This window comes from Apteryx rowi, unplaced genomic scaffold (genome assembly GCF_003343035.1).
Source record: "Apteryx rowi isolate R43461 unplaced genomic scaffold, aptRow1 scaffold_751, whole genome shotgun sequence".
Lineage (NCBI taxonomy): Eukaryota > Metazoa > Chordata > Aves > Apterygiformes > Apterygidae > Apteryx > Apteryx rowi.
This window is the reverse complement of record NW_020451040.1, coordinates 7,649-79,737: the sequence shown is the minus strand read 5'-3', so window position 1 is coordinate 79,737 and position 72,089 is coordinate 7,649. Positions and strand designations below refer to the sequence as shown.

Here is a 72,089-nt window from a genome sequence, read left to right as displayed (position 1 = left end):
TAAGTTTCAAACTTCACATTTTTCAGTCCAAATATCATCCCTTCCAAGCATTATATTCATTATAACTGCAATATGCAATGTTCACTTAACAGATATGGACTTAATACCATAACTCAGAAAGTGCTTTTGATTAAGATTTTTCTTCCCTTTTACGTGTAAGAAAAAATTGCTGAGAGTGACCATTGCTGCAGGGTAGCAGAGAGACTGCTGCACATACCTAATTATTGGATCAAAGTCTATTCTTTTAGAGTGCAGATATAACAGCTGAAACCTGTGTTCACATGAACTTAAAATAACACTGAAAGCCATCTACTTTACCYTTAAATGGCTATTTATTACCATTTACGAGCATTTATCTCAAATCGATACTATCCCTTTGAGGACTTGTAAACAAGTGATTTATGAGTTCCCTTTACAAGATGATCCCAGAAAGAGCATCTTGCATTGTTATTGCTGAGTTGCTTATGCTGCGCAGAAGCCTATTCGACAGAAATCTGCATAGCCCCAGGAGCACTGTAAAGTATCAGGACTAGATAAGGCCATCACCTTCAAGGAACTGCACAAACACAGATGAGAGCTTATAGTGCTTTCTGTAATCGCTAGACCTATCACTTAGAACCTTCTTTTATCATCAATAAAAAACAAGTTGGGACAAAGCCACCAACGCAAGTCATCTCTGGCCTGGAAAGCACAGTATCTTGCCAGCAAAATCCAAGTTTGTAACAGCACAAGAAATTCTGGTCCCCTCCTTGGTCAGTAGCTCTGGCAATGCCCTGGCACACCATGACTGTTACAGTAAGCTACTGTGCTTTGCCGTGGCAGAACCGCGTCCGACAGGGCACCTCCGCTGTCCTGCCAAGTCCTCTGATGCATATTACAGAATAGTCCCATGATTTAACGTGCAAGGGTTTCAAGCCCTAAGGGAATCTGCAAAATAATACTGAATGCATTTAGTAAGTGTGTTGCTTCCTACTGAAACACTCAAAGGACTGCAGAGATAAATGAGCTAAACAATTAAAACTGCATTAAACTAAATACTGAATTCTGTAAAGATCAAGGACAAGATTTTGGTCATAAAGGAAGACAACTCATAATTATGCCCCAGTCAGTGGGAAACACCCTAGATGAGAGGATTTTCAACAGCATTTTAAAGAGAGAGAGATGGACGGAGGGCAGCCTGCTGAGACCAGTTTCTCATAAGAGTAAATTTACTCTTCTGATCAAAGGCGCGCACCGTGGAAGCCTGCCTGCCAACATTTAATGAGCATGTGTGCTTTTCAGCAAGGGACACGTTTCTCTGTGCCTGGAAGTCTAATTCCAGCCAAATGAACAAGAAGTCACTCTGCAGAGCCCAGGCTGAGTAATCTCCCTGAATTCAGACCTGTGGTGAGAGCTGGGAGAAGAAATCCTATGAGCATTATGGATGTAATATGCCCTGTGTGATAATCCAGGTGGCAAGGAGAATTACCTGCCACTGTAGTCCTGCCATATAAGTGCCTGCAACGCTGTTGTCCCTACGAGAGGAGGATGACAACAGTCCTCATGAGATGGACCTGCTCTGCATTTGCCGAAGGGCCGATACTGCCCGTAAGAATGTTACTTTTAGTCAAAATGCAATGCTTTTGACTGTGTGACAGAGCTGATAGTGACTACTACATATGGGCTACCTAACATTCTCCATCACGGACTGCCAAAGGACATTTTTTTGAAGAAATGTTAATGCCTCTATTGTTTGCAGGCCTTTGATGTTTGGCCTGAAAAGTCGGTTAGGCTGTAGAAGTGTCTTTTCTTTGTCCTATGAAATTCCATTTAGATTTAGTCAACTTGAAGAAGTGCTAAAAATGCCGCTTCCTATGTCTTGGAAGTTTTGGCTTGCTGCCATAAGCGAGCCTTGAGGAGGCACCTGGCCCACACCTCAGTTCAGGAAACCAGGCCTGAATATTTACATGATGCATATAAACTTCCCTGTAGCATTTCCTGACTCCAATGTTTGGTCCTGCAGCTGTTGTAAACATTTCTGTATGTAACAGTATGCATTCATAAACCAGGCAGTATGAAATTATAGCACCGTTACAGAAGCAAATGAAACACAAGCTAGTACATCAATTCTGACTACTGAGCACTAATAAAACCTTCACAATGGTGTTTCAGACTCAGACACCAGTGTCTAACTTTAAGCACCTAAACAGCTTGCACAAAGTTCATGGGGCTAATTACATATGCAAATTGAGAATATGCACAAACCTGTAGATGATCAGGGCCTGCATTTGTAAACCTGTTGAGACAGAGGAGCAAATCTGAGCTCTTTAAAACCTATGGTACTGCATCATGCACAACCCTGCCAGCATCATCTGTTTCCAAATCATCAATCAAAATTAGCAACCAAACCTCCTCTTCCCTTCTGACAGCGCACAAACAGTATTAGAGATTTCATTAATTCATCAAGTCAACTAGATGCACACTCTCGCGCGCAGCCCTACCAGGCAGCGCAGTAGCGCAGACCTGGAGAAGGCTGTGCAGGCTGGCGGCAGCCAGCAGTTCAGGCCACCGCGGGAGCCTTGCGGGCTTGCTTCAGGCATTTCTAGGCTTTGGGGAAACTAAGCACACCTCCCCAGTCGCTTTTGGAGAAGAAGGATACAGCTTTGGGGATCCCAGTGTATATGCTTACAGCATTATCAATAACAAAATAAAACTTGGGAAAAGTTTTATATATCCATACACATGACCAGAAGGCAACACTTATTTCCCCAAAGCCTTCAATACCAAACAGGCCCCAAGACTTCTCTCCGAAACTGCTTTCACTTGGGATCCCTTCTGGGTCACTTCATCTGTAAAYCTTCATTTAATGCAGCTCACTTGAAGATGATTAACATTTAAGTGAGATTTATGTGCAGCTAGCTCCTTGGATAATGAAGAAGTGCAGAATAACATGTTTGCAAAAGAAATTTCTGGAAAAAGGCAAACGCCTTTTCTTACTATTCCTGTCTTTCCACCTTGCTGGGAAAACAAGGGAAAGCAGGAAATCAAAAGCCTTTACAAAACCTGTGGCCAGACACAGAGCTAGTACAGGTTTAATGGATCACACCTGGCTCACACTGGATCAGGCTGGGGTCTTGCTGCTCTCAAAAGGATGCATGTGCATGTGAAATTACATATTAGCAAAAGCACTGGTGGGGTTTGAACCACAGCTCCTGGTAAAATCCCCTTTGATGTCAGTGGGGAGAGCAGCAAGGTGTTTGGTGGGAGAATAATGTATTTCATTGCAGAAAAAAGCTGTATGCTCTTAAAGAATTTACAGTACAAGCCCACTACTTCTGTTGATACAGGACTATGAAGAAGTGCTACTGCAGAGTATATCATATATTTTTTAATCATTTTTGCATGTACTCCATCCACCTGTATCTTTCAGGATATAGGAACTGGATGTTAATTAGTATTCTGGAAAAAAAGCCAGAATACCAGAAAAATCAGTTAGAAATTAATTTTTCTGCACAAGAGGGTATGACTGGCTCTGCTGAACAGTTAGAAATACAGCAGAAACGTCTTAATTTTGATAGAAGACTACAGAGAGACAGTTTAAAAAATGATTTAAAGAAGTGCAAAGACAAAATAAGGTGCTAAGTAGAAAGGAATTTCATTTTTATTTGCTCTTTTACCCTCTTTTAATTGGCAAATGTCTATAATAATTGACTAAAACTTAGATAGACATACCTATTTAACACCTGGCTAAGCACCACTTAACTGCTCAGCCCTGGATGAATGTAATCATATTAAATGCAATTTATGCTAATGCTGTCCTGTTTGAGTAGCAGTCATGGCCATTTGCCACTATTAGGCAAAGTCCTAGGAGACATCCCAATTAAGTACAACCTAAAAAGCAGCACATCCGCCATTACCTTCTCACTATAAACTGTTACTCTTTTGAGTGTAAAACTGCATTAACCCATATTTTTTCTTGCTAAAAAAACACCCCAGTCTTGAAGCTTGAAATAAGGAAATTTTTACTCTTATCAATTAAAATTAAGTTGCATTGATATAAAACAACTGTATTAAAGTGAAACAGGCAGGAAAATGTAAATTGCTTTATAGATTTATGTATTACAAATTGCAACAAGAATCTTTGAAGCAGAAAATGATATCCTCTGGGCTTGGTTAAAAATTGATTCAAATTAATCCAGAATAATTTACAGAAAATGACTGTTGGTTTCTATGTATGCCGTGTGGGGCACACAGGCCTGGGACTGCTGGGTCCCGGAGCACGCRCTGGTGCACCCCAGACACAGTTTCCACAGTCTGCAACCTCCAGGCTTTACAGCAAAGACCTGACCAGCAATGTGTGAAAGTAGGAAGAAAAACAGGGAGAGGAGCCACCAGCGCAGCAGAGTGGGGTGGGAAGCCCTCTCCTGGAGCGAGGCCTCCAGCAGGCCAGAGCTACCGCTCACCAGAGACACCAACGTCCACTGGAGCAGACTAAATGAGCAGGAAAGGAGAAAGACAAGGAAGGGGAGAGGAGACACAGGAGAAGTGGATAAACAGAACACCAGGAAAACCACGCTCTGATCTGGCTTTTCCACAACACAAATATYCTAGGATCACAAACGACAGAGAAGGTAAGGTGCAGGAAAACCCGCAGTAGTATGCCTGACAAAAATTAGAGAGCTTCTGCATCAACACTTTAAACAATATTTTACTGAGACTGCTGTTTTACRCAGCAGAAAGGGGAATGATTTATTACTGAAATGAAGTATGGGACCCTGTTCAGTTCACTTGTCCTTTTATTTGGCCCATGTCAAGGAGTTTGCAAAGGTAGGGAGAAAACCCAGAAGCAAGCAACCAGATCTAGATGAAACAAACATCATTCACACAAGCTGCAAAATCTGTTTTTACACAATTTACTGAGGACCTTTCAACATCCCTTTCACCTACCAGATATAGAAAGACACTGAAGGAAACCATTGCTTCCCCTCCACTCCCTCCAAAGAAAATCCGCAACACCCTTCACCCGGATAACTACACCACCTTCTCTGGAATCCAGTCCCGGAGGAGGAGGAGGAGGAGGAGGAGGAAAAACAATCACTCACACAAGTGTTCTCCTTCCTGTTTCCTACAAATAGACATTATGCATTTAATCACATACATTCAATCACATCTATTCCATTGCCCTCAATTATTAGAGTTGGAGGAACTGGGGGAGAGGGAAGTTTCTGATAGTTGTGTTGATCCTGCTGGCAATCCTAAAAACGTATGACAACCTTGCAATTTTTCTTCACTCCAACAGCTCCATCCAGAGAGCTCCTGTACCTGTCCAGCACTCCCCAGCTACAACTCAGCATGGGAGACTGGTCCACCATTACGGTACCCTGGTCATTATTTTTCGACTCAAGTAATTAAGATGCCTTTCCCAAGTAGAGACTTTGGGAGAATTTTCTCATTTCAGTTCTCACACAATTTAAAAATGGGTTTGCTTGCAGCAAATCACCAGTTCTGCATTTATTAAATTCTCCTCCAATGGCCTGGCATTGGCCTGGTGTAGCTTGTTTTCCTAATTCAGGCATGAAGTTTGTAGTGCAAATTATCCCGTCCTGAATGGCTGAGTTTGCTTCATTTCTTGATAATGTCATTTGCTAACTCTCAAGGAGGAGCTCGGGCTACTCTGTGAGATACTCGGAGGCTTTAATCTGGCAGCCCTAAAACACACAGCCTGCCAGTTACGCTTTGATGTCTTATCGTTGCCGCAGTTCTGTGCGCTTCCAAATGTGTTTGTTAAAACCCTTGCAGTACCGATGTGCTGCTCAGCCCTGCACAGCCCAGCACTCCCCGCTCTGTAAGCATTTGCACAACTTTCATTCCAATTTCTTTCAGGCAGCCTGATCCTTGCAGGGCTGCAGAAGCCATTCCCACAGGCACATTTCCACCTCTCAACACTGGCCACCGTGTCCTTGTGCAGGAAGGGGACAGCACTCCCATCAGGCTTGCCACAACTGCCTCGCTAGTCAGAGAGATGGCTCTGAGCGTGTTGCAAATCATTTCTCTTTTTACTACCAAGGGCTACGTTCCACCCTTGCAAAGGACCACAAATATAGATATATGGAGTCGTGTCAAAGTGCAACTTCATATCTGAACTCTCCAGGTCCATTAGATGTGCTAGCATAGCGACAGCAACACATACTGTAAAGCTAAGATTTATGGTCCGGGCTGATCTTCCTTCCCAAACTCACCTCATGGTCATATTGCTGAAGGACTACTTGCACGGCTCAGGGAAAGCAGGGCAGTCTGTCATGTCTGCCAAGGTCACCCACAAGGCTGCCCTCAGGGCTATGCTCCCGTGTTGTGCTGCCAGGGCACCGGCAAGAGCAGCCCGGGGGCGCCCGGTGGCCCCGTCCCGGTGTGCCTGCCGGGGAGCCACGAGCACAGGGCGCCACGTCTGTGGCTACTGGCTGAGCAGAGGGGGCTTGCTGCCCGCTCCTCCGCTGCCACGCAGGCACAGYGCACAGAAAAGGGAAGAAAGCAGCTTAGACCTCAGCTTTTAAAAAAAATGAATTTAAGAGAGATCTTCAGGGATAAATCCCATGCAAATCAGCGGAGACACTCACCAGCAGAAACTCTGACCACCGACATTTTATTGCCACAGATTTTTCATGGCAAGTGGTTTTCTGTTTTTAGAGGAATGTTTGCTTACTTGCTTCACAATGTTTATGAATTGCTCATGGGGAGGGGGCTGCTTTCCTACCCCAAGCAGCGCCATGTTCAGGGACACAAAGGAGGTAGCTTGTCAAGCCCTTGACTGTTGCTACTTATCCTATGTAGCATCACAAAGTGGTGGTCTAACTCCTCAGGATTGCTAATCTAGCTTTTTTCACGAATGCTAAATTTCCTTAAAATAGGTGAAAGTGTTGTTATGCCTGTAAACCTCTGAACAGCCTCTGCAGTGCTTCCTGTAAATTTGATTTTGACAAATTAGTATTTAGATATTTTAACAACAATTCTATCTCCCACATCTGATTGAAAGATATAAGCCTTTGTTCATATGGAATATAATTTAAAGATTTGATAAAGAAATACATCAAATTGAGATGCTCAAAGCACTGCTACACATTTAAGTGAAGAAGACAGCAGAAAACACTAGAACAGTTAATATCTTCACTGAGATTTGTTTTACAAGCAATGCTTACTAGTTCTCCTTTGTTCTTTATTATTCAGACAGAGAACAAAGTAATCACGTACAGTCACAACTCGAGAATCTGCTTGCAGCACACTTTTGCCAGTGTTAGTCTGGGAGGATCATCACTTCTCACATGCACAATATCTACATTAGATTGCACAGCCATAATCACAAAAGTTTAAAATTTCCCTAGGCCAGTGCTGACTAAAGAATTGATTAAAAACCAGCGAGGCCTGTAAACTATTCTCATTATATTCCATGAGGAAAACCCAAGAAACTGCCCGCATCTCTAAACAATATTCCTCCCATCCAGTTCCAGTATCAAGTCCTTGCAATTTAGGAGAACAAACAAAACTTAAATCTCATCCGAGAAATACAATTCTATCAGTAAGAGGCTTTTGAGCGGTTGCAGCCCTTGCACTGCAGAGCACGTGACTACAATACATTACTGTGTGAGTTCCCATGAAATGGGAAGCATTGTAGAGAATCCCAAATGACCCCTTTGTCCATCAAAACAAATAAACCATACTGGTGACAACTTTTTTTCGAACTCTGAAGACAGTCACCAACCCAGCCAGATCCAAAGCAAATATCAAAAACAGCAAATAAATTTCAAAATTTCCAATTCTCGCTAAATTTAAGTTTTAAATCCCCTGCTTCTAGCACAAAATTATTCATTTTTAAAATAAAAGATGGCATTTTAATACAAGTTTCCTGCATTTAGGATTATAGAGAAGACCAACATCTAAATTTTAAACTCTCAACCACCAGAAGCAAATATAAAGAACCGCAGTATCACGTGACTTTAAACTGTTTTAGGGGATTTAGGACCTGGAAAAAAAACTCAATCCATTCAACTTGAGCACACTATTAATAGCAAGATGAAAACATGTCAGAGATATGAATTTACCCCACTGAAGTTTTGCTTTGGTACGACAACGCTCCCTGATACAAGCAAACTGATACGAGCATTGGTTGGTGCAAGCCAGAAAGATAAACACACAGAGAATAAGGGAAAAATGAAAATCATTTACCTCTCTCTGAATCCAGGAAAGCATGAAGAAACAGAAAGAGCAAGTTAGAGGGCATTCACACAGACAGAGCTCCAGCATATGATGAGGCAGCATAGCTGAAAGAAGTGCTCTACACTTAACATTCACTGGTTGGTTGTAGCGTAGCGTATCCAAGCATACTGCAACTATTTCCTTTCAACACTTGTTTTGGTTGAATCCTGTTGCTCTGAAGTTTGTATTTTTGGAAACATGCAATGAAGCCAACAGGCATCAGCTGAATTTAGAAAGACAGCACAGACATATCAACACTGGGAGGTAACAAAGCTTAAAATACCACACACAAATACGGGAAGTAGTACTCTGTAAGCATAAATGGACACACAAACTGCATGGACCTTTCTTCTTCCAAAAGAAAACTGTTTAAAGCAGACAATGACAAAACAAACAAAAATAATGCTTTAGGCTGTGAACACCTTCCAGAGTTTACACTGAAAGAGTTTAAAGATCAACATCAGTTTTTGAATGTCTTTTCCAAAAGCTCATGCTCCTTCCTAGAGCACTTGGACTCCTTTGCAAGTTGCTGAAGAAATCACAGACTCAGTAGCACCCGCATATTTTTTTTATACACACACACACACACACACACACAYATATATGAAATCACTGCGTACATTCACTTCAGAAGCATTTTAGCACACACTAACGATTCATGCGACAGAACCGATGTGCCTTTCTCGGCRCGCAGCGGAGGGATGCCCCGGTGAGAGGAGGACAGGGATGCCCCGGTGCAGGGGGACCCCACGTGCGTGGCTGCCCGGGGGTGTGAGCTGCCCAAGGCCCCGGCTCTCACCAGCCTGGCCGGCCGGCGTAGCCACTGGCTAGCTCTGCCGCTGCCAGGGCTCACTTCAGACTCGGCAGCCGGCTGCTCCCACCAGTTTTTAGCACTCCGAAGGGATCTAGAAACGCCAGGTGCATTTTCACTCGGGGGAAAGGAAGGAGTGCTCTTGCCACTGGCAGCTAACACGCAGGGCCAGATGTAAGCTGTAACTGCTGCCGACGAGGCAGTTTTTACTGGCACCTACGCCACTCAGTCAGGATAAAGCCCTCRGCTCTGCCCGACCCGCTGGCACGGGTGACAACGTGCACATCAGGCAGGCGCCTTCCGCGCAGCCCGCGCCCACGCGGCCCTTCCCGGCCCTGCTCCATGGCACAACGCAGCGCCCTTCCTGCAGGACTGCTCTGCCTGGACTGCTCTGCCCACCCCGCTCCCTGGTCCAAGCCCCCCGAGGCCTTGCCAGGGCTCCCCGTCACCATCAGCTGCTTTCTAGAGCATGTCAGCCACTGCAAAAGGAAGGATTCAGGGAWACACAGCGCATTTCTGGAGCTAACTGTGGTGGGAAGGAAGCACTAGAGCTTCCCATGACATTACTGCACATTCCCATGCAGTAACTGCACTTGGAAACCAGGTGGGCTGCTGCCCGTTTCTTCCCACCCCTCCTCAAAACCCGGAGGATGCTCTGTATGATGTATATTGCCTCTACAGGGATAACAGCCATTATTAAGATTAGAGTTGCTTTCTACGACTTCTTCTGCCAGTAAAACTCAGGCAGAAGAGCAATCAGCTGCTAAGTACATCTGCTTACCCAGTCACACAAGTCATTGCAAACAGGCTCCACGTGCTGCATGGTCCTGTTCTCCAACCCCTTCCTCCTCCCGTATGCCCCAGCTGCAGCTCTTTTCAGAAGTACTCCTCCCCAGTGATCACCCGAGCAAGAATCGTGCACTGCACACACAAACGTGGGACTCCACATCATCCTTGTTTGTAACTGACTTGGAGAAAAAAGGGATAGTGGAGTGGAAAAATAACCCCATTTCAAATAATAAGGGCAGGATTAAAGACAAAGCATGCTGAAGGGAAGGGATCCAATTCCCATTAGACATCTTGCTTCAGCAAGCTTGCAAAGCTTACAGGAATTGATCTGTTGCTTAGAAATGGCTTAGTGAGTAGATCTGGAATGAATGTAGGCTTTCTAAGCCAGGTTTTAACTAATCATACATATGGTTAGCTAATGCACCCGTCCAACACAGGAGTGCAAGTCACACATGGATGCATACGCACATAGCTAGAGGTTTAATTTCTGGATACCAACTTTGCCACTTGCTTCCCTAAATCCATGAGCCTTTTTCAAAATTAACTGTGGCATATATATAAAAGAACTGTTGGAACAAATTTTTAAACCACATTTTTAAGGCAAGAAACACCTTTTAAATGTCATAGCCTAGAATTTAAAACTTTAATCTTAACAAAAGCACACAAAAGTCTTCCAGCTTCTGCAATGACTCTTCCAGATAACCTAGAGACAATGTCTATGCAAAGAGGTCTTTCACACATCATATTTTTCCCACCTGAAAAATTTTAAACTATAAAGCATCAAGTTCCACTAAGATTTCATATTCATGACTTGGAAACATAGAACACACACATACACATAGAACATACATATACACAAAAGTAAAACATTTGGTACATATGAATGTTCAAGCTTAGTTCAGCCTCCTTCTTTTTTTTATTTGTCCAGAGAAACAAAATAATTTTAGTATGACATTTGCCCTTTCAGCACCTAGACTGTTTGGGAAAACAAAAAATATCTAACCTCCTTAATTACCTCCAAATTGAATTAATCAAAAAAAGCAAAGCTTGACTGATGCAGATCTTAATACATGACCTTAAGAACTGCTGAAACACTAGATGTTGCATCACTGCAGCTGCAAACACACAGAAAGAAAAAAACACAGAAGGAAATTCAGGAATGTGAGAAAAAAATAAGAGCATCCAGATTGCTGAACTTCCCCAGAGAGCAAGGAACGAGCTGGGCTCCAGCCATGTAACTCTGACCCTGTGGGGTACAGACAGATCAAGCGGGTCTGCATCCTGCTTCCAATCAGTTAACTACAGCTTCCAAATTAATACAGTATCTCCTCATAAAGTGTCTTGTAGTTTAGGAATTAATTTCACACAAGAGACTATTTGCCTGTATTCCCTTCACATTCTGATAGCTCAAATATGGTTGAATAGTTTACCTTTAAACAACATAAAAAAAATCACTTCAAGGTTAAATAGCTAACATGGAAAGTTTCAGTTCAAATGGCAGGTCTTACTGATGGCTCTAAGTGTGAGAAATGCCATAAGAGCAGCTGTGCAAGTTCTTCAGTGTGGTATGTTATGTACGCTTTTCCAACCTGATTGAGTTAAAAGGGGTCAAGCCAGAACCTGCCAGTAACGTGGGAAGAGGATACCTAGAAAATTGTGTCAGGGTTGTTATGCAGAATTTGAGATTCATTTCTGAGGGGAAAAAGCTAAGCCCTTGAAGGAAAAGCCTGCAACCTTCCAGCCTGCAGACATGCGAGAAAGGAGCACTCCTTCCAGAGACAGCCCTGAGGAGATGCTTCCTCCCTGTGAAGAAGGTGACAACCTCCTCCTCCCCAACACTCCTGCCAGGCCCATTCATTCCAGACTGTTTTCTGATTAGTATCTTCTAAGCTAGCACATTACACTACTGCTGAGGGTGCCTGCTTCTCTGATGAACCCCCTTTTACCATGCTTTCTCTCGCAGAGCCCCAAGCTTCGGGCTTGCAGAATACAACCCGTACCAGTCCCAGGGACTCAGTGAGGGCAAAACCATTGCAGAGAACGATACTACTGACAGGGCACCACCTTGCAGGAGAGATTGTTCACAAAACATGGAAATGACTAACTAGAAGACAATTTTCCCTCTCTTCCTACATCAAATCTGTCCTCCCACTCCTGGATTTTGCACATCAGAGATAGGTGCAAGTCACTTCCACCCACAGGGCTGATTATTGATATACAACATCCACTTTACAAGCCTAAAAGTTAGGCTGGTTTTATGGGGAGGTCAATAAACTGAGAGGTTCAGTGGCAACAGCCCCATCCCCCAAAAGGCACCTTCCACTTACCATTCATAAGGCCACATCTGGATTTCTGTTTTGGGCCCATGAGCACAAGAAAGATTGGCAAACCGGAGCGAGTCCAATGGAGGGCCACCAAAATGGGCAGGGGAACAACACACGCCACATGAGGGGAGGATCTAATTACTGTCTTCCATTACCTGGTGGGAAGGTTTTAAAAAAGAGCAAAACCAAATTTCTTAGCCATGAAAGTGGGTAAACCCTGAGACATGTACCCAAAGAGGCTGTGCAATCTCTGTCCTTGGAGATCTGAAGAAAAAAAAATTAACCAGGGATGGCCCTGATTTAATTTAGAACTGCATCATCTAAATTTGAACTCATGGGAGGGAGATGTGTTGTGAACAGATGAACATGGGAACTGTATGCTTACACACACAACTGAACGGCAAGCACAGGTGGGCAAAGGGAGGCCAGCCGAGGTGAAACGGCATGCCCACGCACCCCAGCAGCTCTGGTCCCTCACGGACCAGACCCTCCCAGTGCCCCAATGACAGAGGTCTTTGACTCTCAATATTCCACAACCGCCACTCTTGTGTCTTCTACTTCAGCAAAGCAGGGGCAATGCAAGACTATAACACTATAAAGAATAAACCACACTGAAAAACCTAACAGGTTTTGGTTTTGTTGGCACCTCTGACAAGGAGTGAAAAGAGTTTTCCCATGCTCTGCTAATGCTTTAGTGAGGCACCTCCCTGCACAGGAGCACGTGAGAACATCAGGAGTCTGCTTCCCTTCACCTTGCAGGGTGAACTTAAATCCAGAGTCTGGTCATTTTTGTGACTGACACATTCAGCCAAAAGGGCAAAGACGTTAACTTTACAACTCTTCATTTCTGTAGCTTCCCCTGGAGTTTGGCTGAATGGAACTTCCCCAAATTTCTTTTGGGGGCAGATCAAAACAATTAGCTTGACATCTGTCACCTAGCCCTAAGCAAGTACAGAGGGGTGCCGTCCAACCCCCACAGGCTTTAAATATTTCTATACAACATAGTCAGCTTTAGCCACCTCACTTTCTGAGAGATAACAACCAACTGAAATTTCTTTGTTTTCAATTACTGGAGATTTTATTTTCAAATGCATTTTACTTGATTAAAAATAATGATGCATGGCACAAGCCTTTTTATTACAGTTATAGGTACTTGTCCAAATCTAGCCTCTGAGGCACAGAAGAGGCCTTGCTCTGGTTTTCTAAGCTGCAATTACAAAGTGTAGCAGCACTTAATGCAGCAAAATGTTTATGTAAAATGCATTTACACCTTAACAACTTAACATGAACAAATAAAGGAAACAACCTTCATTTCTGGGCATTTGGAAGTCTCTCTGTTGGTTAGAGGATGATTAGGTCCTTCATTTATGTATGCCACTAGCAAAATACATTTGCTTTCACTGAAAAGAAAATGGCTGTGGTTTATAAGTTTTTTTTTTTTTTTTTAAGGTTTGGTAGCTTTTTAACCTTTTTTATAACTTTTAAACCTTTTCCTTCCAACTGGTACCAGACTATTCCAGTAGACTGTGGCCTTGGGTTTCTGGGCCCTCTCGCCACCAGTGCTGAGGCTGAGCAGAAGTACCACTAGCACTCTTACTCTGGAAATCTCTGTTCACGGTGGGCCAGATTGTGCCATCAATTTTTAAGCAATTCTCCATTGGTAGCAAAGAAGACTTCTGCTTAAAAATYGATGGCTTGATTGTGCCTTCTGTTGCTAATCATATATTACAAAGACTGTTATAACCTAGTTGGATTCTATTTTTAAAAGAAAGAAAATAGGCAGCCTGACACATTATATGAATCCACATTTTTTACAGACTGAATTCTATTCTTAAGACCAGAGGCTCCAAATCACTAAATTACACTGGTAATTTGGGTGCTAGACATCATATTGGTATGTGATAGACAAGCTGGTTCCTCTCCATCAGAACAGTGCAACAGGATAACGTTACTTTAAAATTTCTTTAGGGCTTCCCTCATCTGTAGTTACTGAATTACAGGGATTGAATGGAAGACCTCAGAGGAAAGAGGGAACACTTACAGCTCCCTGCAGCATGTGGCCACCCGAGGCACCTCCTCTCTGATGCAAGCTGGCACGGGGGGAGGTCTTTAATAACATGCATCTCTCGGCCTTCCCTCGCGTGAAGACCTGTTATGTTTGGCTTGGTAGGGGAAAATAAATAAGTCTCTGGCAGCATGAAAACAACTAAGAATGGCAGACCACCTTTTCCCCAAATCACTAGAGCACAGTTTTAGCGGGATCAGTTAGGTATGAGATCTTCTACTTTAATTTTTGAAGAATTAGTAATTCAGCCATAAAGATATTTTGACACATCAGTGTGGAAACCTCTTACAGCAAGTAGACATGACTTTTATATCACATCAAAACACACCAAAAAAATCAGTATGTTGTTTTCTTTGGCAGATACCAAACCAAATTCAGGGACATGCCAATTATTTTCTATGGAAATGAAACCGAACACTTCTTATTGAATTCATATTCCTTGATTTAGAATTGTTAAATTTAAGTTTTTGACCTGGATTAACTTCATCCAGAGAATAAGGATATCTCAACCTATCTTAAACTACAGTGGAGCAAACTCTGCACTCTAACACAAACTAACTCTATGAAGAGCAGTTGAATCAATACTAGCATCAATGAGATCAGAATTTTGTCCACATTAATATGGAGTTTCACCTCATATCATGAAACAGAGAAAACTCCATACAGTGAACCAAAAAGCCTTGCTAAACAGGACTGCCCAACAGACTGTAACAATCCAAGAAACACCATGGAAAACCATTCCACAAACGTACATCTTAATCATCTAAACACTATTCACAGTTTGTTTGATCCTTATCCATATTTCAACTGATCAGTGTTTAAAATATCTTCATGGGTAGGGTTATTTCATTTATATATATACATCCACTGCTGTAAAAGGGGAAACTAACCTGTACTCTTTTTTTTTTTTAATCCAATTGGTGTTACATAATAAAATCACACTATTTTTCTCTCTGCTAACTCCTTACCAAAACAAATAAACCATTTTTTCTGAGAAATGCTCCAGTGCTGAATAATATCCTTTTCCTCACCCACTAGTTGTTATAATTACATTAACTGTGAGGCAACAGCTACAAGAAATGTAATTAAAGCCATAGTTTTAAGACATGAATCACTTCATGCATTTTACTGATGCAGATCAAGTCTCACCAAGGTTTAGTATCCTTTTAGAAAGCAAAAATTACTGAATAGAATAGGGAGAGCAATGAGGTTCCATAACATGTGGGAAACCTAATTTAAGAGTGAAGCTGCTGAGTTTAAAGAAAAAGATTAATTGCTGGTCTCTCTTTCCTCCCCTCTGCACCTAACATAATGAGGATTCAAAGCTATATATCAATTAACAAATCAGTGAAATTTCTTCTGCTGCAAATTCTTTATGAATACAGATAGGATTAAGCGAGCACAGAGACCTCAAGGCAATATATTACATTTAAATCATGAAGTTTCCTCTTCTGTCAAAAGAGCCATTAACCATCTCACTTCATATATTTTTACATGCAGGTATCCCCCCACACAGTGTAACACTTCTTCTGTCTTTAATAAATATTTACTTCTTTTGGAGCTTTACAAAGATTTCAAATGAAAAATCTCCATTGTCAAGTATGTACTGAAAGAAGAAAGCCCAGACTAGCTAGCTAAAGGGCAGGTAGGAATTAGGCAGAAATAATTGTATAGGCACTATACATTTTGGGGAAAAAAGACAGAGGGGGTTCTTCTTTTCAGTAAACGAATTTTCTGCAATTCCTAATGATAGCATCCTTTTGCCCATTAACATAGCATTACCAGTAGAAACAAATTATGATCATGCTCTACAGAATCAGGCAAGTCAATATGCAGCCAGTAATTGCAGCTAGTTTAGGAACATGTAATTTTGAACTGAATACAGACAACCAAACCTATTAAATATCACGATCCATTAGTTAGTTTACTGCTCAAACGAGCAACATTTGAAGGGATAAAGGAGAGGGAGAAAAGCATCCAATACTTACCGCTTAGCACACAGTCCAACATTTCTGCTACAGTGCTCTCCCGAAGGTTGTTAAGTGTCAGCTCTTGGAGAAAAAAAATCTGACTTGCCTTTGTCACACTAGGAGCTGTAATTTGCCTTGCAGGCATCCACGCAGAAGCTTTAGACTAATGGACTATAGCTTTGAAAATACAGCTAGAGACAAAAGCTACTACCACTAGCATGAGAGTAATGCCTGTGAGGGGGGCTGAGGCTTTTGGCCGTCACTTTTTAAGTTTCTTACCTTTTTATTGCAGCAAACAGGAATTTAATGCCAAACACGTCAGATGCAAACACGCAACTCGACGCTCTGCCTGGTCCCGCTCTCCGCTAGCGTGTGTCTAGGCATCAGATGATGCAAAGCGCACTTGATCCAGCTGCGTACTTGCACTTCAGCGACGGGGGCTGAATACCCCCGAGAACAGCAGCTCATTTATTTTGCATCGCGTTGAAGCACATCATGTCAGCTCCCACTCTGCTCGCAGACTGTGCACGCCTGATCCAGCTGGGAGCCGCAGGAGCTTCTCCCTGAAAGGCACCGCTCTGTCGGGGGTGTGTCTTTCCCTCTGCTCCCACTGTTTTTACCATTTCTGTGCTCCCTGCACTCTGACCCACAAAAGAGGCCCTTCTCCTTCTCCTTCAACAGGTACGCATTAAACTTCTAGCCTGTAAACTTCCAAAACTAATCTGCTGTGACAGAAGGCATCGTTGGGGGAAAGCTGGAGTGTGCAGGGACTTTTCCCCTCCTTTTGTTGTGGGTAATTTTGCAAAGCCACTGCAATACTTTCACAACATGACTCTAAACTGAATGCAATAGAGAAAAAAAAAGTCTCTTTAAAAGGCAGCAAAGAATTACTGCCAAATCCAAGAATTCAGACAGAAGTACAACTGCATTTACTTCAACAAAATTACACCTGCTTATGCTAGCAGTGAGATTTACCCTTGAGCTGTAAAAACAAACACGCCAAATAATTTGATTTTCCAGAACTAACACACACAGTAACAATAAATCTAACTTAGAGGGGTTGCTTGGCTCTAAAGGTGACAGGAAAAACAATGTCCTGGAGCTCCAGTTTTTATTCTCTTTCTGCAGAGCCCCATCAGATGTGCTCAGCCAGCAATAAGGGGACGCTCCACCAGACAGCCAGGCGCGCACTCGTGCTAGCCGTCAGGTGGAGAAGGGGGTGCCAACCTCCACAGCAGGTGCTCCCAGAGCTACAGGCACATGTCCATGGGAGGGAAGAGCTCTCCGGTGCTGGACGGCAGCTTGCTGCATTACACATCACACCTCCAGGCACCGGAGGAGGACTGGAGAGATGCTGGTTCCTAGGCACCACGGCAATGGCGCGAGGACACGAGTCACCTCCCTGCACGTCGCTCTTCCCATCCAAAGGACTCACTCCTTTGAATGTGCCAGTGGAGCTGCTTGGGGGATCATACCCTTCCCTCTCCAAGGAAAATGAGCCGAGATGTCAAACACCCACCAGCCATCTTTAAACTACCTGATCACAATTTAAGTGAAAGCAGGGCGGGGAACGCTCCCCAGAGTATTTCCACTGGCAGATTTGAGCGGGCGGAAAGCAGTTAAGGATGGTTTGCTGGTAGCTGCTTCCTCCAGCAGTGCAGTTGCATTCAGAGCAGGATGTTTGTTCACAGCCCAAATATACCACAAGAGCCTAGTGAGGTTCTTCCCTTCCTGCGTATCATCAAGAAGGTTTGGCAGGACAAGTTAAGCTTGAGTGACAACCTGTGCAATCCTGAAAGCCTTCCACTGATTTCCACAGGAGTAACAGGTTGGAATTTAATAAACAAATCTGTTGATGCTGCCTAAGAAGAAACAGATCCAATTTCCTCTTTCTTGGGTGTGCTGGATACACAACGCTAACAAGAATTCAAGGCCATATAATAATTTTTGCACTGAAGTAAACAAATCARTTCTTGAAAGTCTTGACACAAGCATGGGACTCATTTGTGGGGAAAGAACATGGCATTTTTATGGACAAGCAAGACAGCATCTAGAACCGGTTAAATACTGTAAAATCACATACTGCACTTATAATCCAATATCCGATATGCATTTAACATAACTTGTTTAAACTTGCRAATGTAGACAAAATCAATGTGATAGCTATGACAACTACCCCCTCTATTGCTGTTCTCTTCTTTCATTCTCAACAACTAGGATACAACAGGATATGGTAGCTTTCCAGCTGGCCCAATGACAGCACTCATGAGAACAATGTTAGACACCAACTTCAATGGCTTCGAAGGAGAGAAGCCAAACTTGCTGTTTTAACATGCTGAAATAGTTTTTGTGAGAGAACCACTCTCCCCAAGCCTCTCTCCTATACAAGAACAGAAATTCAACAGACCTTTGAAAACCTGTAGCAATAAGCATAATTAAAACTACATTTCAAGCTTTGAGATCTTAAGCAGCGTTTCTTTTGACAACAGGGAATGAGAAAAAAAATAAAGCCCCCATTAGCAAAGCTAGTTTGTACACTAAACAACTTCTGACATAAGCAGCTAAAGACAGCACCATTGAAAAGAATTCTGTTTTGAGAGTAAACTTTAGGGAAAAAATTATCAGTTTTTTTTTTTAATGAAATATCTAGCATTTCAGCACCACCAGTGATCCTTGTTACTGAAAGAGAAAGGAAAACAAAGCGAAATGGCAGGCAACTTAATGTTAAAAAAGAAAAAACCCAGACCTAAGACTGAAAAGCTGGGTTATAGTAGTAGTAACAGTATAGTTCAGCGCAGCCGAAGGTTGCACAACCACTAGATGTGGCTCCAACATCTTATGCTGGCGCTGCCGTTCTCAGGGTTACACCATGAACCCTATCGGAAAACAGATCCAGCTCAAAACTCACTTTGGTGGTGGTGGGTGTTCATTCGTTGCTTTTTCAGGGTAGTGGCTGCAGAAACACGCATCCCAGCAGAGCAGACATGACTGGGGGAGAAAAGGAACATGGACGGGGCAGTAGTGTCTACTGATTCCAAATTAAACCCATCAYGGAAGTGTGGTGCACCCCTTCACACGACAGATAGCAGGTATGTCTACCTGTCTGCTGAACTTGCAGATGAAAAATGAAACTCATGCAAAACTCTTCTTTCATCAGCTGGGTTTTTAGGAAAAATCACCAATATCTCAAGTTTTGAAACAAGCCATGGAAGTCGCAACACTGAGCATCTGCGGCTGAGTTTTGCTCATAGGCTCTCTCAGGCAACAAGTGCTACCATAAACCACGTGAAAAAAACTCCAGCATAACCACTGCACCAAGTCCCATTTCCTGCTGCTGACCAGCAATATAACTTTGCAGTCAAACTACTAAGCAGGAAACCCGAGATATCTTTGTAGCATGCTCCATCCACAGGCCTCCTACGAAACCAGCTTACAGCAGGTAATGGGGCCAATTCTGTCCTGACAGCAAGATCAAAAGCAGCCAGATCTGGCAAGCTGAGATTTCCCCAAGAGAGCTCTCAGCTGATGAAGAGCCAACATATCAAACTTCTGCACTGCCAGACCTGCCTGGTCCAAGGAAGCAGGGGTGTTTTGGGGCATCTGATGTATACGCAAGACACAAGCTGTCCCAGCCTCTCCCAGCTCACACGCGCTCCCTCCTGGGTCCTCAGCGGGGTTATGTTTCCAAGTCGCTGTGTTCGTCACTGGAGATGGCTCAGCCATGCTAATCATCAGGGAATGGATACTTAACACTGCAAAGAATGTGGGCAGATCTCCACACACTTGGATGTGCCCAAGTGTCATATTAAATGGCCAGTGAACAACAGGGCAACCAAGTAAAAGAAATTAGCTTATATTCTTGACACAGGAGTGGGACCACATTCTCCCCAAACTGATCAAATATTCCTGCTCTATGGCTGGAAGTTGATTTACCTCAGAGCAAAATACCAACTCCCCCATCACACGCGGCTTTGGTAACGCCAGCACAGCTGCGGATGGACTGATGAAAGGTAAATACACAGACTCACAATGTGGCTGCCCCGGGCATGTGCCACAAGTGCATTTGTGCAGGTGGACGTGAAGTTAGCCTCAGCAACTTACTCCATCAGGACACCCTGGCACAGCTGAGCTGCTGGCCCACACTTGTAGATCTGTCCTACATTTAAGACAGAAGCAGAAGCAAGATTTGTATCCCAACTACTGCTGCTGCAGCATTCAAAGTTCCTTTCTGCTGTACAGGAAGGGAAACAAGCAATTCCTAAGTTTGCTCTGCTTTTTACTATTCTGAGGCATCCATCCTTTTTTGAACCAGAACATTTTAAGACTCCCATGAGACAAAAAGGTAGTCTGTGGAGCACAACAACAGTTTTGTTTAGTCTTTAACAACCTAGAAGTTTACCCCCCACTCCTCCAATCTGAATATTCTCTCAGATTATTCATTCTAACATTTTGCTGGAGGTTTTGGCAGATCTTCAGAAGATACAGATTTGCAAGAACATTGTTATATTACAAGGCTGAACACCTAAACTGCAAATAAGGGAGAGCTAGCATCTTATTTTTGCACATTCTTTCTATTCACTTCCATCACAAGTCATCCAGCAGCAACAGCACTGCCAAATCTTCTCATTTATCTGAATTTTCTCATTATTTTCAAAAAGAGGGGAGAGAAGAGTGAGGGAATGTTTCATAAAGTTCAAATCCTGGATTCAGACAGGTATCTGTGACTCTCCATACCCATTACAAAATGAGCTTCCAGCATCCACAGATGATGAGCAAAGTTTGGAATACTACCTCAAATCCCAAAGGCTCAGAAGTGACGAAATCAATACCATTTATGAATGCTTGGGTTGGCAATATCCCAGAAGAGCATTGTCCATTTGTTAAACCAAGACCCTGGAAGCCATGTACGCACTTCATAGATGAATAGAGGGCATGAGCAATTGCTCAGTTTGCTTTGTTTAATTCATCTCATTATGCTTCTGCTGGTAGTTGAGCAAAAGCAGAGATGAGATGCAATTTTCCTAATAAAATACCCACAGCACAAAAAAAAAAAATTCTCTTAGTGCATTTGTTTTTTAGTAGGTTTGGGTACTTTCTAGGATACTCCTACAGACATTTTTTTGGAGATATACATGTAGAGTTTATTTAGATTCTTCAGACAATATCAAAAGGAACAGTCAGAAATTAAACTTCTTAATCAAAGAAGAAAGACTGACAATACAAGCAATGCAATACATCCTTAGCAAACTGAACAAGACCTGTTACCTTCTTGACAAATACAGCATCCTCCCAAACACTGCCATGAGTCAATAACAGACATCCCAAAACAAACGCAAGCTCGATTTCACAGGTGCTTGGCTGAAGTGGAAAAATTCACTTATTTCATCTATGTTAAATGTAATAAGAACAGCAGTATGGCCAGACTTGGTAGCATGTGAGTGTATGTCCAGCTAGCTTTGAAACTAAGCAAGGTGGTGAGAGGGGAACTTCAAGCAATAAAATACTGAAATATTTTACAGAGATGATTGAGTTCTATGTTTAATGCATCATTTAGATTATAAATTGAACTTATGTTTATGGTATTAAGATGAACAGCATTTATGTGAAACAGACCAATATCATGAGAGATATAATGCACACAGATTTTTCAATGTCATTAAACGCAATGTTCTTCCAAAAATACTGATGTTCACGTGACGCAGTAACTAAGTACAAAAACAAGTCGGTCAGTAAAAAAAACCTGAACGTTTAAGACATTTGAATTCTCTGTTGAAAAAAAATCATTTTAGTTTACTCAAATTAGTGTTTAAGTTTTTGCTAATCAATCTGCTAGCATCAAAGAGACTTTAGTAGGGAATCAACCTCTATCGCCAGAGGGCAAATTGTGCTGAATAACACTGACAAACAAAGGCCTTTTTCCCTGGTGGAGACAATATTAGGAAACACGCCAACATATTATCCTCAGAATTATATGCCTGAAGTGTAAATGTTTTTTAAATACATGCAGTGGATAAGACAGTATATGCTATGATTTACATAAAGATGTACTGCATATAAATATTTGAATTGCAGTCAGCTAGTAGCAAACACGGAAAGGAATCCTGAGGCAGAGATGACATTTAAATAATTGTGGTAAGTGGTAAGTTGATACCAAGAGCATCCTCTTATATTTAGAGGCACATTCCACTTATTATAGCAGAGCAGTTCAGTCAAGTTTGTGACAATGCTCAGAGAGAAACAGTACAAAATTCGGAGATTATTTTATTGCAGCGTATGCCAAATTCCAAAAGACCTATGGTAGTCTACAAATACTTAGGCATTTCACAGGTTCCCTTGATATCAGGAGTATAACACTCATGTGCAAACTTAAAACATGTTTATGTAAGTGGATATAAATATTTACATAGTGAAGGCATATAGAGAAACACCCATCTACGTCTAATACACCAGTATAGCACCAGCATGAACTGTCTGGATAGGAAGTGAAACTGGAGACAGACCATTTTCAGGCTGCCTTTTTGCTTTTTCACTTGCTGTATTAACAAGCCGTGAATGTCCCACATTTCATTAAGCAGTGTAACACAGAGATAATTGAGTTAAACCCTTTCCACTGCACAGAGAATTTTCTCCTCTGAATTGCTTTTTCAGAAATGACTTGACCAGTATAGTGATCATTTTTTAGGAAGTCAAATTTTTGACTGCAAGAGGAAACAACAAGCATAGTAAATATACCTCTTACAAAAGGCTGACCTTTCAAGTATGCCATCCTATGGCAGCAAATTCTGTTACCGCTCACACAAACATACTATAATCAAGGTAACATAGAGCTGTATTGAACATTTCAGCCAGCATGATTCTTATAAGTATTCTTAGCATGATGGTTCTTAAAACACTGCTCTTTGCTTCAGTGGCCTACGCTCTCTACAGCCTCTTTTCTCCTCAGAAGGTTCTCATGTGCCCACCTTATTAATAACTGAACAGCTTCTGTATAAAATTGACTAGCCATGTGAAAGTCATTAGTGGACTAATTTGGTTTTTCTTATGTTCTACAGAGACCTCAGACTATACTAAGCTTTGAGATGAGAAAGGAAAAATGCTGTAAGGTTGGGTTTTCTTTTGGAAGAAAATTGTTATTGAATCGGAAGGTTTTGCAGCACTTCATAAGGCTGCCGAGACCTCATTCATTCCATAGGTGGCTCCCCCTATACTTAGCTGCCCCCATTCACCTCTCATGTCAGAGATGCGTAACTCACTCTCTAAACACAGTGCTTCTGAAGAGCAAAGGCGTGAAAGCAACTCGGTTGGGTTTTGGAAGGAGGATGCTGGGTTTTGTTAGTATACTCTCTGCTGAGAGGAAGGAGCTGGCTGTGTATGCAACCAACCCATGACAAGGCAAAGTAAATAAGGCAATTTTAAACCACCTTTAATCATTACTTAAAACCAAAGCCTCTAACTGGGTCTTGAAAACACGCAGGAAGCCTGCGGGGAGACTGGGAGCTGGGGTGTTTTCTGTTCACAGCTGTGGAGCAGGAGAGCAGCTGCCTTTTGCATCGCTTGCATCACCGTTTTGTCACCGAGTTAAGGAAGCAGTTAAATATAGGAATATAATCTGGATGTAGCATCTGCCTGATTAGCATACAGTGAAAAGAATAATAGAAGTAAGCGTCAGATTTGCACCCCAAACTGGCAGACACCAGCTCTCCCGAGCAGCAGATGCTTTTCCAAGCAGTTCAAGCTATTATCGACAAACCTGTATCATAGCCATTTAAGTTCACAGATTAGTTCTATCCTAAAGTATTCAAAAAGTTTAACAGCTGGAGTCATAGGGAATGTGCACAGATAGCACATTTCTAGCACAAGTTTGTAGAAACATACTAAGTCAGGGACTAAAGTCAGCATGCTTTTTTTTTTTTTTTTTTTTTAACTACTCAGATAACCTTGCTACATCAGTTATTTGTAGTCCAGGCTTAGATGTATTATTTGTCTTAAGAGAGGAAGATTAGAGAGAAGTAGAACAATTCCAAGTGCAATTTAAAAAGTCTATCTCCCAAAAGAAATGCTAGATATAATTCCCAAATTATATGCAATATTTTCCTTTATTTGTAGAAAACAAGTATAGAATACTAAAAATATTCTATAATAAAATCCTTAAATGGGGTTCTGTTAAGGTGATTCGTGGCCACACTCGGCCACTAGTACATCAAGTGACACTTTTCTAATGGTTGGCTGGTGGGTTTTCTAATAAGGGCAGCCCTCTGCCATCCCTCTCATTTATTCACAAGCAAATGCCACATCACTTTCCTGAGTTCTCCACTCTCTCCTTTATGGACTTCTCTGTTCCTTTCCCCTCTCCCACACAAATCTTCTTAATTTTCCTGTTCCAGATTTGACCCAACTCCCTTGCTCCATGAGACTTGTCCATATTTTTCCTATGCTACTAGCCTATTCTACTTCTACTATGCTTCTAAGCTGCTGTTTCTGCATTTACACCTTTTAAAGGTTACCAAATATCTATAGCTCCAAGGCCAAGATTCTCCCTAGGCATGTCCTTCGCAGGCACTTGAGCTACTCACCAGCCTCATCCGTAAAATATAAGAATCCCTTACTGTTACACATAATAATTCTTAATCTTGTTGGTGGAATTAAGCAGAAAGGATATAGGGATGCTGCACTGACACAATTTAGGCAACTACTGATACAAAAACATGCACTGGTGCAAAACTATGGATTCAGTCTACCATGTCTTTCGGGTCAAATCCTGAAATTAAAACAAACCAGTTTCATTAATCAAAGTAAGAACACACACATGTAGTTTTTCTTACCCACTTAACTGCATTTGTTTGAAAGTACATTCCTTTTGTAATCTTCATTGGCTCTCCCCCTTCACTACTGCATTGTTTTATTACCCCTTCCAAGAATATGCTGTATTTGCAAACAGTAATGTCAGGCCTCACAGACATAAGTTGGAAGTTTCACATAGATAGCCACCTAAACTATTTATTAGTGAGAGAGGAAAATGCTATTAAAATACATGAAAAGGGATATTCAGATGTAGTTGGGTTAGGGAAAAGGAAAAAGGAAAAGATTACTCTAAAAAAACAAGGTAGCTAAGAATATGGGTCAGAAAAGCCAGTAAAATCCTTTTCCTCCAGTATAATCCCTCACCTATGCCCTATTTACATGACTCCTCACAGTGTGTTTTGTCCTTACTCCAAGGTTATGAGGACTCAGGGGAATAGGTAATATTGATTAATGGTGTCTCAGGGTTTGAAGACTTCAGCTGTAATTACACATTCTTTGAAGGGTGTTATCTTTTCAGAAGAGCAGGTGCACAAAGCCACTCAGTTTTAATTTATTTTATTTTCAGCTCTTCTTGACCATGCCAACTTAATGCAGAAGAGTACATTTATTTTTCATTATCTCRCACAGCTTCATAAGCTTCTCGTAGACTCAGAGAAAGCCTCAGCCTCGGAGCACAGCCCGGGTCTCAGCCATCGCCTCAAAGGGCAGGCCAAGCTGAAAGCCCGCGAACACCACACTGAGTGGGGCAGCGCTACGGCCACCCCACACCATGGAAGGCTGATGGTGTCCGGCTTGTAACCAGAATATTTTCCAAAAAGGGGAACGATAAATTAAAGTTACAACAGGATACCTGCACTAAACAGATACAACCACACTCAACTATTTATTGTTTGCCCTTGCCTTAGCGTTAAATTGTCTAATTAAGGCCAAGTATCCCACCTAAATCTCACGTCCAAATGGGAGACCTGCACTGGAGCTCAGAGCAGGTAATACCTGTGAATATGCAGTCTCAGTTAAGAGACACAGAGCACAACCCCAACCAGACAGCCGCTCCACAGCACTGCTCCCAGACTCCCTGCTCTCTCCCTCTCCGCCCTCTAACTAACCAGCCCTCATGCAAACACATCTTTATCCCTCTTTAGCTTGACACACACTCAAAACTTAAACATCTAACAAGCTATATCATAGTCATTCAAGCCCTAGCTTTCAAATCTGAATGTCTAGGGAAAGGTTTCCAAATCTATATTTAGACATTTGATTTTCAAAGACACTGAACATACACAGATCCCACTGAAGTTAATGGACAGTGTAGATGTCAGACACCTCTGAAATAAGGCCATTTTTATTTAGCTGCCTAAACAGCAAGACAGGATACTATTTGCAATCCCCCATGTTGTGAAAATCTGAGCCACCATTTCACCCCATTTCCTCCTCATCTTTCCACACACTTGTCTTCTCACTCTCACCACCCCAATAGTTTTCTCAGTTCTTGTCTCAACAGCTCCTGAGCTCTATTTTGGCAGTTTCTGTTTTGTTGTTTCTGTTTTCTGCTCTTCCAGCCTTACAGGATTATTTCCATTTGACTGGAGGTATCTATGCATTTTGCTGTCTACCTTGCTCTTTTTCTGGCAGATTCAGTCTCCTCTTTGGTGCTGTGTGTTGTTCTACTCTACTTAATCCAGTCCCTCTCTCCTTCTTTGACAGCTTGTTTCTGGTTCCTGGCCTCATTTCATTCCTAAATATCTAGGAGCAGAAAACCAGCAGCAGTTTAGACGAAGAACAGGGCGGTGGACATGAACACAGATGAAGAGCAGAAACTCCCAACCTGCCAAAAGGGGTATTATCAGGGCACAGAAGGGAGCATAATGCTATCACACTCAGTCTATTCATAGATGCTAATATCAAGGAATTCTAATTTCAAAGAATCTGCCTCTCCACCACTTAAAAACTAAGAGCAACTGCACTCAGTTCTCAGCCTGTCTAAAAAATACACAAACCATACAGAAAAAAACACACAAATTTGAGTTATGTGAGTGACAAAGCTAGTGGATGAACAAGGACGCATGTTACACATGTTATTCACAGTGCCAGATGCCTACGTCTTTTAGCAATCCCTGCTKTATTCAGTCCTGGGAAAGCAGGAGTCCTGTGTCTCCTGAACACTCTCGCGGCTCTCCTAAGCAGCGAATCGTTGAATTTTTCAGCTGGAATACAGTGCTGCTGTATGAAGACACCACGTTAGAGGGGACCAATAGAGGGCACTGTGAGCTTTCAGGCAGTTAAGGTCCCACAGAGCTTTTAGAGGTTGAACTGGGCTTTGGATTCATGGAAGAACAGTGAAGATAAAGGAGGATCCAGGGAAATGGGCTACTGGAAACTCTTCTACAAAATTGATGGGCCATTACCTTTCCTCTCCTTATTAGCAAGCTGCTCAGAAAGCAAAGGGCATGATGCACCAGCAGTTGAGAAGGGAAGAAAAAAGCTGACCCTGACTAAGGAATGATTAATGTATAGTAATGCAGCTCACAAGTGAAAAGAACAACCCTTTTATAGCTCTAATAGGCTAATATTTTCCAAGATGCTTTTAAAATCCAGAGAAAATGTGTCATGGGCTGCTTTTTAAGAATCAAGTGCAGCACTGACCATTATTCACCCATATGCCTGTGATTCCACAAATCCTGCATGCAACAATGACCTCACTTGTATTGAAATCAAACTATTTAAGCAATTATTAGGAATTTTCTTATTTGAAAACAGTATTAAACAAATTGTCATGGCTCTGTTTTCAGTACAGCAGCAGAGGAAGACTGTACCAACAACAGAGGATAATGGCTTTTACTCTTAAAAATCATGAGATCATACTTAAGATACAGAAAGTCTGTCAAAAGGATGGATATATACAATATGTTTATTTTCCCTTTATGTGCATATATACTTATTAAACATGGTAGCTCAGAGTCTCAGTAAAGTGATTTTGTACACATATATACATGCCTATCCACCAACTTCCCGTGTGGGAACCTGTTTCTGTTCACTATTTTACAAAGGCACACTATTTTTTCTTAAGGTTAAACATACTTTACCGAATGATTAATTGAAAGCAAGGGAAACTACCTTTCAAAACACAAAATCACCACACAGCTTAAGTCAACAAAATGACCAAGTCTTTGCTTATCACAGAACTGTATTTAAAAAAAATAACTCTAGAGGTCAAGATAATAGTGTAACGTAGGGAGAGAATTATTACAGTCTCCCGGAAGACATTTCTGCCTGAGGTGAGGTAGCAGACGTATCCTCAGATTAAACTTTCATCAGCAGATCTCTGTATTTCATCAATCTTTCATTACTGCATAGCTTAGAAAATCATCTGGTCAGATGTCATTAGAAAACGTTTTTATCTTCCAAAGCAAAATCTACCCAAATAAACTACTACAAGCAAAATGCAGTTAAAAAAGAGGGGTTGGAAGATCATTATGGAGAAATATAAAGACAATATAGCGAAAATATAAATTTTCTAAATATAGAGAAAATATAATAGCTCAAAATAGAGAAAATATAAATTTCTACAATATTTTAGAATTTAACCACTTCTTTTCAGAACAACTAGAACACGTTTTACTACACAGATTCTTGGAACAAAAGATGTAGCATATTGACCATATTCACACGCAACAACTTCTAGAAGAGTTTCACGCTAAAAGCTGGGATTTTGTAGACTTCCTGGAAAATTAATCCACAAAAAAAACAGTGTATTCCACTCTCTTTTTTGACGGCAAAATCATAACCAGGGAAAGTTGCTATTGCAATCAGTCAGTGTGTCTAGTGTTTGCTACTTGATGACTAAAGAGCTAATTTACCCAAGCACTGCTTGTTAACATATATAACAAAAAACAGGTATGGTGCAATTGCCAGCTCAATCGCATGGTTTCTCACCCCAAATAACCAGACAAATACTCCAGTCCACTGAGCATTTGCTGAGATGATGAGCTGTGTTTTGGCCTCCCGTCACGGCTCAGGTTCTCTTGTCACCAAATGCTTTTTTGTTGTGTGTTGGCGCTTGTTCAGCAAATGTTCAGCTACCCTCCAATGCGTATTTCCTATACTTAACCTCCYCAAATTCATTGTAAATCTGACTACTCAGTCATAAGCTTATTCTTTCTGCTTAGCTTTTGGATTTTCTACCTGCTAGTCAACAGCGCACACAGTTTGAGTTTACTAACAAATAACGGCTACACGTTTTTTTCTGCAATCTTATTTGTTTAAATGGGTGGGTAAAATGTTAAACAAATTAAATTTCAAAAAGAGTAGGCACTCCAGTTCTGAAAGTCATATTGGATACAAAATTTCTGCAGAAGCACCTATTGGAATTCTTATGAAGGGCTAGGAACAGGAAGGCTCTGAAATCAAACTACTTGGGGGGGGAAAAACTAGATTCCATTAAATGCAGCAAAAACATTACTGTGTCAGCAAGTGAGATATTATGACTGTTTTTTATTGAGTGTTTATATATTAAAGCTTCAGTAAACTATTTCTTACTGTTATCTACATCAACCAATCAAGAACAGTAATTTCCTCTGGAAACAAGAAATGTTCTACTTTAACACAGAAGGGCCAAATTCCTCTTCTGATGTTAGAAACACAAGAGAAGACTAGTTTATCTGCTCTAACACTGGTTCTTTGTATTGCTGATGTCACAAATAAAATCACTGTTCAGGAAAACAGTAAAGGAAACTTCTACCTCTTACCACCAAGACAGAGAATGACTTGCCCCTTTTTTTTTTTTTTTTTAAACTTGGATGTGTACGTCACCCACATACTCCACAGATGAGAAATTTTCTTAATAGAGACATTAGTTTCTGCAGAAATCTCAAGAGAACTGGAATTTATCTTTGGTTCCCAAACAGAGCACAAAACTGTGCAGGACTGGGATCAGAGATGCTCTTTCTTGTTCCTTGTACATAGCTTTTTACATATCCTTGGCTATTGCCTAGCCATGGCTGGGTAACATCGCTGTTGTCTAGGTCAGCGCAGACAGAATGACCTCCACAAGCACAAGCTCTCCCACCGACTCCAGGCCTACTGATGGGCTTTATGTTCATCTACAAGAATTTGCTATTGCTTCCCACCCCTGGAGAAGTTTCTCCAAAAAGCTTACGACATTCTTGGTGCTGCATGACTGCAATAGGCACATTTCTCTTAAATGTTTTCAAATGTCTCATTTTCAACAGTGATGTTTCTAAGACCAGTTTTATCTTTAGGACAGCCTGGAGAAATGTGACTCGTGATCTTGTTTTACAAAAAACATAATGGAATGATTTTATTTTCCAAAGAAACACAAATACTTGAAAAAAAGAACTGTAAATGCTTCAAAAAAGTAATGAAAAAGCAAAGCTGCCTTCCTGAAGTGTGTAATTCCTAAATTCTGTTCAGCTGCATTACGTTGCGATGCCCTGAAAGATGCTCTATTTCCTGACCAAACAAAGCTATTACAAACCTGACTTGAAGGGAAATGTGCAATGCACTCATTTTCTCAAGCAAACAAAGCACTTCAATGTTTTATTCATAAGAAGCTAAAACCTCTTTGCCTCCCATCATTTCTAACTGGATTTGCCCTTTTAAATCTCTCAAAAATCTGAACCAATGAAAATAAAAAACACTAAAAGAAATACTAGCCATTCACAGAAGTGAAAAGTTTAGAAAGATGAAATTGGGTCACAGAAACACTTACCACTTTTCCTTTTGGAAATGTATCCAGAGATAACCAGAAACTTTTTGTGGGATTACAGAACTTTCACAAAATCTTTTACTGGAAAAGATTTTCCAGGCCCAAAATGAAACTTTTGATCAAAAGTCAGAGAAAAAAGAAAACTTTTATTACAGTGCGCCAGGACAGGCATTGCCCAAAGATCTTGGAATTGCTCAGTGCGAAAGGAAACAGTTTTGATATGTCAAAAAGTTTAATGGGGAAAAAAGCAGTTTGCTATCCAACTCTAAATAAAGCACTTTCTCAATCCTGTTCCCACAAGGTTACAAGAAAAAGCAGGATATTACCAGCAGAAGACCAGTTAGGAATGAAAGCTAATGAAAGACGGGTTCCAGTTCAGGAAAGCTTTTAAGCATATATTTGTGGTTTTACCCTAGGGCAAGAAAGAAATTCAGCTCCCTTTCAATCAGATTTCAGTGGGGATGTAGAAAAACCTTACTATTCTGAAACACTCTAGGGAGCTTTCTTTTGTCAAGATCTTTAAGAAATACTAAMGGGGGAAAAATTTAAGTTTTCTCTCAATCAAATCAAATATCTCAAGAATGTGAAAACAAATGCATACAGTCAGGGAAAAATAACTACCACATTTAACTTTGACCAGCAGAAAGACATGCCTTCACATAGCCAGGAGAAGAAATACACTATGGGTCATATTTGAAAACTTGGTTTTATATAAAATTTCTTTATATATTTGAAACAACATAGTGTTACATGTGCTGTTTTATGGACTTGGCTGAGTTCATCTGAAAAATCTGCTCTATGCAGATTTAGCAAAACAGGATGTAAGTGATATACTAAGAAAAGCAGAGATTAAAAAAAGGAAGAAGAAGAAGAAGAAGAAGAAGAAGAAGAAGAAGAAGAAGAAGAAGAAGAAGAAGAAGAAGAAGAAGAAGAAGAAGAAGAAGAAGAAGAAGAATTTACCCATCAGAAAGAACAAGCATAGCCAGCGGGACACAATTACTCAATCAAAAGAATAGCAGTGACACCTAACTTGCTCCAGGTATCTCTGTATTCTATATCAGCAGACATAAATAGCACCAGGTCAAAAGAAATAAGGAGGGTGCAGACTCACCGGCCGTTGTCACGACCCACTCCCCAGACTCTGATGCTCACGATGGGCTGCGAATGCAGAACGGTGCGATCCATGGGGTCGACCAGGTTCAGCATGTCATTTTCCAGGATAAGGTACATGTCTTTGCCCTGCAACTCCAGACAAAGTACAGTTACACACTGCGTCCGCCTCTCAAACTGACCAGGGTCAAGGTGTTACACCTACACTCTTAAGCCCTGCATCCTCTTTTAACGTACTCAGAGTCTCAGTTTGTTCCAAGAGCATTTGAAAACAAGTTCATTCACTTCTGTTGTGAAAAAGATTCAAGGTAATATTTTACTATACTTTTAAATGTTCCCAACCACAAAAGCCTTTAACATCTTTTAAATGCAATCCTTTGACTCATTTAAAAAAAGGAATCAGTTATTCAACAAATTATTTGCTTATCCATTCTCCAGTAAGTTCTTCCAAAGATAACAGAAGTCAAAAACTGTTTTCATAGTAAAGGTTTCTATCAAAACCAATACTCTTAAGGCAGACTTCTTTCCTTCGCACAATACGTGCTTTATTTCCACCAGCTTTAGCCAACGGGGCACAGGAACTGACAGAAATTCGTATGCGTCAAAGGATTTAGGGGGTACTCTTTGAAGAGAACTGCATTAAAGGGAAAAACCTAGCACTAAGACATCAATGTGAATTTTGCCAGTTATTGCAGCATCCTGGAGCCAGAATTTCTCCCTAATTCTTCTGGCATGAAAGAACTAGGAGAATTTTTTTTTCCCCTTAGAGGAAACAAATTTAGAGGCAATTTTTCTTTTGATGCTAATTCACAAATGCTAATCCTCCTGCTATTGCTAGCATTCACAAAAAGTCTGCTCCCTCTTCTATCGCACCCAATAGTTCCCTTCTTGGAGAGCGCGCACCTTCTCAGCAGACTGTGCGATCCCATGGAAATGATCCTCAACTTATTGCCAAGAGGTAAGACAAGCTACTGTTGATAAGAAGAATAATGTGGGAGGCTATCTGCTAAATATAGACTAATTTGTTTCCCCTGTATTGTGCCAGAATCTATAAGTGAACAGAAGGAGCGGAAAGGCTCTGCCTTCATACTGACAAATGTTTCAAAAATGACCTTTCTCTTCACCTGAACAGCACAGAAACCCTCTTCCTGCCTGATTAGAGTGGCTCAAGTTTTAATGATGTCTAATCTGCCCCGGGCACGTGGCAGGAGCACAGGCCTCGTGCAGGTGCTCACCACCTCTCCCACTCCCAAACCTCCTWGCAGGGGTGAGAAGAGGAGCTGCAGCACCGCGCTGGCCCCGCGAGCGCTGCGGGGGCGTGGGGGATGGAGGGATGTCTACACAAAAACATTTCGCCTGATGGAAAAAGTAGAGCTGAGGCAGAGATGCAAGGCTGGATATATAGACTGGTCCTAGAGAAGCAGTAACAGAAGTCGCTGCAATACCCATGTATGTAAATGGGGCAGACCAGCATTACTCATCTTCTTATGACATACAGAACATGAAAAATGGGAAATAAAACGCAGAAGCCAGGATAGTACCAGGCAGACCAGGACGATGACGGAGACCAAACAGAAAACAGAATCACGAAAAAGAAAGAGGGTGAGAAATCTGCTTGGAGGTCAGAAGCACTAAATAATTTGTGTAAGGAATGTCACCAAGTGTCACAGAGATTGCTTTTTGAATCCATTTTCTACTTATACATTTATTCCATAAGGAAATTATTACAAGAAGGTAAATTCCTGTTCATCACACAAAATACACTGGGATTAGGCTAATAAAAGTGAATGCAAATTAGCTGGAAAAGGTTGGGGAATGAGCAGATAAGGAACATAAGTCACAGGAAATTATCCTTGCAACACCCAAGGGATAGCTTGGCTGCAGGCAGAAGCAATATATTTTGCTAAGTTTTGTTGCCTTATTATACAAAAGCTATTTTAGAGATGAAAATACTGCATAGGGCAACCAGAAATGATTTAGACACAGCGGGAGCTCAAACATAGACCTCGCTGTCTCAGAGTGCTGAAAAGCAGCAAAGACCTGAGGCTGCAGGAGGAGCAGGGCTCTCACAGGAAGAACCACGCTGGGAAACTCAGGAAGGGAAAGGAAAAACTTGGTCCCAGTAGCCTTTCAGGGAAGCGTTATTTAGTGTGACAGGTCAATGGCAACACTATACCTCTTTCATATAAATGATTTTTTAAGGCGCAGGAATATAATGCATGGCAAAGTAGCAATACCAACAGACTAGTCACATTTTTCTTCTTAGATTTTACAGAGCTGTGGAAATAAGAAACAGGAATGACTCATTATATATTTTCATTTCTTTATGGGGGGGAGTGGCGGGCATGAAATCCCACATTAAAGCCAATGACAAAGTTTCAGTTGGGTCAGAATTTAACCCAAGTGTTTTTTTTTGTTTGTTTGTTTTTTAAGTCACAAATACTTGGGGATGGTCCTAGTCCCAATCTCACTTTCATTGCATTAGAGGTAAAATAAATCTTTAGGCAATCTTAAAACCCCGACCTGCAGTCATCAGTTCTGGTTCATGATAGATTTTTTGCTGTATGTGTTCCATCTGATATATCAGTGACTAGCACACTTTTTTCAGATTCCTCTTTAAAATGTGCTCCTTCCAATCACTCTTGAAACATTACTGTGCCAACAGTAAAAAAGGGTTCTAATGATTTCTTTTAAAATCAAGAAGACTATTTATTTTAGGAGGCATCTATTCAAGCACAGTGTCTCCGTACTGCTTTGTTGTGCTGAACAAAATTTAAGAAGAGTATTTTTAATTAATTAATATATTTTCAAAGGGACTGAAACTTTTCACCAGTTTGGCTTGAAATACAGTAAGGGTTTCAAACAAAGCACAACGGCATTGACAGAGGGGAATATGAAAAGAAGTGTACATTAACTCTTAAAGCAAAATAAAACTCTATTTCAAAGCAAATGATACATTTCAAGTTAACCAAAATTCTGCGATCTGAAAAATGGATGAAATTACACACATGTAAATAGAGTATTATTTTCTTCCTCTCAATTTTAGCAGTGAGTCCTAAAAATCACAACCAATACAGCTGTAATTGTTTGTCTAGCTACATTAACTAAGTAAAACTCTTCCTGGAAACAAGGAGAAGGAAGTCTAGTGTTATCTTGCTCATTTATATCTACAATACACATTTCTTAAATAAAAAAAAAGAGTTCCTTTAAATAGAAAAATGCCTTACATTCAAACTGAAATGCAAATGAATGGTATTATCCTTCCAAAATAAGGGATGGTGCCCATTGAAACTTTCTTTTCACTTTTAAACACATCCTTTCTCCCAACTGCTTCTCTGAAGTGTCTCTGCATCGTTGCGGTCACAGCCAGGAGAGTGAACACAAGCCTTAGACCGCAGCAGTAAATTTTCACTGAGACAGACATTTCTTTCTGTTTGGCAGCATTGCTTCTCTTAGATCACACACAAATATCAGCGAAGGTAACAACACTCATTCTTACGTCACTTTTGCATTCAGATCACTGCACAGTAAATCCACATCAGTGCAACTCTCCTGGCAATAGGTCAGGAGAGACGAACAGAGTAAGATTTGGCTAAAGCCTAAGTAAGTTGTTCCAAGAGCAAATAAATAACGAAGCCTGCTTTCCTATGCATTTGTTTCTTATGTCTTCTGTGCCTCTCACCGTTATAAACCCCGCTGTTCCTTCCTTCCTATTTCATTTACTAACCCCTCCATACCATTCATCCTTTCTTCTGTCCCACACGTGCCTCTTTTCCACACCTCGAGCTTCCTGCATGTTTGCGCAGGAGCCCCCTCAGTGTTACCCTCTCCTGCAGCCAAGCCAGAGAAAGCAAGCTCAGCCCGCGGCTAGTTCGGCTGACAAAGGTGCACTCACTGGTCAGCAAACTAAAAAAGAGAAGAGCTGCGCTCTCTCTTTTCCCCTCATTTTGTAGGAATTTGGCATCCTTCAAATGTGGACGACATTGGTCAATAGATTCAAAAGTTATTGGAGACAAGCAAACAGACAGATGAGAAAATTCTTTTTCTTTTGAAACACGGTAAAAAAATCATCTTAAAATAAGCCATCTGACCATCAGTCTCAGTCTTCGCACACATTTTAGGAGCACAGGACATGCCAGTCTTGGTTTCCTTAAAGTCCTTTCCTCACTGGTAAACATGTGTGAAAATGGTATTCCAAAGCATTACTCTAAAACCTCTAGTCAGAAGAAAAATTGCCACTGATTTCAATGGTTTTGCTTGTGTGTGTCTAAACACTATTATTATACAGATGTGTGCTAGTCAGAATTGACTTTTTCCAGCTTACTCAGCATCCCTCCCTTTGATCTCTTGTCTATAATTCAGAAAATTATTTTTATTGTCAAATAGTATTCTATAGTATTCATTGGTAGTTTTGTTACTATACTGTTAGATTTTACTGTGCATTACAAAATACACAGAGCAAAGACGCAAACATTAAATTGAGGTCGTTGTGGCACTTGCTGTCCTGAGCCATTTGGAACAAAAATGTCAAATCTGTCCTTGAACTCTTTTGTATTTTCTAGAGCGCCAGCTGAGAAAGGGAAGTCCCAACATGGGACTTGAAAACATTTTTTTTTCTGTTAAAGACTGCACAGAAAACCTGGGTACTCTAATGTCTAACCTCTGACTAATACAATTTTAACCTGGCATTTCAGACGGATAAAGAACAAGTATGGATGCATTTGCCTATATAGTTTTTTTTTCAAGATATTTTATGACACAAGAGGAATGTCCCAAGAAGAACAGGAGGGTCATTGTGTTCTTACCTCTCCCCAAATGCCAACCGTGTCTCTGATGTCGTTCTTACAATATGAGAGTTGTCTGATGCAATTGTTCACAGCAACACTGCTTTTTCCAGGAGCGAGATCTTCTTCTGCCATTTCCACCCAGCCCAGAGAGCGCACAGCAAAGCACTAAAAAGAAACCAGAAAACATTTGAACATGTATCACAGCACTACGCATTGACACAGCTGCATCCAACTATGGAAATCTTTGCATTGAACAGAAACTAAACAGTAGTCACTTAAGCTTAAAGATCCCAGGCCACGAGGGAACAGAGTCAAGGCTTTGCAGATGAGCTTATGCTCACAGGTCAATAAATTAAAACATAATTTGAGAATGGTAAAGTGAAAACATTGGAAATAACAAAGACAAATAAATGATTTGCTAGGAAAGGTGTCTGTGGAGGTAAATAGTACAGTAATGGAACATGCTAAAATACTTTTGTTAATATAAAAGAGGAAATAAGGGAGCACTAAATCTTGCTGGTAGATCTCTCTCACACACACACGCGCGCACACACACGCGCGCACACACACGCGCGCACACACACGCGCACACACACACGCGCACACACACACACACACACAAAGGAATAGTGGAAAAAGCACAACTAAGATATAGTAGAATGGAAATTTTGGCCAGTGTCTTGGGATCTAAATGATAAGAAAGAGAATATTGTTGGATTAGGTCTATTGTTACTGTGAAATTCAAACTTACAGTATATCTCACTGCCTGGCTTTTAACCAGAAAATTGAATTCATTGTGGATTACAGAACTCAGTTTTACAGTAAGTTTAACTAAGGTAGCCAACAACGACAAATTCAAAGCACTAACAAAGAGAAAAGCTGTCCTAAGAGGAGAGCAAGCTTTTTCTAGAAAAAATTAAAAGTGACCTTTAAAATAAAACAAACTAATTATACAATTTTTTAGCAGAAGATGTTTAGCCAACCAGAGCACTAAGTTGGCAGAACAATCCAAGGCGACATTACTTTGCGCATATGGTGCTTTTTGCAAACAAAACAAAATGGGAGGAATTGACTGGAAATAACTACGCTATGTTTACTGGGGTAGATAATAAAAAACTTTAAGTCTGGGGGGGAAAAAAAATTTTACTCTCAGGCTTTTTTGTGGATAAAATACAGACCTCAAATGAAGTCAGTGAAGTTTGTCTATGAGATTAAGGTTTCATCCAGAGAACACTGTGAGTATCTTGTTCTTAAATTGTTAATGCACTGTGAGCAAGCATGCACAACAGACTTCATGTTGTACCTTCCTCACAGACACACTGAACTTCTGCGACGGTCCCTAAAATTTCACCAGTAATAGCTCCTGATACCCCCCCCCCCAACACACAATTCCTGCTGTCTTCTAGGCGTTTAATGATGGCAACAGACACCGCCACCAAACACTGCCAAACCAAACGCCATCCCTTTACTGAACTTCAGTTTCCCTGGCTAATAYGAAGAAATTCTTCATTTGAGTCAGCAATTAGACGGTGCGCCAGTGCCGACTTGAAGTCGCATCCACTTCTCAGGTTCAAATCCGCTTTGCTAACCATGACGCTGGGTGCAGAGGTGCAGGACCCAGCAGGCACAAGTCCCAAAGCAGGAGTGAGAAGATTTACAATTAATAACGGAAAATCTGCTATCGTGTAACATCTCTGTTCTTTCAGCCCGAACCTCCCCTTCCCAAAATGGATCAAGGACTGACACGAAGGAGCGCTGTGCCCTCAGCATTTTACTTTCTTTAGTATTATTCATATTTTTGTTCTGAAACGTTAAGCTGTTCTGACAAACTGACTTTCGATTGCTTCAGTAAATCCAATGATCTGTCACTCATTTGGAGCAATTTTGGTGCCGTAAGGGCAGAGACCAGYGCTCCCGGCCCAGGCTGCCGCCTGGTGCCACACAGCTTGCCTTGCTGCCACTGGCGTCCCTGCCACGGCCACGGCCACCACTCCGCTCTCGTGTAACAAACCCGTCTGAGGGGGCTAAAGCGGACCGTGAATATTCATTTGCCATCTTCCAAAAACCGCGGTGAAGCGAATGAGCAGATCGAGCTGATGCGTCATCACTCGTGTGCCATTTGGGAACCCTGTCCTCAAAAACAGACCCCAAAACACCCAGGCATTTTAAATATGTGTAATATGTCGACTTTGGAAAACTAGGGGAGGAATAAAATCCACTGGTGGGTAGAAAGACTAATGAGTTCTGCCCTTCTTCCCTTGAAAGCTCCTTTCCTCCTTCAGTCTTCCGGCTCGCATGCAGCACTCACGCGGCATCCCTTGCGCGCGGACACCCAACGCGGCATGCCAGCTCGGCTGCGCGGGAGCGCAGGGCTGGCCCCGTGCCCCTGCTAGCTGCCCCAGCCAGGCGCTGGTGGCGCATCTCGTGCCAGGCAAGGAGCAGCAAATACACCGTGCAAATTGTGTGGAACTCCTCTGCGAGTGCGGGTACGTTCAAAGCCCCCCGCGCCCCAGGATTTTTCTTGGACTTTTTTGCCTCTCAGACAAAGGCACCAATACGCAAATGCTCCCGTGCAACCTGCTTCCTGACCGGCAGTGCCAGCAACCAAGGCGCGCGGCCTTGCAAATTTTAAAAAGAGGCAGTGGAGGAAGAGAAAGAGGAAACAATGGCGGAGTCACCATTTACAGCATTTGCCACTCCAAGGCTGTACCTGAAGATACTAAAATACCCAGTTTTTAACATCTATTAAGGTCATGTAATCCCACATTGCAAAATTGTTTTTGGCACATCTGATGCTCATGAATCTTGTTGAAAGCACTGGGATGCCTACTGGGGTATTAAATCTTTGCAAGCTCTTTAAATATAGATTTTATTGTGTCAGAAGAAAGATTTTTTTATGAGTATTTCCATATTAAAGCAAATAACAGAGCACTAGCAAAGTAAAGGCTAAATGTGTTTAATAAGCACATTGCTTCCTCGTTATTCTTCATATCACAACATCATCTGCAATTTATTAGCTGCTTTCCAAACACAGAGGTAAATCAAAGTCCTTGCGCTGAATAGAGCACACATTAAGGCGGCAAAAACCTGGTGAAAGATAACCAGTTCAGGTTGACAGCAGGCACATCTCTTGTTAATAAAGATGCTGAACTGTTTTCTTTTTCCTGGCTTTTTTTATTCTATGCTTTAAATTCTCCATTGGCTGCACTGCTCCATTTCTTTCCGTTTTTAGCCCACTGCAGTGATTGCAGAGGGAGCCGAAGAGGATGCTCTGTTGTCCACCCCATGTATGCGCCCTCATGGGGAGGGTCTGGCCTCCTTCCCCATTTCCAGTCCCTCTCAGTGCTTCCCAGTCCGGCAGACATGAGAAACCCAGTTGGCTTCCAGCACACAGCAGGACAGTCTTTGCTTGTTTATTGAACAAGCCATTACCATAATCTAAAGTGATTCAGAACAGCTTTATCAAAACAAACTATTTTCCCAAAGACTCACCACAAACAAAAAAAATCCACAATAAAACTCAAAAAACCTTAACAACCGCCTTCAAAAACAACTCTTTGCTGGCATACCTGAGCATACACATACAGGAAACATTCTTTTGTTCTAAATGCACCAGATAACCCAAAATCATGTATTTGAATTGCAAGTCAACCTCTCTGTAAACAGAGTATCCGTTCTTTGCTGTTCTTTGGCCTTTCTTGGCCCAAAATCTTCCCTTCAACAGGCTTTTGCTCTCTCCCCCCCACTTAGGGAATGCCACCTTTACTTCTTGGGTGGATCTCACTGAATATGYGTGCCGGTATCACTCAGAAGTAACTACAGACCATCATGCAGCTTAAAGCACTAGATAATATGGTGACTCAAAGAAACATGTGATACATACCATAGTTCATTTATCATCACTATAACAGATAATTATATATACACATATCTATACTGGGGGACAGCTGGGGGGAAGCATGTGCATGCACGCCTGCCTCCCTCTCTGTGTATTGCTAGCAATTCCAGAACTCGCTGGTGAAAGACCTATGTCAGGTTTTATTGTTGTTTTTTTTTAAATTATTCAACAGAGATGCTCTTTAAAACAAAAGGAAACAAAAACCAGCAGAAGCAAGCAGCAGCCTAGTCAGGTATGATCCAATTCTTAAATCAGGGTTAACTGAGTTAGCAGCTAAAGCAGAACTGCTTAGTTATTTAGTACACTGATACCACATCATGCTTCCCCAGGTCCCATCAACAGTACTTACTAGCCAAGAGAGAAAGTGCTCCTTTTGACCTGAACGAGCTTTGCTAATGCACCTTCTCTTCCCTGGAACTAATACATAAAGCCAAGGCAGGCCAAGCTGAACACCACCAAGTGCAGCTTTCCTTGACTCAGGGTCCATGATCTCATTAAAACATGCCATTTAGTTAAGAACCTATACATGAGGCTCGTAGCTAATTATTATGTCAGAATTTCAAGATAATCCGGCTAGCCACTTTTGGCTTACAGTAGACTACCTCATTTCTTCTCTCTCTTAGAAAGTAAACAAATGCCCCTGGTATCATGCTATGCATTTTTAGCATTAACTTACAAAATAAACGTTACTGATTTCTCTGCCTTGTCAGGACCCTCTGCTTTATCTGAAAATCAAAACTCTAAAAAGGCTGATTTAGAAAAACATCTGAATGTAGATGAGTTGGCAARGAAAATTATGTCTGAAGCAAACCAAAGGAAGTTCATAATACAGCAGGATGAAAAGCAAATGTAAGAACTATACACTGTGTTTGGATCACATTGCTGTTTAGGATGGGAAAGGATCAAAGATACTATCATGAACACTGTGCGTCAGAGACAGCTGAACAAAACAATGTCCTTCAAGTTGCAACAGTCTTGTATCTTCCTCTCCACTGGAGGCCTCACTTTTCCTTATCCTGTTAGGTTACACAGGACATTGCGCAAAGAAAATACCCAATAAATTCCAAGACCAGAGAGAAAAGAGCACCTCATCATACTCTGCATCATGAAAAGATATGCAAACAGAAATGAAAGCACAGGTACGACTGTTCGGTTTTACAGTTCCAGGGAACCTATGTTTGCGCAGCTGCAAATCCAATTAATTATAAAGAGTTAATGATCTGTAGTCAAAAGAACCAAACTCATAAATGCTGTAATCCAAACTCTGTAATATGCTCTCTCACAGTGCAGTTCAGATCTAAAAGACCACCTAAGGCTCTGCAACTGCGGTTCACAATTTTGCTCTTTGGCACCACAAAACCTTTCACCGCAAGGTGCAGCTCTGCTCGGCAAGCGCTTTTGCGGGAGGATCTCCGGAAGGAACTTGTGTCGGACACTGAGCTTCGCTTCAGCAAACGCCACATTTGAGCCTTTGCTAAACATATACCTTAAAGAAAAAAAAAACCCTCAAGCAAACCAAAGCATATACAAGTTCCTACTGGACAGAGGACAAGAGAATCAGTTATACAAGAATGATGTTAGAGTCGTACTGGAAAATAGATCATAAGGGCACAGGTAGAAAAGATCCCATTACAAGCAAAAATTGGATTAGGACATCAGCTTGAGAACAACAAACTAATGAACTTTTAAAAAATACAGATTGATTGTTTCTTAGATCACACAGCTGTTGCGTATCAACTATGAATATTTACATTACTACAGAATGTTTTCTTTACTTAATCTATGCTACTAATAGCTTCTCTACTTCTGAGCCTACAGAACTTGGATTTGAGCAGTTTCCCTTTGTTTCCCTTTATCTTTTTCCTTTTAAAGGTTATATCTCTCTGCAGATCGACGTAAATCATTACGGTATTTAATAAGGCATTTTATCACAGAACACTGAGCAGACTCGTGCCTGAGACAAAGCATGTAGGTCACATAATTAACCGTTTCTTATGCAGCCAACACAACCCTGAAAATTCTGCCTACTTTATCTTTAGGAGATTAAAAATAAAACAAACTATCATGTTGTTTTAAGCTTCGGAAGATCTAATATCCTAAGATATAGACACCATGTTAGAAGAAAGAAATACGTTCCAACATATCAGCCTGCTACGTGAAGAAAACTTGCATTGATTTCAGATGAAAATATTGGAGATGATGAAAGTTAAACTGAGTAACGAAAGAATAAAGAGACTCTATACAATTAACGAAGTAAACACTTTAATTTACATTAGTGGACTGCAGTGTACCCATTTGCTCAGAGAAATACTCTGACAGTCATCACATTAAAATTCTTCACCACCAAAAATCCAAAATGCATAATTAAAAAACATACTAATAAAATTTTTATACATTTCCAGCTTTCTGCTCCAGTTGATGTTGTATTATGTGAATTACTGAAAATGTCACACAAAAATAGGCACATCGATGTTCAGCTCACAACAGAGTTCAGAAATCGACTAATAAACATTTTTTGAAGCAGATGATTATAAATTAAACCTTTGTGGTATAGAATATGAGGGCTTTACAAGTACTATAAAAATAGCCTTTGTAATAAATTACATCTCTACAGCAGTCCAATATTGACCTTTCTGCTTTGACAAATCCTTGCTCCTTCTCCAAGGCACTGGAGTCTCATTTTTCCAGACTTGCAGACTCCACCATGCAGGATGACAAAAGCGGCTCTCTTGTTTTGAGTTAATACTTCTCTGTCTCAGTGGTACCTCCTTGCTCTCAGCTGGAGAGGCCAAATCAGCTCTACCAAGGCAAGAAAATGTTGCAGGACCATTGTGCTGGCTCAAAATTTTTTGATCCCCAATTTCTTATTCATTACTCTATTTGTGAAACAAGTGAAAAAAACACGTCAGCTGAGCAAAATGGAGTAGTTACTATTACTCTATTAAGAGCCTTTCCCTAAAAAGAGTTCTGAAGAAGAAATTTAAAACACTTCATTCTTTTTTTCTGGTCTTCTCATTAAGAAATAGGCTTTGATTTCAGATGCCACCTTAACCTCACAACTTAAAGAGATGGTTTATGGACTTTGCTTTGGGATAATAATGCTGTCTTGGAGGTTTCATTTTAATGCAGTGAAATAAGAAAACATGCTTCCTTAGTGAAGAAAAGGCAGTCAAAGAGTTCACCAGAAACTAATGCAGGATGGTTGTTAGAATGATGCTCAAATTAGGGTTTATCTTGCAAAAAAAAAGGGGGGGGGGAACTGTTTTGTCTCTGCTATGCTTTTACGGTAGGATAACTCAAGGATGTTTTATTACTCTACAACACAAGAAAAGACCCCTGACACATATGCTTTGTCAGTAAATATAAGCCCTGCAGGAGTTTACAGGGCATGAAAGCATGTGTGCATTCATTTCTTAAAAATTAATGCTCTGCATTTGGTTATGTTTAACCTGAAATGTTTTATAGTTATTTTTCTGCTGAGGGCTGTTGTGCAGGCTGACAGATATAAGTAGTTCTAAAGCAGCCAGCAGCACTTTATTCAGCAGTGCTGTACAAAATTTCAAATGTAGTATGCATGACATTCAACTTCAAAATAATAACAAAAACCTTTAGGTGAACCCTTGACCTTACCGAACCAATGGAAAAAACTTATGTCTTTGGTACAGTCAGGAATTCATGTCTCTTTAGAAACAACATTGTCAAGAGTAATTTGTTTTCTGTAGAAATTATGTTTACAACAGGATGCAAAGTCAATGAAGTTAAATCACTTTTGATCGATTTCCGTTCTTTGAAAGAGACTGAAATGAATAGGGAACAAAAAGTACAGAACTCTTGAGCTGCAAGTGCTGGTGGGYCTCTCGTTTCTGAGGACCCAGGTACTGTCACACTGGCTTCCCACAGCACTGTGGAGCTACGGTCTTCAAGCATACAGAGTAATGCATATCCAGGTAGGGGTAACATGGTGCTGCTATCTCGTGCTTTTAAATCTCCTCAGAGCTAAATATTACCCCCCCCCATTCCCTTTGTCTTTGCTGAAATGCAGGAAATTTTGGTGAGGAAGACCTCTGTTCTTTTAAAATGAAATTTAGAGCGAGAACAAATACTAAAATAAATACAAATGATGGTTAGGGCCATCTAAATATTGCTGTCATTCAATACAATGTTCAGTTTTAATTGATTTTTAAATTAACTTCCTCCATAAACTGCACTGTTCAGCAAGTCTGAGATGTACAAATAGCTCATCAAGGATGTACGTTTTCAGAGTGTCTGCATATATATATAAAAGATGCATTCTCAATATTCTCATTATAATTCTATTAAAAAGAAGGGCAAGCTTTGTGACATTGCAAATGAGAACAGGCTGTTACCCTGAGCCACCCTAAAGTGGCAAGTGACTGTAAATAATTAGAGACATACACAAATACCATCTGATAGTTCATTTTGTAGCAGCAACATGATGAACAGATATGCAAGAGACAGTTCAGGACCAACAGCCTGTTCTAAAGCTGGGGCTGGCAAAGGCCGTCTGTTGCTTTGCAGGGAGAACGCTCGGCCTGCAGTCGGACACAGGAGCTGCGCTTCCTTCAGCAGCGCATTGACACGATGGGCAAGGTCTGCCAGCAACGCAAGCAGAGGCTCACGAGCAGAGGCTGAGCTACGCTGGGAGCTTTCAGAGCACCAGATCCACTCATCCGCTGAGCGGTGACAGGAGCGTTTTGCCTGGGGGACATGAATATGCCGAAAACGGCTTCCTCCYCCAGTTTCTGGCTGTTCCTGAGGACTGACTCCTTTATCAATCCAGTTCAGTGTTGTGGGCCCAGAAACAACTTACCATGCTGTACCACAGAGCAGTACATACATTGTGATTAATTTAAAATAAGGAAAGAAAAAAAGTAAAATATTATGAAGCACAGACTCCCCCAAGAAAAAAAAAGACTCTTCCAGCAACTGCTAGGTTTGGCTTGCATTCTGCGCAGCCGCCACGGGTTGTTAACTGGTGGTATACAGCACGACACACTTCAGCCAAGGAAAACTGCAACATGTATCTCAATGGAAATGGTACTAAAGATGATGCTGACACTTCGATTTGGTGAAGCAGATAGAAAACTCTTCCTAAATAGCCACTACGGCAAGAAACAACATCATGTTAAAAAAAAAAAAAAAAGTCAGGTACACTTATGTTTTTTCAAGAGCTACTCAAACATGGCTGGCATTTCCTGGTGCACTAGCTGCAAACTGTAAGAGCACAAGAGTTAGAGTTTGGAAGGGGTTTCGTGTTACTTGGTGGCCTCACGTGATGGGTAGGCGACAGCAGATACAAGCAGGCAGCAGAAGCCCCAGCACGCCCGCACTGCTGCACCCCGGGAGGGTGCAGAGGCACCTCCGTGCTCACGGTGGGCCACAGCCCTTGTGGGCACCGCAGTTTTAGAGGTCAGCTGGCCCCAGCTCCAGCACTAGCTGGCCCCAGCACGACCGCCAGCGAAGCCCTGCTGGCTCACGCTGGGCAACACAGCACGTGGCTCCAGCTGCATCTGCAACGCACAACCTTCCTGCAGGGTTGGCAGTCACTAACATGCACCTACCTACCAACAAAACTAGTATCGCCCGTGTGTCCATGGCATTCACAAGTCCATAACTGCTTCAAGGCAAAAGCGTGGCCCAAGCGATTTCTATTTGCATCACTTTTTCTGCTGTAATAATTGGTATTGATATTCTTCTTATCCCAGCAGCAATTCCTGGCCCAAAAGATCGGAGATTCTGCAGCAGACAAGCTCACTGTCAGTACTGGAACTTTAYGGGCCAAGAAGATATTTTGATTTGATCTGAGACAAAAGCATTCTTGTGTTTCTTCTTCTCTTTTCCAAATCCTGTAGAAGTCCAGCAGCCTGTTGCAAAGCATTGTACAGTGTATCTCAATGAATAAAACACTGATAACATGCAAAAATTCAAGATGTAATTATTTTACTACAGACCTGGAAACTTATGGGTAAGTTTTAAAGCTGTTTCCATTCTCTCGCAAAGGATGAAAAGCTTTGTGATACATTTTTCTAAGGCAAGCTACAAGGAAAATCTTTTCCTCTACATCTTTCCTACTGTTCAGTCACTCATGTCCTGACCCTGCATGGCAGGTTCACATCTAAGATCCCAGATATGTGGAATATCTAGGATTGAAAGACATATCTCAGGATATAATGATGAAACTCAGATAGCTTTGAAGGCCCCAAGAAATGTAATTATATTACCCCAGATATTTATATTATACATCCATTATAAACAAATAAAAAAATTATAACTTTGTATATCACTAAAAAGAGCCAGTCTCTTAGATTTATCTCCATACAGGGACAAAGTAGAAGCTGATTTCCTGTAGATGGAAATCCATACTATGATGTACATCACAAAATAGCATTATTACTTATAATGTCACTTAATGACACAATATATGTCAATAGTAAGCATCAATTATGGAGAGAGAATGAGTGAGCAAACATACTCCTCAAAAGATCCAATGCACAAAATGAAAAAGACACTTTTTAAATTTATTTGTTTATGTATTTTTACTATGTTAATTTGCTATTTCCAAAATGCCTTTTGAAGCAGAATGTTTTAGAGCACCTGCATTATTTACCTGCAGCTTCTTCATAGCTGGGAATACATTTTAATGCTGCTAATGGCAGACAGCCAGACTCAGAAACAACCAAACAATTTAGAAATTGCTGTCCCCATCACTCTCCATTGCTGCCCAGAAGCTGCAAAGACTGAAAGATGGATATACTTCTGCTATACTGCAATGATTGGCAAGACTGACTTCTTTTTCTCTTTCCCTACAAAAGAAACTTTTTTTTGATTATTCATTGGATGTTTCAAACAGAAGATCTGTTTCAATTCCTAGTTTTGAAAGCTACTGAAATGTTTACCAGGCTGGTGAGATGGCGAAGAAATTAAGGGCACCTTTGTGCTTAAAAGAAAAAAACAAAAAAACATAACCCCCAAACCTCTTCAAAGAACATTCTACTACAACTACATTAAACTATTTGTTTTGTTTTAGAGGGGAAGGGAGGAGGGTTAAAAAGATTTTATTCCTAGATTATAGTTTTCCCCTTTTTTGCATTTCCAATGATCTTCTGAAAGCCTAAAGTAAGCCAATACCTAAGGAAGCAAGATTCTTCTATTCTAGAAGTAAAGCCCTGCTGCCCAGGTCAATACGGACAAGGAATTTGAAAATACATGCTTAATACAGGAAGACAATATTAAGCCTAAACAGAAAACCCCATTTAAAAAGAGAGAATAAAGGCAAGTGCAGATGTCAGGCCAAACATGAAGGCTAATGGACAGAGACAGGTTTCCCAGGAGGTACAGTTTCTTTGTGCCTCCACAAGGAAAAATTTAAGCACTTTTTCTACACTTTTACACATCCTTCGTATTTTACAACACTGTAAAAAGAGACAGCCCATAGGCATTTACAGTCCAGGACTGATAAAAGTATCTTTTTACCTCCCTTGAAACTAAGACCACCATTTGTAGCATTTTCTAGCTATCAATTAGGAAGGTGCAGGTTGCTCTATAAATTAACCAGGAAGGCTATGAACTGCCCTCTGGGAAGTACTAATTCAAAACTCATTTTCAGCTGTGCATGTTTCACATGCACAATTAGTGTCTCTGTCAAGTGCAATGAGTCATCTCTTCAAGATATTCCTACCAAAATAAGTTACTGAAATCAAGAAACTGTACGCAACCATCCCCCACCCTTAAATGCAAGCTCCTGCCCTTCTTTCATATGGTCTTGGGCAGGCAAACAAGAAGCCAAGGATCTGAAACTCAAAATTATATCTTGAGCTCATGATATATACAGAAACATTTGTCTTTTTTATTGATAATTTTGAATACCTAGTTGCTGTGCTGCATAAATCTCTTTTCTTATAAGAACCACCATGTGATTTCTATGCCAAACTTTTCCCAGCACTGACATTTTTTGCAGTGCTACAATCCTTACAGAAATAAAAAGCCTCTGGGAGAAGATCATTACTTTAGCTTTCCACAAGATGGCATAGTTTTCTTTTTGAAAGATATCACTACTCCGTGCCATTCAGGAAAACAAAATTCTTCTTTTTTTTTTTTTTTTATTTTAAAAGGTACTGGCCATTGTCATCAATAGGTTTAAAATCTGATATCTCTAGCAAGGTTCCTTTTAACAAATTTTTCCAATAGAGTYTAATGAGTTAAAAAAAGCTCCATTCTTCTAGGCTCAAATGAAAAAAAAATAAAAATCTGTGCTTGCTGCCACAGAAAAATCAAGCTTCAAACAAATAAAGTTAAGGTAAATCATGTGCTAGAGGAAAGGCTTAAGGGGCTAAAAACATCTGATTTGTGAAAGCCTCAGATCATCAATTTCAAACCCTATCAGAGTTCTTTCAGTCTCACAATATTCTGGGTAAATGGGCTACTGAGGAATTCGCCTACGCCAGGTTATGTGCGCACACATTTCCACCCCCTCCAACCTGTGCGTCTGTGGGCATTAAGGATCCCACAGTGTTTTCCACAGGTAAGGATTTGTCCTGGTGTCTCTGGACAAGTTTTCGGCACCGTAAGGGTCTGGTGGCGCGGCAGCGGCTCGTCCAATGGGTGCACGCAAGCAGGGGCAAAACCGCACCGGAGCGGCTGAGCATCCTGGGCAGGATACCCACAGGTCCGGCTGCCCCACAGCCCGGCTCAGCCGGGCAGTGACATGTGGCAGGTAACGTGCTTTGACTCAAGTGATTTTAAAAAATACATGTATAGTTTCTCTTCTATTTCTTGTCTTACTCCTCATAGTCACTTCTCCTGTGAATATTTCAGTACTCAGCTACGATGAATCATTTAAGCATAACCAACATAGCATAACATAACATAACATGGCTTTGCCTAAACATGAGAAACAAAACCTGCTGATACAGACAAAAGCAGACAAGCTCTTGGCCTGCATCCATTTCACTGATACAGGATGGGTATCAGTTCGCTGAATACCACAGTTTAAACAGCTAGATAAACAGGAAAGGGAGATGAAGACATGAGCGTTATTTGACTGTACACCACAGTCCTCCATGCAGAATGGGCTTCTAATTTGCACAGAGCAAATCGCCTGATAAAGAATCAGACATACCAAAATACTGCCTCCTTATAATGCCTTCCATGCAATAAGTCTTATCTTGAAAAGAACAGCTTTCTGGTTATGAGGACTGGTACCTAATGCTCAGTCATCCCTCCACTCCATTTACTATACTCAGAATTTACTGTTTGTCATGATAATGAGCACAGCAGAAACCGTTGCTTTCAGTTATTTACATCTGATTTAAACATCACAAGCCAAATAATCAAGTTGACATAGAAGTTTAAGATCAGTCTGTTTTTCCTCCTAAAATATATCGGGAATGCTATTATAACCATTAAACCTGTTATATACTGTCTTTCTGCACATAAATAGCTTATGCTCCGTCAATCATTGCAGGCATATGGCAGAGCCAAAACACTTATTTAAATTACTTGGGTTTCCAATTATAGAGATTCACAGACCACCTAAAAATGGATGTATGAACATGGCAAAACTATCAACAAGATAATTGAATGAGAGATCTGGAAATACATATACAAGCATTCGAAACCTTTTGATTCTCCTTTCTCTCAAAGGCCTTACATTACAAGAGCCAAGGTTCTGATTTAAATATGCTGTTTGTTCACATAATGGTCTCATTTTTCTTCATAAATGTTACCCTCAAACTACATTGTGTTCTCTGTTTTAAAACACAAAGTTTTGTGTTCTGAAAGCTAGCTCCTTGATACCAGCTGTGGATTCAAGCAGCCACATGAACAAGAAGAGGTATTTAAAAAAGGGAAGAGCCCCAGAATTAAAGAGCAAATTCTGTCACTGAATCTCCCTGGAAGCCATCCGGCCATGACAAATAACAAGACCCTCTCTATTCAGGATAGAAAACTTGCTTAGCTGTGCAAGGGGTCAGTTTTTACAGCCGGACAGTAGAATCTGTAACTGTAACATTCAATTTCTTGGCTTGTGCCATTTTAAAATAAGTCACACTTAACCCTGACCAAACTGAGTGAAGCTTTAAATCTGCAATTTCCTTTCATGGTATTAGTCTTGTACAGTTAAAGTCAACCTACATGGTGCCAAAATACTAACATCACCTTGAGGAGTAAATTTAATTTCAAAACCTAGGAGACATTCTGCACCTTGCAAGTTATATTTACAATTTCTGAATGTAATCGTTATCCCCCTGTAGATCTTCTTACAGACCTTGGCTTCTGGATCACTGTTGATGCTACAGGAATCATCATCATCAGACTGTGGAGCATTTCTGTTATGGAAAAAAAAAATCCATCTTAAAATCATATAAAAATTATGGCAAATTACAGCAAAGTACAACACAGAGCTGGTCAGGCCATGGGGACTTCTGTAGACATTGTACCTGAGCTTCAAAGAGGCATAGCGTAATGTTGCTCCTTCAAATTCTTTTAGACTTGGGTCTGGATTCACAGTGGCTGCATGCAGATCCTAGAGATAAAGGCAGCACTATTAATATAATATTAAATACACCACTATGTTACATCTTATTTCAAAGGGAAATAAAATCCTCCCTGCAAGAAGCGGATAGTATTTCTGGCTGAAGTTGAAAAGAGGCATGCATATATTCTCAAGCTGTATTTCATTCAGTGCAGGCATCTTATTTGTTACATCATGACAGTTGCCCTGCTAGTTTAGGCTGAATCCATTCCAAGTGGAAAGATAAAAGGCAGCATGTTTGTGAGCTAGACATCCCTAGCAATACCCCCATTTACTTTGGCCTATGTTATGAATGATGTTCATGGAAAAATAAAAAGGGAAAAAAAACAGCCACTGCCATGCAAAAAACGAGGGTAATAGTATTAAAGGGTCTAAAATCTGACAATATACTTGCCTTCCAAATGTCACTATTAATCTTTCCCCCATTCAGTACAGCAAAATCACTCCATGGCTGTTTCTAGACATATAATTATTCACACAGGAAGAAGCACATTGATAAAAAAAAAAAAAAGAAAAAGAAAAAAAACACAAGACACTGTTGTTAGCATTGATATTTACAGGATGGGTTAGGGAACAGATCACCTCAAACTTCAACTAATTACTCCACTGTACCATGGCATTCGGAGGAGAGGGGAGAGAGAGAAAAGACATGCCTCTACAGTTACTTACCAAAACAAATGATTGAAACAAGGAAAGTTAATATAAATTAGGAACAGACAATGAGATTACTCTTTAAYTATGATCTTAAAAGCAAGCAAAATGAATCTGAATATGAATGTTGGCCACAGCTGCTACAGCCTTCAATAAACAGCAATTAAGGGGAAAATGGGACTTCCATTTGATTGGCATTTTTGTTAAGAGAGACTAACACTACTGAAACTAGAAATACTGAAATACAGGGATACGTACAAGGATATATACAAGGTAAGGATAAATAACTTCTAGAGAAAAAGCACAAAAGAGGAGAGTGGACAGAAGGAGGATTAGGAAGGAGTGTAGAGAGACTTCTTGATGAAAAAGTAGTTTTGTAAAGCCTGACAGCCTTCTTAAGAACAAAACAAAGAAAAAAACAAACAAATACCCATCAAACAAAACACCCACCCTTTCCATCTCTCCCTTCAAAAGTTTCTGAGGTGGTCGCTAGCAGAAACAAGCAAGTGGGCACTTGGCACTACAGCAACCTGAGGTCCATCCGTTCTCTGTTAAAGCCYGGGGGGAGCAGCTAAGGTTGGAGTTCACCTCTCTCCTTCCCATGTGAGCACACAAATCCTGCAGCCCTGAACCAGAGCCAGGTGGGACAGATCTGCATGTTGAGAGACCCAGAGCCACTTCCTTCTAGGTCCACTAAGCTCTCAGGTGCTCCAGTAATCAATGGGCCCTTTCAAGCTGAGTTCCTCCAGGTAGCCCAGCTCAGCCCCGAGACAACAYGCTACCTAGCAATACGGCTTAATGCAATCATTTGCACAGTGGGTCCCCCACTTCCAAAGTGTTCTCAGGACACCCCCACTGGAGGATTTATTTGTGAAAACAACTCCTATGAGCAGCTCTTCCCACACATCTTTGAACTAATCAGTAGCTGTTAGTTTTTCTTACTAAGCCCCGCATTTTTAATTATAACTTCTAGTAGCTAGGTTACCCTATGGAAGAAATACTAGAGTTGATCCAGGCCTGCGATGAGTTAGATTTTAAAAAGAGATAACAACCATCCCTGCATTCTGCTGTAATCCCCCAAAAGCTCCTGCTGAAAATTAAACCTTACGGCTTTTTCTCTCCACATGAAATGGGAAAAAGGCAGCAAAATCTCCTCTAAAGGTTGGAAGAGAACTTTATAAAACACAAGGATTCACAAAGGAGGTCAATCAGCAACACATGGGAGGAAAGAGTCATTTAAAACTAAGTCAAATTTAATCAGCTGTACAAAACCAAACCAGATTTTCATGCTTTTGAGGGGGAGGAGGGGAAGGAATGCTCCAGGTTTCTCATGTTTAGCATCTATTAGCATTTTTGTTAAACTTGCAGAATTTTCACACAATGCTCGAGCCATAGTTGCTTTGGATTGAAATTTACTGATGAAAATGACAGATTATCTTATGAACAAAAAACTGCCTTATAGCATACACCAAAGACAAACATTTTTTCATTTTTCCTTTTTAATCCCTTTTTGCCACTAGTATGCAATAAAGTATCACTTCTCCTTACCCAGATTTTTTCTGATTCGCTGTTCAACAATCCTAACAGTTTTTTCTTTATACTAAATACTCATGGTATGTAACAAAATAAAAATGGCTGACTTTATCTGCTCTTTGTGGACTGCCCTCAGCTGTGAGCCACATTCTACCAAACGAAGCAAAGCTTCAGTACGTCACATCATTTAAGAGACAGGGACACAAAGAAAAAAATGAAGAAAACAAGACAGAAGGTAAAAAAGGCATTACTCGGGGGGGGGGGGCAGGGAAGTGTTTCTAAGTGTTTATTTGACAACCCCCAAAAGCTAACACAGCCCAGATAAACTTATCTCCAGAGCAGCACATAATGCTTCACAGACAAATGTGATAAAGATAAAAATCTTCTATGGACTCACAGAAGTGTTATTAGGACAGACATGAAATGCTGCCCATGCCAGGCTTCAATCCTAGATTATATTTTGTCATCCATCTGAAACTTATGCATCCTCTAATCTTTAGAGGAAAAAAGTAATACATATTCTGACACACGGGAATGAGCTAAAACAGCCATTTCAAACCAGACTACCCTGGAGCAAAGACTTCCAGACAGCAACGCGTGAACCAGAAGTACTCAGATCACACGCGGTCCAATTTTGAGCTGGAAGTTGTCCACAACTGCTGCTGCCAATGGTAGTGCCTGGATAAAGGCACTTGGGAATCCCTATTCAAGATCAAATTCCCCATCTTTTGCGAAGTGTGGGATCGACAGTATCCCAGACTCCCAGGTTAATCCTTTATGCAGCGGGAGAAGGGGAGCTTTTGGGGTAGGCTATGGTGCAGTGAACAGGGACAGAAACCAATGTCACCTGTAAGTGACCTGCAGATGATTAGGTGCTAGAGTTAATAATAGTAAGTAGTGATCGGAGAGAGATGCAAATCCAAAGACTAATGATAGCTGACACACTGCTGAAGTCTAGATTACAAATTATTTCATATCTACTATCTCTTAATCTCATGCTGTCGCTTACTTGCCTCTTACTGTCCTATAAAGGGAGTGTGCTCAGAACCAACTGACTCCTAAAGGATTCTTCCTCCAAATCTGTCTTAATAAAGCTCAATATTTTTATTTTAAGAAATGCAAGACTTTTCCTAGCAGTTCCCATTAGAACTTCAGCTACACCCTTTCATTGTAGCATTTCCAGAACTTGCCTGTGTACAAAGTCCTTAGTCCAATTCAGAGTCTCATTTTGAACTCTGTTACTGTAAGTCTTCTGATATTTTATTGCAATGCTATCTTTATGGTGACTGAGTCAAAAATCAGTATTATTTAAATAATAATACAATGTTAGAACCTTACCAATGAAAGCAGAAACCCCCAAGAGACAAATTACTTAGTATATATCTGCAATTATAATTAACTGCATAATATTAGCATACTAATGTAAATATTGGAAGATCATTTATCATCTGTGACATCTTTTACACTACTGTATATGGTCTTGATACTGCCAGTAGATCTGCATATGCATAAAGCTCCACTGGAGCAGACTCTCTACTGGATTGTAACTTCTATCACATCAAAACCTAAATGAGCCTACTCCACACACACATGTATGGCATTTTAGAATGACTCCTCAAATGTCTTATTGAATGCATCTACAATTGCATTAAAATCAATGTTGTCTTCATTCATACATTTCATGTTCTTGATGATGATGCTGAGAATTAATGATCATTGTTTATAATCACAACCTATTTGCTGTTTAAAGCAAAAAAATTACCACTGATTAAAGGTATATCTGCCAAATTACCAGCAGRTCTGAAATGTTTCACTGTAAAGACATTTTAAACAGAGACAGAAAAATACTTGAAACGAATATACACATTTTCTCTCTGCAGTTTACCATCTATATTGATTTCTGTGTTCTTGTGAAAGGCATCTATAAGTTACTAACTGAATCCCTGTTCTCCAGATTTTGGAGTAAGAAAAATATTTAATGGTGAAGTTATATCCCTCACATGTACATTACAGGAATTAATATTGGAAATACATGCAGCACTTTACATTCAGCATTTCTAGATTTTTTTTTTTTCCACCTGAATGGTAACAATTGCTGTTCTCCATGAACCTCTCTCAAAAATATTTCCAATGTCTTTGGTGCACAGTGCAGTCCACAGGAGCTTGACTGACGGAAACCATAACTAAAATGTTGTGGTGAAGTTTACAACTTTATGAGTAACATTTATGAGCACATCTGAGTAATCTTTCTAAAATTATGGATAAGAATGTACGTGTTTAAGCCCACACAGGGTAAAAGTTTCAGGATCAAGACCATAAAGGTACTTGAATGTCCTTAACATCTCTTAATTTTAGTTTACATTATTTAGGTGCACAAATCAACGAAATCAAGAACAGAACAGATGTCATACCTGAATACATCAAAACAATCAAGGATTGGCTGATCCCAAGCCAAAAATCAAAGCTTCCATTAAGATCATAAAACTTTGGACCTTTTTCTGAGCAGTTAATATGAAAAAGGATGAAATTTCAGAACAATTTGATTTTGTATTAGGATTTCATTCCGTAGAAGACTTCCCAAAATATTAAAAGAAACCGACTGCATTGTTTGCAGCATATGCTTCTGAGGATTTATTTTATATTTCTATGTATATGACGTCAATCAACCCTCTGGATTGTCCCTGAACGGATTATTTTGAAAGGCTGTACCACGTATTGCTCTTTGTGTCCATGTGGAAGACAGAGAGCATTCTTTCTTTCTGTTTCAAGGTAAAGACTGACTGCAATGCAGTGATACACTTGTGCAGATATTTTATACTGGCAGGATGTTAGGAGGCTTACACTTGAGAATACTTGATGTTTATTTAATAGGAACTATCCTGTAAAGGAACTGGCATCTTGAGTGAAGACTCAGATGAGATGTCTTTGTGTGACACTCCTACCAAATGAACCAGAAAGAAAGAAGATGTAATTACAAAGAGTCTAGCCAGAAGACTGTTAATGTGTAAATATTTTATGTATCCTCTACCTGTATAAGGTAGTAGCAACGCTTCAGCACATGCTAGAGAACCTCAATAATTTTACAATAATCACACACTGGTTGTCTAATTTATGCAAGATATGATGTCTAATTTCATACTATATATTCACAGTTTAGGATGCTTCATGATTCACCGCCACTGGAAAATACACATGGAAAGTGGATACTTACGATATATTATCAGCAGATAGCTATGCTTTGGGATAACATCATGCCCCATATTCTAAAGCTTACTTTGCTAACAGTTAAGTCTGCAACTTTAAAAAGTTATTTCAATTTTCTTCACAGTATGCAGTATGTAAGAAGACACAATATTTTACCTCAGTTTCTGGAGTGGGAGATGGAGTAATGGAGCCAAGTGATCCCTTCCGTGAGCCCTGGAGATCTGTTGGTATGGACACAGGACGTTGCCATTGAGTTGTTCCTGTTGGTATGTGCCAGTAGTAGATCCCAGCAATGTCATTGATTTTTTTCCAGCCAGGTGGTAAGTCTGGGTCTGTCTGAAATGAATGATCACTCCATATATCTGCTGGGAGCAGAAAAAAAGAGAACGAGACATTGTTAACAACATACAGTTTTTCCATGGGTCTGGCACTGATGCAAATGATACACGGCTAGTACTGCTGCTGGTCTGTTCCTGTGTAAATAAACACAACAAAAACATACTGAATTATTGAGTCTCAAAGTAAGGTGACAAGGCCTACGTGGTCTGATTTAGCCTTCAAAGAGAGGAAAAAAATACTGCACTTACCAAGGAGCTATTCTAATACAGCAGCTACTTAAGGCCATCAGATAAATTAGTTCTTCTAAGACTAGACAAAGATTTAGCTTAAAGTACAGTAAAACACATCATATAAACAAATATTGGAATTGTGGTGTACCTGCTCTGTCCCCCTCATCACAGCACCCTCCCTTCTCAATGTACACTAATGGAGCATTTATTTCTRCTAATGAAAATCAGCTTATCAAACCAGAAAAAATTAAAACAATCAACCAATCTGCACTGGCTTTACTTTTATAAGTTATAAAAGACTGCTTATTTAAAATGATGAGAACAAACAAAAGAGCTGATCATTTCACATAGAAACCTGATTGTCTCGCAAGAATGTATTGTTTTGAATTGGTTTTACAATGTGCTAGGAAAAAAAACAAAACTCATCAACAACTCATCAACCAACAAAGGGATGAAATACTGACTCTACTGACAAATCTCCTATTAAATTAGGARGGGGCCAGCAATTCATATGATAAATCACAGACATTCCCAGATTTACATGAGTTTATAGATGCATACAAGGGATGTCACCAGCAGAGAGCACACAGTGCCTTTTAGAAAGGCGGGGGCATTGGCTCCGTGCAAACCAGCTGTGTCCCAGCAGCAACAACTACCTTCTGCTGGATACAGGCTTTCCTGAGGCTGGGAAGGGAGCCAGTATTCGTCTGAACTTCCCAACTAAATTGCTTTAGTAGTGTTATTATTTTACATGCTGTTAAAACAGCTGTTATGCTCCATGCCAAGGACTGCCAAACTGCAGAAAAAAACAAGTAACCTCCCAGACTGAAGTTTCACCAGTTCTTGAGCAGACATGACAACTGCTGACACCGGCACAGCGGACTGAACTAGTGGGGGCAAATACAAGAATAAGGGAATGAGCAGTTGTTCATCTAGTCTAATACCTTGCTCCTAACTGTCAAAGACAGTGCTCAAAGCACCCACAGCGGAGGATAAAAGAACAACCATGCTTATGGGGAAGAAGTCAACCCCATCAGAAGCACTGGAAGTTGTTTAAGAAACTGTTAGGCAGCTGACAGTCTAGTTCGTTATTTTGACTCCTATTAAATTTACGGAAGATACTGAGGCCAGTTACTTAAAACTGATCTTTTATTTATCAAGAAAAAAAACAGAAAAAAGAAAGAAGAGATCATCTCAATCTCCTGTTTTATATCTCTCTTCTTCATTCTTTTCTGAATTACAAGTTTCTTGTTAGTTTATCCTCAAGTCTCTTGCTAGGTGTTTTAGCACTTCTGAGACCCATTTCTGAATCCCTCTCATTTCTGCTATCTGTGTTTATGCACATGTACACAAGCACACGTGGCATGATAACTTGACCTGACTGTTACATACTATTTAGCAAGTACCAGACTATCTCTCCCACCAAGCCGCTTACAGTTAAGTTATTCATTTACAACTCCAGGACTAATATGAGCAAGTTCTGCAGAAAAGAAACTTGACAATATCATTACAATTAAATTCAATAATGAGTCTCATGGATGACAACTCATGGTCCAATATCTCAAATCAGTAATATTCACAAAATCTGCTCCAGAAATTCTAAAAACCTGCCTTTAAACTTCCCCTGTTCTAGCCTCTACTGTATTCAGGTGTGCTGTTTCTGATTCCAAGGTCTGACATATTTTAAAGCCATCTTCTGACCTTGACTAATTTCATTTTCTAACTGAACAACAGGGCTGCACTCTTCTTAATCATATGAAAATAAAAACAGAACACATTCAATAATTTGACCACATCAGGCTTACCAAAAAGTGACATGTGCACAGATCAAATATCTACGCATCACACTGAAATATTGGTCAAAACATCTGCAAGTCCAAGAAGACAAAGGATGACAGCATAAGGGAAATTGTTAACGCAGAGACTGAAAACAACATTTTTGCAATATTTAGTCAGAAAAGAGAAATTCTCTTGTGTGTGAATGAACACTTTGAAGCAGATCATGTAAAACAGCTGGGAGCATTCTGAGTTAGGATTAGGAAAATAACACTCAGCTGAGTAATATTAATTTGCCTTGAAAACTTATCCATTAGCAAAAATAAATGCACTGGAATATGTTCGCATATACTCTGAGATAAAACTAGGGAATTAAACTTCAGATTTCTTTTCATTTAGTACAGGTCTAATTTCAGAGAGCTTTCTTTTCTAGGCAAAACTACTATGACTTAAGTCTGCACAGGAGATGCAGGTCACCAGTGTACACGTACTCCTTGTGCAGAGGTATGACCTCAGACCTCAGATGAATGTGATTAACAGGACAGAGCCAGATCATGCATGCTCAGACTGAGATGCCATTCCCAGAGCAGAGCCTCTCAGACCTTCCCTGAACCAGCCAACTAAGGGAATAAAAATTACCTACGCAAACCTACCAGAGAAAAATGAAATGTTCCCCCTACAGCCTTTTTGTGAATACAGCTCAGCACCTGACAGGCTGATAGGGATAACTTTTCAGCAGACTGTGATTTCCTACTGTCATGACCTGAAAAGCCTCTGTAGTTCACTGGCTGTTCTAACAGATGAAAGAGTTCATCATGCAAGTCAAAGGTAATGAACTATCACAAGAGATACAGCAAAAGAAAGATAAAAGTAAGAGTCAACATACAAAACCTGACATGATAGATGTACACGCTGAGGTATCAGAGACCTATTAGAGGACACCAATGGTTTTTCTTTATTTGAATATGGAATTATGGGTAATAAATTTTCTCTCTGAATTCCAAAGACCCTGTCCTATGGCATGACAGTGAGTCAAAGACTCAACTTTCTGTTGCGCAGCCTGCTGCGAGAATGGTCCCTTCACAGGACAGCATTTGGAGGGGAAGAGGGAAGCACAAAATAAATGAAGGCACCACGCTGATACCCTGTTATATTCAATGGCCTTTTCAACCCCAACCTTCTTGTAATAGGGAAAGTGACAGTCACAAGATGGGGGAGAAAGGAAGCAGGTATCTGCAAATCAATCCAAATTGGCTGACATGGCATTAAACAACCTGCTTGAAACTAACCCAAGAGACAATAGGACTGGACGTGTTAGACTTCCTCATCTGACACCTAGAACTCTTATTATTATGTCTGAAAGGTTTTGGAGGCAGAAATACTAAATGGAAATGGTCGCTTTCTGTCTGCAGATGACTGAGCCCTGAATGCTTTCTCAGTATTAGAGGATCTGGGGCAGTCGGGAACTTTTTTCTGATTCCCTCTCAGACATCCCCAGGAGGTTCTACCTGGCCTTTTCCACACTCTTCTTCAAAGATTTGTTGATGAAAGGTTCTGGCTTTGACTTGACAAAAGCATAACTGTAGACGGCTGATACAGAACTGTTTTAAATCCCAATGACTTAGGGTACAAACAGGCCTCCCAAATGGCAGACATGAGGCCATGAAAGGCAATGTGGTCAAATAAAAACCCTAGAAACACTCTTAGTGAAACCAGTAACTGAAAATTTCTGTTTAACAGAAGCATGCTTATCATGATTAGGAGCCAAAAGTACAGAGATGCTCAAAGGAACAGGGCTACATAATTGCTCATAAAGCTTCTGGTTTTAAAAAGACGGTTCTGGTAATATGGAAAGCATGGCTTACTACAGAAATTTAGAGGACAATTCAAAAAAGCATGTACCCCTTTTTATTGGGATTGGTTTATTTACCATGCATTATATTACAGTAAGCCATGATCTCCTGAAAGGCTACACTGTAAGAGGTTTCTTGCATAAAATGCATAAAGCAACAAGAATAAGAAAACCAATTCCAAAATAGAATGAAAGAGAGCCACTGTAGCTTAACAGTATGAAAAAGCACACACCAGGTTTCTTTAATGAGTTTGACTTTATATTATCTGTAAAACTTGTCCTCCTACAGCAAGAAAGATTCAAATCCTTATCAGTGGAAAGACACTCCTGAAAAGTACCTGTTTCAGCTCTCTGCAAAGGAACAAATTGCATCTTCACAGTTGAAAACCTAGTCTTTAAGTCATGCAGGTTCATACAGCACTACAGACCTTTGAAAGCCTCTTCTTTTTACAGAGAAAGAACTTATTGAATAGGGTGACTCCACTGACTACAGGGACTTGGAGATGAAGCCCAATGTCAGCTCTAATTGCAGGAGTGGGGAAAGCATCCCAGGCACAGCCAAGCATGGGCAGCCTGTTGGCTGATCCTTCACCCCTCCCCTTATATCCCTGTCTGAATTTGGGATGCACAAGTGCCGTCACAAGCAAGGCCAGCCCATTGACCTGGACACACAGGCCAGCTACTTGTCAGCAATCCGCTACCTGGAAATCTGCCTGTGGTAAGTGTGGACTGTCACCGTTCATCTTCTAAAACTCAGCTCTGCCAACTTAAAGGTCAATATTGTTAGAAATTCACAGCTGATCTTCTGCAGGCAGATTCATTTGAAAGGACAGGTCACAGAGAGAGAGAGGACTGAAATTTTTCAATTGGAGTTTTGCCTCAGAAAAGACAAGATGATTAAAGCCATGTCCATACAGGGGAAGCTAACCAAACCTGCTATCCACGGCGATACTGTTATGGAAGAAGCATGGTACAATTCTGGCATAAAATCAGGACAGTAAAAGAGAAGTGGCAGAAGATTYTGAGGACTGAAATGGAAGATTACATAAAAATATGAAAGATACGATTTAAGACAAGAACTTAACTTCATCTGAGGAAAACTGAAAGACACAAAGATGGGCTTCATTGGGCTTTCCTGCTTCCATTGCTTTCCAGCAGCTAGGACCCGGCAAGTCCCTCTGGAAACCAACATCTGGAAACCCTCTACCTAAACTTTCCCTAGAATTGGCACTATAGTCTCTTACTGAGGGGTCCACCACAAAGGGACACAGAGCTGCTCCCCTGAAAACCTTCAGCACTAGACTCTGCAGAATTCGGAGAAAGGAATCCGCATGGTTCATTCCTTCATATAGTCTCCATTTCATTTGTTCAGGGATTTAGCAATGCAGCAATTACAGAAACATTTCTAAAGGAATGGAAAAACGATGATAAAAATGAAATAATCAGAAGTGGAGCCCAAGATGAGGGTAGTATCTGAAACGCCTCACCATTTCATTTTAAAATAAAATGGGGAATTCATATTAGTCATTTCTCTTTAAAAATTAAAATAAATAGAAAGAACAAAATGACAAAAAGCCAACAGGCTTTAGAAAAGTACCAGAGAAAGATTTTTTTTTTAAAGGATAAATCCCTGTTTCCATTATTCCTAAACATACAAAGCACTAAAACAGTTTGAAAAGACTTGCTCTCCTGCTGAAATCATCTGGTCAAGTTTCACCCAGAAACAAATATTTGTGTCTGATTTCTGTCTGAATGGCTGAAGCAGGGAGCCTGTAATGGAAAAAACTCATAAAGCCTTCGTTTTGTTATCACTATAACTGAGGAGTGCAGTTAAAACTACAAAAATATTGTAAAAATAAACCTGTTACACAAAAGAAATTTATTTCACTCTTTTGAAACAACTAGTGACAGACACGTACCTCTTCAAAGACACAAACACAGCCATATTTAACTAATAATTTTGTCGAGGAGAGACCTTTGTGAACATGGTTTGTATTCTGAAGTAAAAGATAGGATAGAGGTATTGAAAAGAGATGCAACAAACAACATAAATAATTCACTGAAGAGCATATGCAATTGGTGACCAAGTTCTTCTGCAAAACTAGTACTTTCATCGCTTATTTTATTGTTATTTCGGGGGGAAAGGATAGTAATCAAATTGCAGACCTCATGAATCATTCTTTAGCCCCTGTTCAATTAAACAGAAAAAAATTACAGCAGGCAGCAGTATCTTTCACAGCAAATTTGTGCAGTAAATGAAAGCCATTTATTTTTCCATTATTTTGCAATGTCACGAACTGTTCCCTCATCACAGTCATCCCTTGTAAGGCAAGGTCAACAATCACAAAGTAAAAGGCATACTGGTGGCACCACAACACATGCAAATATGACGTAGTATATCTAAACACACTGCAGTTTTCCAGCTACCATTCAGGACTGCATCGGCACCAGTCTCAGAAAAAGCTTGATATAATTTGTTGATATTTCATAGAGAGACTAACTGCCATGAAGCAAAAGAAGCTTTTGAGTGGTTCAGGCTTTCTTCTGTAGGAGAGCTCAAAATCACTTCCACTGAAGACCAAAGGCAGCCCTTTAGAAACAAATACGAAAATGACAGGAGCTCTGGAGACACCTTCTAGAAGAGGAATGCAAAGGCACAGCACAATATACTATAAGTCAGGAAGGAGTAAGATACGTGAAAGTTTTGAGACAATAATTACTTATCTTCTTTTACAAAGAACTATGCTGAAGTAAAATGTTCCATCAGGGATGACCTTGTGCTGTAATGAAGGTGGAAAGGAAAAATATTATTAAGGTGCTTGATTCTCTATGGACAAAATTTTGTTATCTAATAATCCAGGATCTTCATTGTCTGTGGCAGAATAAGTCTGGATTTATCAGCATAAAACAAGACTAATAATCCACTGCCACAAACTGATTGATGACACCAATCATAAGTTGATTTATGACCAGTCCCATACTAAAATCCAAATGCATGACATCGTGCTTGTGCTGAAGTAAATAAATCAAGGTATCTTCTTGATGAAGACTAGAAATATATCTTATCATTTTGATAATAAACGTCAACACTTGTACCTAGAAGGAGCATAATCCAGTCCCTTCCCTTTCAGGAGGTAAGATGGTGGAAGAATACTAGCATATTTACATGTTACTTAGGTCTTGAAGAAAACAATCACATTATGTGATAGAAAGAAAAGCTGATAATTGATGACTCAAGGGAAAATGCAACAGCAATCAAACTGTATGTGAACAAAAAAATGAATTTAAAATAGACTGTAATGAACAACCCTTCTGCTTTCCTCTAGATAAACTAAACAAAAATGGATAAAAGCAGCAGCTAGGAGTTAACTCCACTTCAAAGAAAACTTGGTGGCGATGATGAACAAGGTGCTGGGGAAGGAGATGGGACAGTGCCTCTCTGCTTGCTTAGGTCCCTGTGCATGGAGGAGCCAGAGTCCTAAATGTGATTCACTACAGTTAAAGCAAATCTATTTCCTGAATGAAATATATCCAGGCAAGGCAACAAGTCTAATACCATAAACTTGTATTACACTGAGAGATGTGCTTGGAAGAACAGACACGTTTTTTGGGTGCACAGCTCTTCTTCAGGTGAAAACAAATCCCACCTTACTTTTGCCTTTCGACCAGCATGGCTAGGGCACTAAACTACTGCCCAGAAGAATATTCTTATGAGGAGGAGCAACTGCAGTCCTAAAGGGTTCAAGGTTGGCAGCGTACATGGACTCCAAAACAGACACTGTAAAACTGCTGCACAGAACCATCAGACTGCTGGAAATTCTGAAACTGTGAGGTGCATAGTAAGATTACATATCATATCACAGCACAATTGTTACTAGGTTACTTCATAGTTAAAAAGCACTTTTTTGGAAGACTGCAGAAGAGCAGCAAGACTTTCACTGCATGTTAGCAGAATGACAAAGTGAGATCATTTGCCTGCAAGACTCGACAATATTTGCAAGCATTTTACCTACATTATCTAAATAGGCTAGGAAATAACAAAATGCACATACTGTACAGAGATATGGATGACAGATCTCACATTTCTCCTTCCTCAAACTGGGTACTGCCATTTTAGTACTCTTAATTTTTAGGACTGTTTTATTATAATCAACTTTTCACTGTGGAAAAGAAAAGGAGCGTTCAGTGTCCAGGTTGGGAGGACAATGGTCCACAAGGCACCATGTTCAGCATTTTCCTATTCTGGAAAAGTAGTCTGGCCAGTAGGAATCCTATAATCCATTTCTAAGCCTCTTGCCTGCCCATTTCTCCACTGCAGATCCAATATTGGCTTGAGCTTAAGGATAATTCAGAGTTGTTATCATTGGAGGCCTGACACTATGATTTCATGAGGCAACTGTTCACATTCCAGCAGTGGGTGGATATACTCTATAAACGAAGGAATTCAAACCAAAAAAAAGTTTTCTTTACAAAGTAAAGAAATTTGCATCAAGGTTTCCTGTGTCAAAGACTGCAAAAAATGGGATGGCGACAGGATCCAACAATATGTTGTCCTAGTGCTCTGGCAGCAATGGGAAACCACTAGCTTAAAAATTGATGGCTTCCTTCATCGCCGGGATGAAAGCATAAGGAAAGGACTGGCACACGATGGCATGTGCGTGTTACACATGCTCCTCTTCTGGGCACACACGGGGAAGCACAAGAAAGGAACCGTGAAGACGGGAGGATATAAAAAGGTTTTATTAGAGAACGAAAAGAGTGGGGGGGGAAGTGTTTTTTCCTCTTCTGAACTTTCAAAATCTTGAAATAAAAATATTTTTCTTCTGTCTTCTGGGCCTAAAGAAAAATAAAACCAAAGGAAAAGAAAACCACAAAAACCTAATCTTCTTGGGAAAATATCACTGATTTCAGCAGAGCCAGTATTTGACCCTAAAAGAGTGTATTTCCTCCACCCTGCCATATGCAAACTGAAGATAAAGACAGACTTTGAATGGGAAGAGAAGACATGTTAAACTAATGAGGGAAGAAAACAAACAAAAGTAAAGAAACAAATTCCATTAAACTACACAATACAAAGAACACTGATCCTGAATGCTTTTATCCCATTTATTTCTGGTAGTTGGCTCAATGTACAAGTTCAAGTTGCTCAGGTTTAACCAAAAAACAGCCAGAAGACAAATTTTCCCCTCACTTTGCATGCACTACAGCATAATTGGCAGTACCACCTACCCTCATAAATCACAATAAGGATGGTCAGCCGGTAGCCTCTCCTGAGCATCACAGCAAGAAGCATGAATGCTATCTCAGAAATAAAGGCAGCAAAAATGCAAGCCAGTAGGATGAATAATTATAAATCAGACAAGCCTGTCTAATTTGGGGAACATTACTCAATGAAGAGTGATAAACAGCCAGAAGCTGGTCATTTGGCACAATCTTTCCTCACAGTATGCAACTGGTTGTCATGACAACCCCGTCATTCTCCTTGACGAATTGCTGAACTGGTCGCACGCGTGTTGGGAGCTCAGGAGGGGAAGAGTCGCAAACAGGTTCCAGGAAAAAGTRCTGAAATGTGGAATTCACAGGGATAAACAGCACTGGGCACAGCCTCTGCCAAAATCAGTTACAATTTTAACCACATGTAATACAAACCATAATCAGAAAAGACTGGCTTCTTAAAAATCTCAAAGAAGCTTGCGATGAGTGGCCAGTACTAAGTTTTTAATGTGATATGGTCTTCATTACTGTATAAGCTATGAGTTACTACAGGCATACAAGGCATTCAACCAGAGATGATGAATCTTAAGGAGGAGAGATGAAAGCAGAACATTCACATTGTGAACATTCAGGAAAAACACTAAACCCACTTCTTTCAATATCCTGACTTCTCCCTTTCAACCACCTAAGAGCAAGTTGTTGACATAAGGACCAAAACACTAGCACAATAACAGAGGAGAACGTAGGGCAAATGACTTCAGGAGAGAAAAATTATGCTTTCCAGAGAGGAAGGGAGAGAGGTTTAGGGAATTTCTAATTAGAAACAGTTCTCACACACAGGAACCTATGAAATCAGGGGACAACAGAAAGCCCCACCTACAGTCGCTGCCAAGAGAGCAAGCTGCTAGTGATGATAATATGCGTACAGACCGTTATTCCCCTATACTCTTCTCTGTTCCAGCTTGCAAGATAAAGCAAAAATTTTGGTCAAGAAAACTTCTCAGTCCTTGAATTCACTGTTGCTGACAGCTCTGGAAGAGTCAGGCCAGCAGAGGATCCACAACAGTACTGCAAGTCCTGCTTAGGTAGGAGAATTTTGGGACTCTCTGCAGGGGGGTCCTGAGGACCAGACAGAAAGCCGGGAAAAGCCAGCGCTACAGCTTGTATCTGCTAGAGTTGTCCATAATCACAGCAGCAAGGAAGAGTACTGCAGAAAGATAGCAAGGCACGAGGGAAAATGTCCATGTATTCTTTTCAGGAAAATGGGCCAAAAATAGGTAACAAAAGGAGAAGTAGCCTGTTTGCTAACCAAAAATATCCAGTCACGGAACAAGCAGAGTTTGGGAAAGGAAAGAAGCTAGGCTCAGAGGTGAAACACACTGCTGGCTAGCCCGGGTTGACGTGGCCCATGCTACGGAGGGCAGAAGCAACACTCTGGGAAGGAGCCTCCTGAAGGAGGGCCGGCTGACTAGCCTGGAGGAGCGATGGCCACGCAGCACCATGCCTCCAGAGCAACAATAAAGGAGGGACATGGAGGAGGCATCTCAGCTGGGACGAAGGTCCACGAATCACTATTTAAAGGTGCTGCAGTGGGAGCACATCCTACAGCTCAGGCAAAAACTCTGAAGTGTGACAAGAGATCGATATTGGGGATTTATGATCATTAGAAGAGTTCAGCAACTAAAAGGTGTTCAAAGCATGCTGGCCAAGCCCAGGATTCGAGGCAGGAGCAGGCAGGTATCCTCAGCAGTGGAACAAAAAGGAGCCCCAAGTTAGAGAGAGCAGGACAGAAATGAATGCCCTGCTATGATTTAATGTCAGTCTTCCGCTCTCCTTTTCCTCTCACCTTCAAAAGAACCCCAAAAAATCAATCAAGGAAAACCAAGGCATATCTGTTATCTTTGAGCAAGGAGCACTGTTTTCAGAATAATTACCTGCAAAGAATACTTTSACCTTTCGGTTTTATGGAGTGTTGGGTCTTGTGATAAGGTGCCTTTGTACAAAAAGTAGGGAAAAAACGCAAATGCCTGAAATATTAGTGTGTGAGTAGTCCCACCAACTTTGTGCTTACGTGCTTTAACAGGATACACAGCCTTAAATATTATGTGAATAAAATGTATCACTACTTTGGAAGATTTCTGCTTCTCCTCTAGTTTCCACACTTAGAATCATTTGCGACTGCTGTAGTGAGTTACCCCTGCTTATACATACACTTCATATACAACCAGTATTAATGGTTTTCTTGCTTATTTGAAATGCTAGTTCTTTATTCTTTCCACTAGGTGGCAAAAGTTTTTCCTTAAAAAAGGCAGTAGTCAAATACAGGGCAGACGTCCCTCTAACTTGCTCTCAGTGCACTCTGACGGCACATCGTGTTGCACCTTACGGGACTCTCACACCACAGAGAACTCTAAGCAACAAATAATTTATCCAAAGCAACATCTTTGCTCCTCATCAGCACAATTCCTCTACACATCAGTAGAAGTGTTTTTGTGAGTTGGCTTTCAGGAATAAAATAATCCAGCAGCAGTTTGCATCTACTTTTGCATTTTTTCATGTGACATCTCTTCTTCCCATGCCTTTCCCCATGGAAGCAGGACTCCGCAGACTGTGATACTGTATTCTGGATTCATACCCTATTTAACTACTTTGTATTGTTTTAGAAGGGTGCCTTTTGACTGGTGTGAAGAAGAAAAATTAAACAGCCATCTCGGAACAAGGGACTGATGGACTCACACAGCAATTCCTGCATATGCACTGTAGCACCAGCAGGCACACTACACAACAGACCTGATATGCACATGAAAATCCATTTGTGTATGCACTGAGTCCAGCCCTCCTACATTTAAACCTCTCATGCCCTCAGCCTTACTCCCAGAAAATTCATCTGTTTCAGCAACAGCCAAATTTGGCAGTAAACCTAGGGAAAAGCAGCCCTACTCTACTGAAATACAGGGCCTGATTCTCCTGTCTCATCAGTACGAATCAATACATTAGTGTCAAACCATTCACAGAAGAGAGCAGTAATGATTGGGCACTGAACAAATATAATCCAGACTAAGCAAACAAAACAGTAAGATTGTATAAATACTGACACCAAAAGCMGTTAAACACAGATGTCCATCTGACTTCAAGATGCAAAATGCTGCAGAGCTGAAGAAAAGGCTATGCAAGGAGGAGCTCTGCTACGCAGCTGCCATCCCCTTCTGCAGCCAGCGGACTCGGGACTTCCAAGCCGCCACTGCCAACATATGGCCTATAGCTCTTCAGTCACCTACACAGCCTCAGTTTTCCAAACAGGACCTGCTGCATCATCATGCTTAATTTTCAAGTAAGACTCTGACATGTTAGGATCAAACATTAAAGAGTTCAGTATCTCCTGACCTATAACACTACGCTTTACTGGACTAGCTGTAGACACCAGCAGGGCCCCTTAGACCTTGAGCTAGTTGCTAGCATTACTTAAATTTGACACACACCACGAAGGATAGATCTTATTCTCTTACTTCACTATGACACATTTGCCACCAAATCCTGGTATTGAAGAATGGCAGCAAGCTTGGGCTCCACAGTTTCCACTGAGGAACAGAAAGAGCCTCAGTAGTTAAAAATTTTGTGACAGTGAATCTCTTTTTTATCTGTAACATAGAGACAGAAAGATAGAGCACGGAAGACAGAATCCAGTTAGCAGTCAGTATTTTATTTTCCCTTTAGAATATGAACTGCAGAAAATAGAATTTGCATTAAAAGTGAGGTATTGAGCAAACTATAATTTTGCTAATGTAAAATACTATGAAGCTTTCTGACTTCAGGAGAGAACAATATAGAGAAACAGAGGAAGGATTGTATTTCTCTGGAGAATATATTGCATAAGTATATTATTGACACAGTCTGAAGTTTCAAAGGAATTCTCATTAGTGGGTTTTGTGCTTATGATTGGCAGCTAATTAAAAGCAGTGAAGTTGGTCAGTGGAGAGTGATTCAGACATACAATTCAAATGATGGCTAAACTAAAATTGCTTTTCTTTGACAGCTTCATTTACAGTAGTGTGTAAATGCATTAGAAAAACCTCTTTTACAGAATTTAATAATTCAGTGAAAGTAGAACATAAAACTGAATTACAACTGAGTTACTCTGAAATTAAATGTTTTGCTTAGAGAATAGTAAAACTTGCAAGAGCAGCCATTTTATATTTTAGACAAGATGTCTGTATTCCCTCAGTTTATGCAGATAACGCTGCTTCATGTATAGTGGGGCAGTTGTTCCAGAATGCAATCAGAACAATGAATTTATCCTCACAACCACCTTGCGAGGTAAAAGTGCATGAAACCTATTTTAAACAAAGCATGGCAGAGGCAGGGTGTTTGAGATGCATTAAAGAACTTGCCCAAAGTCATGCCCAGACTCCGCATCCTTCTGGGCATCTAAGCGCAGACTCCCCCTGCCCCAGTGCCAAGCACATGCGCAGGGTGCACAGGCAAAAGCTCAGCCACCGTCCTTGTTCCGTGGTGGGTTCACGCACCAGAAACCCCTTCTACTCCACGCCAAGGGCTGCTCTTAGTTGTCAGTCCTCATACTCATACTACAAAAAACATTCCTACCACATCCTATCCTATTGGGTCAGTTTAGTGTTACCAATAAAAGCCAAAATGTTACTTTTAACCATCTGTATAATGGATTGCTTTGCCATTTTAAGGCCATAGTCAAATGTGCATTGGAGAACTGCGGGCTCCTTTTGTTCAGTACAGAAGCCAGAGTCCTAAGGTTTCCCTATCTCCAAATTTATTTCATGTTGCTAGAGTACTGAAGAGAAGAGAGCAGAAGTTATTGTGGCAGAAATCATCTCTCTTATATTAGGGGCATACAAACATGAAATATTGCACAAGCAAAGGAAGCAGTGCATTGGCACTCAGGGCCTACAGTTTACCTGCAAAGAAAGAAAAATGCTAAGGGAAAAGCTTGGGCACATCACACAGCTAAGGCTGCTTTGAGGCCTTCCAAAACGTAAATTCAGCTCTACTCCTGGGCTTCGAGCTTTGAGACCCCTTTTTTTTTCTACTCTAGACTCTTCAAAAGGAATCCTGTTTCAGTTGAACTAAGTCTTCTGTTATGCAGTGTGCAGAAAACATGTAAGAAATGCAATGTACAGCATTGTACAACTGCAAGGCTTTATGAACAGCGTGCTCGGACAAGGGATGGGAGTTGCAGAAGAGCTGGTGGTGGTGGGACGGGCGGAGTGGGAAGAACACCGACACAGCACAGCACTCCTGCAGCCCCGCAGTTTATTTTCAAGTATTTAACATCACTACACTGGTATAAACCTTCTATTAAATTTTTACTCATAGCATCCAGGTATCTTTTGGCATTATTAAGCAAACTCAGAGATATAAAACGTCTTTGAAAGCATCCATCCAGCACGGGACAAATCCATTATTTTCATTTTCATATGTACTTTGTGGCATTCCAGCACTAGAATTTTGTATTTGCTTTTCATAGGGATGCATTTACACACATAACTGAAGCCAGGTGCAAAAATCTAGATTTAAGGAGACAGAACTGATATCTTGTACATAACCAACCACTAAAAGAATTAAAAGAAAAAAAAAATCAKAAAAATAACTGTGTCACAGATTATCCTAACAAGTCTAACTTAGTAAACAGTGGCCAGAATCAAACCTAACGCACATCAGCTGCAGTCTTATGCTGAACTAGAATTTGAAAAGACAAAAAGGGAGGGATGAGAGTGCCTCTGCGTCGAGGGCTAAACAGAATTCACAGCAGTTCTGCAGAATCACAGCAGAGTTTCACCTGCAGTTCTCACCTCCTGAGGTCTTGCTTGATGCAAAGTATATTAGCAAAATAGCTACTCTTACTTTGAAAACCTGAGGACAAACTCTCCTTTAAGCTACATACATGCGGAATGTAATGACTCCAAAAGTTTCCTTTATTGTGAAACCTAAGCTAGAATCTCTCTCAAAATAAACATCTGCTTCTTAAGAATGTAAATGTGCAGATGTACAGTAAAAACAACACACAAAAGATCTCCAGCATATGGTGTACCACAAGCCATTGAGATCTGTTAGCACTGTGGAAAAGACATGGCTGATTGTCACCACAGGTTGTAACAAACATTAAAATATCAACAGATGTACGAGTAGTAGTGTGGCCCCTCCCCAGCTGAAAAAAATATCTAATATTTGGTGAAAATTTTGCAATTTGTGGACATGCCA

The 72,089-nt window shown here is 40.7% G+C and overlaps 2 protein-coding genes across 2 annotated transcripts in view; both read right to left on the bottom strand.

Annotated features, from left to right (window-relative positions):
• The window catches only part of LOC112976650 (amyloid-beta A4 precursor protein-binding family B member 2-like), a 16,795-nt gene extending 14,531 nt beyond the window's left edge, over positions 1-2,264 (bottom strand). The window contains exon 1 of the mRNA XM_026088110.1: positions 2,245-2,264. The gene's annotated coding sequence lies outside the window, so the exon portion shown is untranslated. The remainder of the gene's footprint in view (positions 1-2,244) is intronic.
• Positions 2,265-24,835: 22,571 nt separating this feature from the next.
• Positions 24,836-51,330, bottom strand: LOC112976655 (amyloid-beta A4 precursor protein-binding family B member 2-like). Its single transcript, XM_026088117.1, has 6 exons — positions 51,325-51,330; positions 50,965-51,050; positions 50,793-50,853; positions 36,628-36,774; positions 31,824-31,951; positions 24,836-24,943 (listed from the first exon to the last, which is right to left on the bottom strand). Exons 1-6 carry the CDS (start codon positions 51,328-51,330, stop codon positions 24,937-24,939), a joined length of 435 nt encoding a protein of 144 aa, XP_025943902.1. The 3' UTR covers positions 24,836-24,936.
• Between the last annotated feature and the right edge of the window lie 20,759 nt (positions 51,331-72,089).

Coding starts and splice junctions, on each gene's coding strand:
- LOC112976655 (XM_026088117.1), bottom strand. Junction 36,775..50,792: donor ACAGTGATCCAGAAGCCAAG/GTCTGTAAGAAG, acceptor GTTTCTTTTTAG/TGCTTTGCTGTGCGCTCTCT. Junction 31,952..36,627: donor CGGTTGGCATTTGGGGAGAG/GTAAGAACACAA, acceptor CTGGAGTTGCAG/GGCAAAGACATGTACCTTAT.